Source organism: Seriola lalandi, unplaced genomic scaffold (genome assembly GCF_002814215.2).
Source record: "Seriola lalandi dorsalis isolate HSWRI2012SDOR001 ecotype SW California unplaced genomic scaffold, Sedor1 jcf7180002054657, whole genome shotgun sequence".
In the NCBI taxonomy this organism is placed as follows: domain Eukaryota; kingdom Metazoa; phylum Chordata; class Actinopteri; order Carangiformes; family Carangidae; genus Seriola; species Seriola lalandi.
Window position 1 is genome coordinate 489,061 of NW_019525210.1, and position 53,903 is coordinate 542,963.

A 53,903-nucleotide genomic window follows, 5' to 3' on the forward strand; every position below is an offset into this window, starting at 1 on the left:
CACACACACACACACACACACACACACACACACACACCTTTATTCAACAAACTTCAGTCTCTAATCTATCGAAACTATCTGTTTGGTTTCAGCGCAAAAAGATAAATATGTTGTGGACGTGCCCATTTTCTGTGCCTCTGTCAGCGCGCAGTCGCTCCAGGCATCCCCCCAAGCGCGCAGTGGAAGAGATGAAGTAGTCTGCACACGCGCGTTGGGACCTTTGCTGCTAATGCCTGCGTCTCAGACGCCGCGCCCGCCTGAGCGCCACACCTTCAGGATCAAACAACTTGATCAGTTGTCTTATTGTGTCATATGATACAACATATCTCCTCTGAATTGCACGCAGGTGTAACCATCAATATATCGCTGCATTTGTCCATCAACCGCTATTTCAGTCTGCAAGCAAGCTTGTGTTGGTTTTCTTTTTCTGCACAGTCGCTTCAAAGTCCTAATGCTGACAACGACACTGTGTTCATGAGGCAATAGAGAAAGAATTTCTTTGTTGCTAAAGCCGATTCTCAAGTACAATTCCACGGCATTTTTTAGAGGCAGTCATAGTTTGTCATCTGTTTGATATCGTCTCAAAAGATCCACTTTAATCTCGAAATGCCATGTTTATTGTTGACATTTCGACTTCATTCTCGAAAAGCAAATTAAAATAAAATTATTCCTCTTCTGACTCACTTCGACTTAATTCTCGACATTTCGACTTTTTTCTCGAAGTGCATGATGGAAAAAAAAAATCTTTCTCCTCTCATTTTTTTTCTCATCCATGGCCCTAGTCCTCCTTCGTAAATCTATTACTTTATATTATGACTAAGGTATATTCAAATTTTCTGAAAATATATATATATTTTTTTTAAAAATCGAATACTCAAAATATTACACATTTTTTTCATGAAATAAAAATGGTCATGAAATAACAATTTCTCAAAATTGCAGCTCTATTCTAGTGATTTTATGACTTAAGCAATTTCTTTTCCCCTGGAATAAACATTTAACTGAAAATAAGGAACTGAAAATATGTCAGAACTTGTTTTGAAATTCAATTTTTCTCATTATATAATGATTTATTTCTTCAAAAGTACAACTTTAAACTGGTAATATTACAGTTTGTATATTGCCATTTCTGAAAAATAATATTTCTTTATTATTCGTATCATTATTATTTTTTATTTATTTAACTCAACTTAAGCTCTAAAGACTTAAACTTATCAAAATGTGCAAATTCATTCTTTTAATTTTGTTATCATTCCATTCTCATAGCAGTGTGACTTTTTCTTAAAAATATAATGGCTTTTTTGTTATGTTTCGGTGGAGATTCATAGACATGCTCGTGGATAACATTTCAAGTTGTAACTATCATCTGATCTCACATGAAATTCCTGTCTGTCATTAAGGTGTGAATCACTTGCAGAGGCAAACTGAAGAGGAAGCTTTCAAGCCTTGTTGGAAAAAGGACATGACTCACAATGATGGTGCAGATTCCTTTACTTTTGACTTGCTTCTACAAGACGAGAAGTCGATGATCTATGTTAAACTACAACTGGGATTAAACAGGTTTAACTCTGAGCTTGTAACATATAATAAGCATGACCATGAGTGCCATCAGTATATTTATACATCCACGCCTCCACCATATTAGTACAACAGAGGCAGCAACACTTACGTCCATTAATATTCTCCCATTTATCCCATTCATAATCCACAAACCTCATGGAAGACAGTTTGCTATTTTTTCAATAAAAAGCCGTTCCATTGAAATCTATATCTGAGATAATTTGCTGTGATTTTTGAAATGCAGTTTCCCACTTGGGCATTCATTGTCATTAATATTTGGCTAATTGTGATTCCAAAATAAAATAACGCAGCATTACTCACAGAAAAACACGATGACTGCTGCTCTGTCGATACGTCTGCTAATTTTCCCAAATGGTCCTCTACAGGTCCCACAGGAGAGTTTCCTCATCAAAGAACTGACATCGAACAAGGGCATTATGGCCAGGAACGAGATTATCAGCCTCTCACCACACCTACAACAATGAGTTGTGACAATCTGGTGTACACAATCATGTTTCCATGGCCCCTGGAGCCCAGTTGCACACTCTTAGCCACCCATCTACATAAGACTAGTCATCAACTGTTGACTTCTACTCTAACTTTACTCATCCACATGGCCAATACACCTAATGAAAAACCTGAATCCACAGATGAGCTTATTAAAAAGAAAAGGACTAAACCCACAGAGCCCATATACAAATGATCAGCTGAATTATACAGTCATAGACCAAGCACACGCTCCCATGTCATATGCTGCTCAAGTGATACACTTGTGTGTGTCTGACACTGTATGACACTGTGTTGAGTAAAGCTTCGAACACATGTGCAGCTGACGAACTGGCTTTGTCACCTCCCGTGAGGTGTAAGTGAAGCAGGATGTGTCGAGTAAGAAAAGAGGTTTTTGTTCGAGTAGGTTTTTGTGAAAATGGGAAGCATCTCTAAAGACATGTTGCTCATCATAAATTGTCTACTTTACTTTAGTTACATCTAGTGGCAACTTTAGGAAGCCACAACATCACCAAACAAATCCTATTCTCTTTCATCTTTTTGTAGCAAATATTGTAATGATATTCAGTTTAAACATCAAGCTAGTTCAGCGTCAGAGCTGATATCAGGGATGGGAGTTTAGGTTGTGGCAGCAAACCATAAAAACATTTAGTGTATGCACCAAACTGAATGCCTTGCATTTGTGTTGATTTTAAGGTCCCATATTGTATAAATGAGATTCCCATGTCTTCTTTGGTTATAAAGCAGGTCCAGCTTCTATATTAATACTGTGAAAGTATCAAAGCGCTCAGTCCACAGAGAAATGCACACAGCCTGTATTCAGAAACTGAGCATTAAAACCAGCCGTCAGGACTTCTGTGACTTTGTGATGTCACAACAAAGCAGTCACTATCCTCAGCCACGCCGTAAGCCCGGACCCGACATGCAATCTTGCAGGATTTGGTTTCTGTGAGTGTTTACCTGAAATCTGCTATATTTTTATACAATCACTCAGAAAACACTGAGCTGTTGTTACTATGGCTCCTGAGAGAAGCCTTTAAAAACTTTAAATAAAACACCAGAAAAGTGACAACTATAGGACCATTAATGCCTGTATAAACTGACAAACAGCTGTCAGGGCAGGACACAAAAGAGTGAACAATGCAGTTTACTGTTTGTAGCCAATGTAGCTGTCACAACAGTTTAAACTGACATTCACTTACCAGTGAAATGTGATTGATAACATGTTAAAAGCATGTTTCATACCACAAGTTGTCCACAGAGGAGTCAGTCTCTTTAAAACTGAATAAAATTCCTAATTTGTCTGACTTTCTGTTTGAATTCCTTGAGCCTGACTTGACTACCTGCAAAAGTATGACATACTATATGCGTCATTGAAAATGAAGCACACAGAGTTTTCCACTGTTTGGTGATTAAAACACAGATTTTGGCATGACAATGAATACAGCTGAGTCACCAAGTATGAGAGGGTCGTACAGAGGGGAGACGTGCATGGTGGTCAAGCGCATTAGTCAGGATAAACAAGCTGTTTTGAAATGAGATGACAGTTTGTTTTAATATGATCAAGTAGGAACATGTATGTGTGTTTGCGGGGTGGGTGTGTCTGACAGCACCTTTATTTTGACATTTCTTCAAGTCCAATCCAAGACCGAGTCCAAGACCAAGGATTAAGGTAACAATTGATACAGCCAAGATACCAATCTGTGAAGAACACACACACACACACAGACGCACGCACACACACACACACACAGATGCATTCACACACACAAACACACACACAAGACAAAAATAGATTTACTCAGAGTGTGTTCTGATACAAATGCAACTTTATATAACAGTTAGTTCCGGCCAAGTAATTTGATCGGAGGAGAGTCATTCCATGAGTGCTGATATAAGTATAATAGCACCGGGACTTTTAACTACATGTATCACTCCGCTTTACAGGTGTTCTATTAACAGTTAATTAGCGTTACATTAACGGTTGTTATCTTTCTTAGATTGTAACAAACTTTGCAAAGATGAAAATATTTCCAGAAATAACATTTGAATGAAATGATGTCTGGTCGTCAGAGGAGGATGAAGGGAAGAAGCCTGGATACTATAGCACACAACCCCAGGTGCACTCATACATCAGGTCAGGAAAATGTTTATGTGTTGCTTAGCAACAGTCAAGTTCCAGTCTAGTTAAAGAAGTATTTGTGTTGGCGTAGCCTAATAAATAATGAAAGAAACAAACAAATCATAATCTGTTGTTGCTTGTTACTGTTAACTAATATGGTGCGCATAGAACTGTTGTATAAAAGCAATATCACACATCAGGTCATGATGTACTGAATATCAGCAAGGCTGTGAGTCAATTGTGGGTACAAGGCTGAAGAGTACAGAAGACAGTCACAGATGTGCTGATATTCAGCACAACACTCCCACTGGGAGTATTCTGCAGACTTATCTTTGTCTTACAAGATGATACACGTTTTGTTAACCAAAACAACTGAAGAGTTTTCTCTTAATCTCTCACACAGACAAACAAACACAACTGAAGGTACAGAGAGATCAGAGAGATTTAGAGGTGACTGAGTTTTCTAGGATTTGTTGAGCAGCAAAGGAGTTATAATAAGAAAAGCAGTGTGTCTGAAACCAGCAACTCTCTCATTGAATTAAAAGAAAAACATGTCATGTTACATAACACACTCCACAGTCCAACTGCAGTGCCAAGCAGCCTGTGACATGTCTTTCACATTCCTGTGCAGTTACAACAAGTCACTACTGATGCCCTTATAGTAATTTTTATTTATACAGCACCTTTAAAAAAAAGTGCGTTGACAATCAAAACAAAGTATTAATAGACAAAAGGCTCAAAAGGCAATATAAAAAACTGAGCCGGATAGTAAGGCTAACCTAAGGTGAAGTTAACCAACCAATGCTAATGATCTTGCTGTGGAGCTAATTTAGACTCGAGCTGATCCAGGAAATAAAACTGCAAGAAAGAATCATCAGTATATGTGGTTTATTACTGTAAGAGTGACACACATACATTGTCACTCAATATGCTTTTTTGTGATTTGTGATAAAATGCTATGCTAATTCTTACCTTATGCTGTCTAATTGTATTCAAAAGCATATATCAGTGAATGCCCACTTAAATTACACCTATGACCATGGGAATCCATTGTTAATTCAAAGAGTCTGCCAGCGTTTGGGTTCTTGCATTATTTTGTAATAGTCAATATCCATATTTAAAAGCATGAAGGAAGAGCTCCTGAAAAAAAGAGCAGTGCTGTCATCCATACCTCCACAGATAAGTAAAGATAAAATACTACACACAGCTTGCATTCAATTAAACTCCTAAATGTAAATTCAGTGTAAAAAAAAAAACAAAACTAATGTGAGACCTCAGCCTGTGGAATGTGGCTGCCCCCCCATTACAACCAATTCAGAACCAGAATAGGTACTTACAATGATCTTCTTTTTCTGGGACTCCTTCACCCAACCCATGGCTACCATGAATGTGTCAGTCTCACACTCTCTCACAGAGAAACCACAGCAGTGACCTCTGGACCAGGTGTGAGCAGCAGATAAGTGACTGTAAAGAACAGTTAAGACCGAGGAGATAACCCCACGTTTCTGTGTTTTCAGTCTGTCAGGCTGCAGGTGGTGATCCCTCAGACACCATCTAACTCTAGAAATCCACCAGATACACGTGAGACGTAAAAGGTAGCACGGTGCGGGTAATGATTGACTAACATCAGAAATACACTCAACAGACACCGAGCAGAATACACAGATAAACCGTCATTGTGAGTGTCTGATTGCTGTGAACATCAATAGCAGCTGAAAACCTGGAGATATTTATTGGTTTATTTGAAAGTATTAAGGTAATCTGCTGCCAGTAATGGATTGTTAATGATGTGGAGATGATGTTGACTCATACCTTGCTTCCAGTAACTGGGAATTTGCTGAATGTCAGGTATCATCAACGACCTTGAGCTTGGAACTATTACAAAGAGCTTCACTTGATAAGATCTGTTTATGTTTCCAATTATGAAAAATTAGGACCTTTGCACTGAAAGACTTCCTTTAGCCGTCACTGCAATAGAGTGAAGTAGAATAACATGATGCTGGTAGCACCTCATGCCTGTCATATGGACGGTGGTCTGAGTGTCAGAGCTACACAACACTTCTTATAGAGTCTGGCAGGTGTCAGTGGTTTTCATCAACCAAAAACCAATTGTGCACACAAATCACAGACCCATACTCTCAAATTAATAATCTGTTGTCAGTCCCTCTGTCTCAGCCTCCTAGTTGGGAGCTTCTTCTCCCTCTCTCTCTCTGTGCCTTCATCCCAATTCAGGGGCCGCATCCATTGAAGAAAGGGATATACAAGTAGTTCTGGAAGTTGGCTGGAAGGTGGAGCTGGGAGGGTGGCTAGTTAATACCTGCCCATTTGGGTAGGGCCTCCCAAAAGACATAAAGGTCCGCCCCTCAGGTAGTCGCTGAGCCAGTCAGTAACAAATGGGGGCTCGTCCAGGACTGTCTAGGTGATTTTCAGAATGCTGAAAGTTAACCGGGTTGCTGGGCTTTGTGTTTAATCCATTCTGCTGCTGACCTGCATGAAGACTAGGGTTGAGTGAGTGAGCTAGTATTGGTTAGGCAGTTAGCTAGAGGGGTAGGGTTCCATATTTAAAGCAGCCTGTTAACCCTATTGTGTAGTGGTGGAAAATTTTGTCTTGGTTTGTAGTCTTGGCCTATTTGTGGTGGATTGATTATAGTGTTTAGTTGATGCTCGAAACTGGTCTGATGTTGAGCGTACCCTACTGCTCCAATGTGTGTTCACTGATAAAGCTCAGGAAGCTTTTTCAGTCTTGAGTGCTACAGGTAGTGGTAGCTATCAGTTGGTTAAAGCTGCTGTACTTAAGGCATATGAACTGGTACCTGAAGCATATCGTCAGCGGTTCAGATTTCTTAGGAAAAGAGAAGCAGTTCTACATGGAATTTGCTCGTGATTTATCCACTCATTTCAGCCGTTGGTGTGTTGCTTCTGAGGTCAAAACCTTAGGAGAATTGCAGTAACTAATTTAGCTTGAGCAGTTTAACAATACTGTACTTGATCGTGTTGTTACTTACATCAATGAACAGAAAGTAAGCAAGGTTTCTAATGCTGCCAAACTGCCCGATGAGTTTTTCTTGACCCATAAAAGTTTTTTTGGTGAGAGCCGGGGTCGTGAAGATGGTGGCAGCAGGGAGAGCATTGTGGGAGCTTTTCCCACCAAGTCTTTGTTGGAAGGGACAGATAAGTTTTCAGCTAAAGCAGGTTACAGTTTATGGGGTAAGTTGGACCCTAACCGTGTTTGTAACTATTGCTTTGGTAAGGGACACTGGAGAAATGAGTGTCCAGTATTGAAGAAAGAATTGACTGGCTATGTACCCGCAAAACCCTCTGGGGCTGCTGTGTGTTTTCGTGCAAAGGAAAGAGCCATTGCTGCTCTGCAGGCACAAAGCCTTTTTCCTCAGAGTTGGTGTTTGAGGTTCCAGTTGTGAAACAGGGACGGACAAATTTTTCAGCTAAGGATGAGATTGACCCTGGTTATGCTGCATTTGTGTCGGATGGTTATGTCTCATGGGTTGGGAGTGGTAGGAAAGTGCCTGTGAAGATTTTAAGGGATTCAGGGACAATGAACTGATTTATTGTGGACTCTGTGTTACCCTTTTCTCCAGAGACAGACACTGGTTCCTGTGTTGATGTTCGGGGAATGGGTTTGACTGTTTTCTCAGTTCCCCAGCATAAACTGACTTTTTCATATCTGGTATAGGGTAATGTGGCCATGGGAGTCCGCCCTTCTTTGCCTATGGGGGGCGTACCGGTCATCTTAGGAAATGACCTGGCTGGTGATCGAGTGTGGCCTGCTGTATATGCACCTATGGATGCCCCAACGTCTCAGGGAGAAGGTTTTAATGCAGTGTTGGTGGTAGTCCACGTTTTGACAGTTCAAATAAGAGAGTCTGTGTTTCCTGTTCCTGCTTTTCCTTTGCCTTGCAGTGATCTTGTGAAAGAGCAAAAAGCTGATCCCACTCTTCTGGCACTGTATAGCCAGGTTTTACCAGAGGGCGAGGCGGAGAGTGCAGTCCATGGTTACTTTCTCCAAGACGACCTGTTGGTGAGAAAATGGGTTCCCCAGGGGGACTGTTTTTTATGGCATGAGGTTGTGCAAATAGTTTTGCCTTTTTCATTGCGTCAAACTGTCCTTCAGATTGCTCATGATGGTGTTGCAGGTCATTTAGATATAGGCATAAAGGTCCGCGCCCCTCAGGTAGTCTCCGTCTCTCTCAGCTGGCCACTACAGCCTGTTTCTCTTTGTTTGGTTTGTTGCATCTTACAACATACATTACACCATATTTTCACTCATCGACACACCTCTGACATGACTGAAGACTTTCTTACTCATACACCCCATTTGGTTGGTTACTTTGTTTATTCATTTGAGTTAAATAAATCGTTTCTTGATTGAAGTGTGTGGCCTCCCTCTTTGTTGCTGGCCCTTGAGCCAGTCGGTAACATTGAGGAAAAGTACCTGGAACATATGTACTCCTTTCATCTTCATGCCACCTTTTTGTGTTTTTTGTCCGTCCTCTGCGTTCACCTGCAGCTGTGAGGTTTGTTATATTTTACTAACTGCTTGCTCAATTTCTTAAATCATTGTTACATTGTGCGTGTTGTACTTGTATTTAAGCCACGGTTTCCAAACCATGACCATAACAGGTTGGGATCTGTTTTATAGGATGATGACAGAAACACAGAAAATGAGGAGGCGTATATAAACAAGCCACATTACAGTGCGATAAGGTGTTGAGGTACAGTGGTTATCAGGAGCTTTGTGGCTCACATCATAAAAAGCACTTGTGTAACAGCACTGATTACTCTGTAAATTCCAAGTTACCTCAAATAGTCCACAAACACAAACAAGTGTCCTTGATTGAAATCATCTGTTCTGGATTTCATTGTCTCAAAGAGAGCAACAGTACACCGCTCTCTTGAGTAAGTGAATCCAGAACATCATTCTCAGTTGGATTGGACGTACAAATATCCCATCACTTCTTTCCACTGCACAGAAATTGATATTGAATTGTAAAATAAGGCTGGTATCTTTGATTAGGATTAATAAGTAGTAAGGTTTTGTGACATGATTACTGCACTTCTTTATGTAGAAAACGAAGCTTGTAGCTGCTTATTTATAGGTGGTTCTAAATGTTATTTCTACCAGCTTGTTAAATAATTGGTTTTCTGCTGATGGAGGAAATGACTGAGAAAAATTCAGCTCTACTATTTGATTGTGCATTTCCTCATAATGAGGAGTTTAGTGTAAGAATAACTGCAGGCTCTGACTCTCATACAGGTCGCACATTAAAAGCTTGCCACAAAATGTAACTTCCACTCTTGTAGTGGTTTTACAGAATGAAAGCCATTGGTTAAGATTTTGCATACTAAGAGTTGACAGATTGTATGAGTTTAATTGTTCTGTCTGTGTAATGCAAAATGTGCAGTGTTTTGTGTTCTGTACAATCCCTGATGAAAACTATAATGACATGTTGGACTGACTAAGGATGACAGAATTGTCTTTGATTACAATAACACACCCACAGAAAATCTCAAATAAGATGCTTCTCAAATATAAAGGCATTTCCTTTTGAATCACTGTGTTGGGACTCATCATTCAAGAGACCAGATGTTTCTTTGCTCCACTGGACAAAGGAACTCACACTCCACAGTTCCTCACTGTTCACACCTGGGGACGACCCTTCCCCCCACGGACCTTACTGGCCAGCCAGTGTGGGTCAGCGTGTGATGTGACCCCCAAGGGTGTCACCAAACAAAACCAGACCTCTTGCCCTCTCTTCTCTCTCTCTTCTCAGCTTGCTCTGGAAAGCAGCTCCTGCTCTCTCCTCTCGGCTCCTCAAAGGGCAACAAGGCCCCAGCCCAGGTCAGCTCTGCTACCTGAGACACCAGCTCCCTCGCCGGCCACAGTGATCACTTTGAATCGCCATCTTGCCTTTGTTTGTGTCCCCACAGACACACACACATACCCCTACACATACCTGTATATACTAGATAAGCCATTGTGTTTTACTCTGCTCCATTGTAAATAAATGCCTTTAAGTAACTACTGGTGTGTTTAATGTTGCACAAGCGTGAATATTGCCAACCTCTACTTGGTAGAATTCCAATCCTTCAACTCTAACTTACTGTTGATTTGGTAATTTGGTTATAGTTAGTAAGCTAATGGTTAATCAGAGTTCCAGATTAATGGTAATAAATTGAGACTGAAACCATATTGGCTATTTCGCCTATTAGTTTAGGCTGGTGCCCCGAGGACTTTAATTCATTTTTAAAGTTATTTAATATTAATATTTTTAATAGTTTTTAAATGTATGATAGCCAATAAATTGATAGACAACCGAAATCCAACATATTTGGTGTCCAGCTCATGAGGTAGAGCTCAGACCCAACACTCAGTTACCATTAAAGCACTGACATGTAGCTCAGCTTCTGCACATTTACAAAGTCACATGTGAAGAAGAAGACAGGAAGTTTATTCTGCTAGAAACCACAACACTGGGCTGCGTTAAAAGCCAACAATGGACTTTGTCATTGATGAGCTGGACATGTGAACACCTCACTTGTGACTGGTTGCTCATGGGCAATGCTGCTCAAATAAATTTGTTCCAGTCAGTTTTCAGTTCTCTACGGCTTTTATTGGAAAGACTACAGATATAAACAAGTCTTCTTGCACAGTTTGGCAAGCTCCTAGGTCATTTTATTGATTTTTTTTTTTCTGTTCTACCAATTACCGTGACAAACAGCTGTGTTAATGCGTCAGTTTAACGTCATGAAAGTAAATGCCAAACTGTCTGATTTGATTAAAAACGTGTGAAGCGGGGAGTCAAATGAGGAGATGAGCTTAAGGCAGTAGCTTTTACTAGGCTTCAGTCATTTTGCAAAAACACAGGAGAGCGAGTGATCATCCATCATATCGCAAAGCTACTTAGGACTGGAAAAGACTCATAACTTTTTCCCGCTGAAGGAGTTTGATCTTTAGAGTCTGTCTGTGAGTCAGCACCTCTCTAAAACCTCTGTAGTTTTCCATAACTGTTTATTGACTACTTCTCACAGTTAGGCACGTATAGCACACAGATTTGCAGAGACACAGATGATTATGTCAAACATTTTAGAAATATTAAGCATCAATTTCACTTCAAAATACTGTGAGCGGTTGTGGGTTTAAAACCGGACATGTTTCTAAGCCTGCCTCACACTGATAAACCTCTCCACAACAACGTTGCTGAGTAAAACGTTTTCATGCCAAAAGTATAAAAATAAGACCAGATTTCAACCTAAATCATTTTTCTTTACAGCAGCATCGGTCTTGTCACCTCATTGGGGAAAAAAAAGCACAATATCAGTTGTCTGTTTCTATCTTATTACAGCAAACAGGGACAGATCTGTTACACTGGATTAATGCTTTGACACTAGGTGCTGTTATTATTATGATGCTACATAATAAATATGAAAAATTGTATAAAAATATACACCTAGATGATCAGCTGAGACAGAGGGAGGGAAAGAAATGAGAGCAACAGAGATGTGGAAACCTGTTGCTGTGTGTGTGTTTGTGTACGTGTGTGCGCACCAGGGTTAGAAATTAACTGCTATTTATTTGACTTGTATTTTTAGGTTTTTTCTGTTCTTCATGAGGAAAAATTTTCCATTTGGACAATTGACATCTGTCTGCTACCCACTGCTGGATAATGACAGCAAGCCAAAAAAAAACAAAAAAAACAAGGAGCTGTTCTAGAAATCCACTCTTGACATGTTTAAGTTTCACCATCTTGCTTAATTTATGTGTCATTGACGCACTGGTCTGTATTGGTCAATACATTTCTGTGTCCGATTGTATCGTATTTATGCCACATAGTCACACCACATTATTTTCACAACAAGAGATCAATTCAGAATAAACTGTAAATGCTGACCAATCATACCTGCGGTGACACCCAGAGGCCACTCATCAGACTGTATATTTCTGTGGTAAACATCTAAGATCTCCCAGGAGATCCACACAAAACAGCTCAGTTTTTGAATTCTGTGATCAAGGTCTTGTATTTCAGGAAATTTCTCTGGATATTTTCTGACCATGGTGTTCACATTGTGACAGATGTGGAGCTTAGCACAAACACTGGAAACCGAGGGAAACTGCTAGCCTGTTTCTGTCAGAAGGTAACAACATCTACCTATACCAGCACATCTAAAGTCAAACAAGCATGATATGAGCTTTAGAGGTGCTGGCATGCAGATTTTGTTGCCTTTGGACAAAGCCAGGCTAGCTGTTTTTCTGTTTCCAGCCTTTATGCTAAGTGGCTGCTGACTCACTGAGAGCGGTGTCGAACTCATCTAACTCTCAGTATGAAAGAGAGTAAGTGTATTTCCCAAAATTTCAAATTGTTCCTTTACAGAAACACACCAGCAATTTTGTGAGTTTTAACCTTTTAACTACAAATGAATAAACCTTCTTTTCAGGCAGCAAATGGCTTCAACTTATCTCCATACATCACAAAAATCTAATTTGAGGGTTGGTTTGAAAAGTCCTCACTGTAGACCTCGCAATAATGATTCCTTGTGATCTATGAAGCTAAACCAAGTTTCAACAGTTGACTAATTGATCTTTATAAGTAAGAAAGGACATATTTTTTTTATTCCACAAGGAAGGGTCAGTAGGGATATGATGTATACATCATTTATAGTTATGGAGCTGAAACACTGGTATGGTCCTTTATGTGTGCATGAGGATGTACTGTATATACTATAAAATTGTGGTGGCAGCTGTTAGAAAAGTCCCTCATCCTGCATCATTGCTGTGCTAGCTTATTCTTTCTCAGATTTCATGGACAGTATTGGATATTCCCGTTTTAATAGTCAGACTACTACTTGCCTAACCGTTCTTTTAATCTTTTCAAATTTCAAAAATGCACTCGCTTCCCAAGCGCTTCCTGGCAGTTCCTCAGGAGTGGAACAACGACACGCTGGCTGTCCAGCGAGCATGTGGTGAAAATGCAGGACTTCTACAAACGGCTACATCCTGTATGTGTGTGTCTGTCTCTCTGTGTGTCTAGTCGTCACTCTCAAAGGTGTGCAGGCGGGTTTTGAGGCTCAGGGTGCTCGTGTATGTGAGATTGGTGGATCTGTAGAGGTCCAGGCCCGTCAGGATCTCCACATCTCGAACTCGGGCTGTATGGAGCTTTAGCAGGTCTTCAACCCACTGTGACTCATCCTCGCCGCTCTGCAGAGACACGGACAAAAAGTGGTTATTGACCGTGGATCCCATCATTGTGCTTATTTACAGTATAGCAATGTTTTTAGGATAAAGGAAATAATGTAGGAAAATAATGCAGTAATTGTTATTATATCTTGTGTGTGCAATTATATGCCGATGATACTGTTTTCTATAAATAGACCGATAGATGGGTGGCTGGGTAGGTAGGTAGGAACTTTATTAATCCATAGGGAAATTCAGACATCCAGTAGCTCACACAACACATATAAAACCAATTCGATCAATCACTCATTTAAAGAAAAAGCATCAAGTCATGGTTTATAATCATATGGGAAAGAATTTCACAACTCTGGTAATTTATTGCAGCATGTTTATTGCAACAAATGTTTTATCTTTCGCCTGGAGAATAACACGGTAAACAGAAGAAAAGCAAAGTCTTGCTGGATGACGTTGCAGCTAAAGTTGAACTAGGTTGCGCTTTCTTGAATCACACTGTATGTAAATAACCACAAGCTCAAAAGAGGAATTAAACAATTACTCATTGAGCAACAATTTCAGTCCCACACACATGCTGTTGGTAATCGGCACAAATAATTATCCAGGATTTTTGTCAGTCTGGACCATCATGTAAACCAGTCAGAGGATTCATTGACTTTATTTTTTGGTTGTTTTGTTATCATATTTAATCATCATTAGTAAAAACTAGAATTAACTACTTGTGGATGCACACCTCCACCAACCAGTCAAATTGCGTGACATATGGTCATAATCTCCCCTTCTGTTCCTGGGTTACAGCAGTAAATAATGGCTAGATGCAGAACATTACAATGTCACAATGAATCTGACCTTTTAAAATGTCATCTCTTCATCATTTTAACCTGTTAGACATTTGAGTTAAATTGTGTCATAATTAGCGTAAGTCTTTAGTCATGAACAAAAATGTGGTTTTTGAGGTCACTATGACCTTTCCTAGTCCTGAGATATCACGATCATGAGGTTGACAAACCAGATATCATAATATTTCCAGACACAGCTGTCATCAGCATAAAAAGGGTAAATCAGTGAGTGCAGAAGCAAATCCTCAGTTAGCTGACTGATAAATTGTTATATTGACAGGAAATTAATCCACAAAAATTTTGCTGAGTAATTATAAACTTCACAATTTGAATCTCTGCTTGTGTCGAAAAAAAAAAAAAAAGAATAACACCCATCCACCCACTGAAGCAGATAGAACCACAAGATGCACACCTACATTTAATGAACATTTAATTGCGCTCCCTGACACATGAGTGAACAGGTGCTCAGGAAAGCCACAGGGAATATTTCATGCAAATGATCATTAGTTTCATATTTCCTGGTAAAGAGAGACAATCTAAGTCTGACTCATTTAAAAGGGTTCAACATGATACACTCAGGACAGCTGAATAACCAGAGTAACAATTACCAGCCCCGTACTTAGTGGTACATTTAAGCCTGTGTTTAATAAGCCTTGTGATTCACACTAACAGATCCTGTACTGACAGTAAATCAACTTGTGTGCTTCAGTTTTCTACAAGGTCACGTTAAGACTGAGCAGAAGAGTTAAGTCAACAAAATTGAACAAAAATGCATCACTAAAAACCAAAAGAGAACATTCACTCCATCCACCGGTTAGATGGCAAGAGATTGAGCAGGTTAGCACAGGCAGAAGGTCCTATCTGCTCAAATAGCAAAGACGCAATGTAATTTGTTGCACCTCCATGTCAGGCCTCGATTCATTCTCCAACTTCTTTAGCTGCAACTTTCAAAGTATGACTTGTAGTTGTGTCAGATTGAGGTCAGATTCTGTTGCCACCACAAACAAACTGCTTAAAAAGTTTGTGGCAAGACCAAGACTAGTTCCTCTAGCAGGACTCGTGCTGTTGTTATGGTCCACACCCGAATACGATTAAAGTATGATTTGTTTGCAGAATTCCCCAAGCGAATCGTACCAAGAAAGACAAAACAAACTGAAGTATGATTCAATGCAGGTTTGACTTTGCCCTACAAAAGACCACTTTGTTTGAGTTCAATTGTCAGGGCCGCCCTGTGAGAGCATTGGAGTTGCACATAACACTTTGAACTAAGTAGTCAGCCTACAGTCAGACGTGTTTACTCATCCATTGCACAAAGATGTCGACTTTTTGCTGTCTGCCTGGGGACTGACAACATCCTCGCTGCTGTATATTTAAAACCTAACAGGTTTTATGTTCTCTAAAAACTCTTTCTTGTCTCATGACTTATTGCACACCATTGTTAGCAAACCACAAATTATCCCTGTTTTCTCTCATTTCTGTTATTTGATGCCACTGCCACTTATTTATGAGTTAACCTTGGGGTTGACTGCACATGGATTGTTGAGTGAGTCTGAACTGGTTTTAAAATCCACTCCGGCTGTGGCATGTACAGTCTTGTCATTTGGTAGATGTAGCACGCGATACGTAGAGAGGAATTACTCCGGGTACGGCAGACAATATATGTACAAATGATCATGATGTCAGAAGTGTAGGTATTCATCACTGCTGGTAAAAAAGATGGGATATCCTGGTGCGTCATATTCCCTTTAGTCTTCTGTGAATTACAGAGATACACAAAAAAGCCACCCTGTCCTCAAGCTACTACAACAATGAGCTGTAATTAAATGTTAAGAGATATCTGCAGATTGCTGTTTCAGCTGCTACAGCTGTTGATCCACACATCATTTAATATCCAAGATAAGGTATCTAAAAGCTGAGGATAAGACAGCTTTGTTTAACTGAAGAACTTAAGATTGTCCATCTGAAATCTGACCATATAGCCAAAGTCTGTCATGATGAATCCAGGTTAAAGTTCAAGGTTAATATGGAAAATAGAAAAAGTTTTGACAAGTGATGGTAGGCAGAGTTTGTAGCCTGGCAAGCTGTTTCCAGCCTTGATGCTAAGCTATGCTAACAGGCATGAAAATGGCGTTGACCTTCTCCTCTAACTCTCGACCAGATAGAACACCCACACACCTGTTCCCACTTCACGTCAGCCCTGCAGTCACCTGACCTCTCACCACCTGCTCCTTGTTCCCCAGTCGACCCTGCACTATTCATATCAGCCATTTGCCCAACTTTGCGCAACCCATACATATTTGCTCAAAACTGGAGTGATCAGTTCCCAAAAGGGTAATAGTGAAAATGCAATGCATAGATGGTTAATGATCAGTTGGTTCAAAGACAGAACTGATGTCCACACAATGATATCACCAGCAGCACAACCCTGTCTCCTAAAATATCTATTTTTCTACAACTTAGTGGTTCTGCAGTATATATTTTTAAGAGATAATGTAACTGCTGCCTGGAGTGTGTTCACTTCCACCGCACTGGGCTTATACAGCGGCACCTAGAAACCCTAGGATGGTGTTTGGGGTGAATGGTGAGCATACACCACATAGGACATTTCCTGACCTCTGGTCAAGGTCAGAGAAAGTGTTTTGGGTTAACATTTAAGTAGATCCGTCCTGCCTCGTTATTCAAGTCACTGTTAGCTTTTTTTCAATAATTAACCAAGGTTGTAATCTTTTATAACCTTAAAGCCCTCCACCACACTCATAAATGTGTTTAGTTTCACTTGGATGTTTGAGCTTCACTGTTGAGTTTGTTTTCACATTCATCTGTTGCATGCTCTAAATCTTTATCACCTGGACAACCAACTAGTTTGCAGCCAATCATGGTCTAATATGCAGCCTCCAGTGCACCTAAATTGATAATGACCATATAGCAAAGAAGCCATCATGTGTCCTGTAGTTGAAAATAAAAAGTATTTGCAAATTCAGATTTTTCAGTGAGGCAGAGGGAGTAGAAGCAATTTCAAGAATTCTTAACTTCTTAAAACAATACCTGACACAAATTATTATTCACAGTATTTTTTTATACATGTCTTTAATCATGTCATCATAACCATAAAAAAAGTGTATCACATGTTAGTTGCTGCAAGCAAATATGTGCTGCCAGTTAAATTTAAACAGATATGTTGATTAAAGATATGGAAACACAAACACTGAGACTGTTAAATGCATGACTGAGTTCTGATTAGTGTCAGATGACAAGATTAGGATTTATGACGGTTTGTACAGTTCACACAGTAGTGAGAGCAAAAGGTCATGTTCTTTAGTGAGTAATAAACAAGACCAATAATATGAAGATTAGTGTCAGTTTGAGGAGAGGTCAGTGTTTAATGCTACTAGTATCAGAATATTTCAGTCTTTCCTCTGCAGTTTTACAGTTGTCAGGGAAATTTTACAGTTGACTCCACACCGTGTCCTTTTCCCTGTGGTTAAAAGAAGTCATAAAAGAAGTATCTGTCAATACTCTTTGTACTCAAATATTTCTAACGCATACTTTCCTCTTCTTTCCTTTTGGATCTTTCATAAAAATGTCTATCAATAGTGGAAAACTGGACGACAGAGGAAAGAAAAAACTGGTCATCTTCTTTGTTTTAGGATGTTTTATAAAAATCTGAAAAAATGTCTGGAAAATGAACTGGTAATAGTGTGCTGCATCTGGTCTGGGCTGTGCAATATGACTGAAAATATAAGATCTGTTGTTATGAGGCTGAATTATTGGTCTGATGATCTAATGATTGCCTCCATGATTCTCAAGAAACTTAGACGAAACTACACTGTTATTTTAGTTTTCATCATCTGCGAAAACAGTGCTGAGGTGCTTAATAAATATTTATTTGACTTGATGGATCATTCAAGGAGGGATTGTCACAAGAGCCCCCTTTTAAACTTCTTATGGATGTAATATAAACATTAGCTCACACCAGGGGCCTGAAAAAAAGGTTACCATTAAGTCAAATAGTCATGAACTACAATATTTCAGGGAATTTGATGAAAGAACCAGTCGTATGAAAAGATTTATTCAACAGTTTCTTGTGTGAGTCACAAACAGATAGACTGCCTCCTCTCACAGGGGAAAACATACTTAACTGATACGGCATGGTCATAGTGTAGGCTAAGACTGCGGTGTTTCTGGTGTTTCCACTTTCCCCTGTGTTTTCTGTCTTCCCCTGTCTGTCTCTGTGTGTGTGTCTGGAGCGTGGAGTTTCTCTTCCTCCCTCATACTCCTTTTAAACCAAATTACTTTGCATAAGCGAGTTTTTTTTAAGGCCACTAAAAAAGGGGGGACTCTTTTCACAATGCCAGCAAGTTTTACTTTCCATCCTGTTTGAGTCGAGGAGACAGACACGCAACTGCAAGGAGCATGCACACACGGACACAAATTCAAAGAGAGAGCTGCTAGCTGCCGTAGAGACTGGTAAAATGGACAGGCCCCACCCAGCATAAATTGCACTGACGGACCTCTTGGTCGTCAAAGGTCAAGACCAAAATCTAACCAGATAATCCATGAGTCTAAGTGAATACTTGTGTGAGATGTAACAAACTTCCCCCCGGGGGGTTGCTGATGTAACATGTTCACAGGAATGTGAGGTCACTGTGACCTTGACCTTTGAATCCAAATGAACGTTTGCGCAAAATTTGAAGAAATTTCCTCATTGATGTTAATTTTGACATAGCTTGGCCTATTGCCCCTATTTGACAACACATCTAATTATTCCATCATGGGATGGACTTTAAAAAAAACTGCACAAAATGAGTCCTGATGTCAGTCTGTTGTCTGCAGAACTTTCCTAGACGCAACTTATGGAAACAGGAACAAGCAGACGCTAACACTGGCTTCACCTTTTCCAGCATCGCTGTTAAAAATAACTCATGTAGCTCAGGAAGAAGGAGATGAAAAATTCAAAACAATGCTTGCACTCAACCACTCAGAAGTGTAGCTGTTCCAATGAGCTAGGATCGTTAGCTATCCGAGCAAGATCAACATTAAAATTTACCGGCACCATCCATAAATTCCTAAAATATTATTTTTCATCGTCCAATAGAATGGCTAAGCCTGGGCTTGCACACCAATGACTTATTTATAAAGCACCATTTAGATCAGACCAATTATGCCTAATGCAGTCCATCCATTTGGCAGTTTATTGGGTACACCTTTTTTGTTGTAGTTTAGTCGTACAGAAACGTAATTTCTAGAAGTCAGGGTTGTTTTGAGAAGGTGTGGTGCTGTTGAACTGTGTTGCAGTATACAGAAAGGTGTTTCTGTTATTTAACCTACGCTCGTTGATATAAAACACCTGTTTGAACATTATAACTGATCTTGTTGTTGTATTAGAGGGCATTAGTTTTAGCTAGGTGTACCTCATGCAGAGGGTATATTTTTTCCATTCACAAAGTTGGGGCTTTTTGATTGTCAGTTTAATGTGAATTATTTAGCTTGGATGCCCAGTACTGGCCAGTAATGATACAAGAAGTACACATGCAGGGAAAAGCCTTAGCTTCTGCACTGACTTTATAGCACTAATTATAGTGAATGCTAAGTACTGACAGAGTTCAATGTTCCTCACAGGGGTGGAGGGCTGTACAAGTTTTTAGGCTGACCACATGCAGCTGTTTTGGCACATATTAATTTAGATGGAAACAGAAAATATGCATTTTGTAAGTTTCCAGCAGTGTAATATAGTGTAGCCAATAATGTAAGTAAGTAAATGTGTATACACATGTAAATCAAAATGTCTCAAGGCTTGATTTGACGCAACATTCTCCACAGTAAGCATGCTCAGTCATCTTATCTGTATGCAAAACCTGAACACTGGGCTACAATGTTTTTGTGTTACAATGACATAAATATATTGTCAGTATAATCAGATGTTTTCTGCAGTTCAGTGGCTTCAGCAATGGATATAATGTCATGCTGCTGAAAGCATCCACCCACTCACATTCATCTTTAATCCTGATTTTCAAGGCACAGGATAAAAGAGTTTGTTTTGAAAGAACAAGGAGGGGCCGTGAGATCAACTAAGGGACGAAGGGACTCTTTCACTATGTCAGAGGTTACGTGAAAGGCTTTCACAAAGGACTTCCTCAAGACAGTTCAGCTAAAAGACAGACCAAAATCAAAGAATCATTTTCAGATAACATCTGTACAGTTGGTACATTGGTCAGTCAACCGTCCAGTAGTCAGAGTTGTATCATGAGGCAAAAAATATGCTTCCTGCTCTGTCTAAACACACATTAGCTTAGATAGTTGGTGTGCTAACATTTAAACCACAAAGTACAGCCGAGTCTGATAGGAATGTCAATAGTTTTGCAGGGATAATCTGGATAATTTTGACCTTATTATGGCACTAATTGAAATGTCAAACGATCAACAAAATCATTACAATTCATTAATTCTGCAGGGAACACCTATCACTTTGGGCGACATCATCAGTGGTGGATCGGCCAACTCAGTGACAGATGTTGGCAGCTCCTGGGCCACACAGCTTGCTGATGAAATCTGTAACATTCTGTGCAGAAACAATTGTTTCATTAATCAATTAATACCAGCCAGGTTTCAGCTTTTCCAAAATGACTCATCCAAACGTTCTTTTAACAGACAGCTTTGGCAGGAAACATGGAGGAAGAGACAAGCAGCTGAGGCTTTCCAGTTAACTGCACTCATGTTGTTATTATGTTACACCATAACATCGGTTCCTGGTGAGCGCAGAAATTATGTATTTTCATTTGCTCTTTCCTGTGTAGGCCGTCCACAGAGTTATGACAGTACAAGCAGCAAGCAACTGTGATGCTCTCACAGCCACATGAGACAATGGCATAATATAATTTACTGTCATTCCATGCGTCATTCTAAAATCCCCCGACACTTCGGTGATTCATTTTTCAGAAACAAAAGGGGTATTTTTTTTTTAGGGGTCAAACAAACAAATAACCAAATCATAATTTAAATAATGAAGTATTTTTACATATATGTATGTATATTACATATATACAAATAGGTAGTTTTAAATGACCCCTCAAGATTAAAAATTAGCATATTTATATGTCTCATCTGATCAAAATAATCATCCCCGTTAGCATTTTTTGGTTTTAACTGGTAAGCTGCACTTCATAAAACACTTCTGATGAAGTTAAACACTTTGGACTATTTGTTTTCCAAATAAATTATAATATTACTTGTCAGGGTCTGCCACAGAGGATGACAAAGACATAATAATCATCAAATTTCATAAACCAGTAAATTATTCACAATACTTGAAAAATTTAAGAAGTAACAATTAACAAATATTAATAGTATTTTAATGTCATTTTATTGTCATTTTGAATATTTCTGTAATTTTACTATAGTGTAATTATATAACTATATAATATTTCAATTCATTTACTATGTGACAGAAAATTTCCATGATCTTTTCTTTTGTTTGGTTTTGTTTTTGTTGGATTATGTAATACCCTTTCACCTAGGCAGGTGACACAATATTCTGCATCACAGTGATCTATGATTATGTGATAACACACATGTCAAACTGTCGCAGCTCCTCACAAAAGCTGTTTTCACAAGTGATCTCACCAGTCATATAATTCCACACCCACACGCCCTATACATGAAACTGTCTCATCATATCTGCACGCCACCAACACACACACAATGAGGTTTCCCCCCGTGTAGGTAAACACGTACTCCAGGTTAGTTTTGATCTGTCAGGAGTGAGTGAGTGACACACACACATTGTGCATTGAGAGCAGTTCAGAAGGCAGTCTGCCATTTCATCTAACCATCTCTCAAATGGATCTGACAGCCTCCCAGAGCTTCTATCTTGCCAGCTTCCTGGCACAGCAGCTAAAAGAGCACAGTCATTTCCCAGATAGAACTTAAACAGGAAGCTTCCAGTTCAGAGGAATAGCACATGAGATTATTTCCTTATGTTGTTTGGCTTTCAAGAGGATTTTTCAGAGAATTTCAGTGCTTGTCTTTCTGCAGAAGAAAAACACCTCGACTAATTGTAGCATCTGCTCTTCAGTGACTTCCCTCTCTCTTCCTCAGGACACAGTTCTCTTATTAGAAGTTCCTTATACTACAGGAGATTATAAAGTGGTCAATATATTCTTTAGAAGTGTCAAATAGTAGAAGTACAGGGGAGCCAATGGGGGCTCAGGTCCCCTAAAAGCAACCTGAGCTACACCAGAAGCAAGAAAGACTCACACTGGGGGCCATGTCCAGAGCATGAACGCCGTTCCTTGAACGCGTTCATATTCTCAGTGAACACTGAAATGAAAGAATCACTTCATAAATGATGAACGTGAACGCTGCTCACGTTTTATGTCAGTTTTACAGCGTGCCACATAACGTCTCCATAGACACACTCATCTGTATGCACTGAACTTTGAGCTAGTTCGTTCAAAGCGTGAACTGGCACAACACTGGCCATGCCACAATGATTAAATAATCAGACTTTATATTATAGCATTTCTAATCCTACAGTAGATAATGTGAGAAAAAGTCTGATAGTTTTAAATGTGTCTGTTTATTCTGACCACATCCCCTTCACTAGTTCAAATGGATTCAAACTTGAAGTCATGCTTCAATAAAGACATTGAAATGAACGAGAATGAACTTATAAAATAAAATGAATTCATTTAACTCAGCTGTAAGTATGAGGAATAGAGCACGTCTACAAATTTATGTAGAGGTGGCAGTGAAGTAAATATAAATCACTATCATTATCAGCTATACATTAGGCCCGTTTCAGCTGAACCACAGTTATATTACAGCTTAACTGGATGTTTGATGCAAATAACATCTTCATCTCACAGGTTCATAAATCTCTGAAAATCTCAAGAAAACTAGTTTCAACTTTCAGATTTCAGCCAACCATCTTACTAACTACTGAAAGTATTGTAATTAATGTAGACATTAACACATCCATAATAATAAACCAATTATATAATAAGCTATATAATCATATAACACTCAAAAGAACAATTTTTCTGCTTTAGGAGTAGTTTAACTTTTGAAACTTTTGATAAACATATAAACTTTGTTTTACTTTACATAATACTTCTTGAGTAATAATGTCTGCAGTACTGTGCTGCTGGTACATTAATAAATATTGACCTCTTTGGTTTGTCAGGTAATCAGTAACCCTCTTTTTGGAGCTCCAAAATGAATTGAAATCATACGACACCTTTTCTGTCTTCATAGTAACTTAGAAGTTGAACCCACAGTGATCTCTAATGGCACTGAGGTGATTTGTTAAAGAAACAGCAGACACGCTTTAAACTGCAAAATACAATACATTTTTTAAAATAAAACATACTGTCTGACTAGTATTTGTAAATTGTTTTGTCAGCATTTGGTTATGTGTTTACTGAAACCAAAAATTAATAAATCTGAAGGTGAGAAATGAACATACGGAAATATTCTGCAGAGTTCCTCTGAATCACTTGTGTGGAGCAGAAGTTATATACAAATTCTAACATACCTCCAGTTTCACAGCATTTTAAGAAACACATGCCTTTTACTAAACTGTAGTTATGCAAGTCAGATCCTAAATGACACAGTGAACGCCCACTGGCTTTAGAAATCAGTTATGTATGTGTCCAATTCCTGTAGGCTGCTGCGTCTGACATGCTGAATTGTTTTGCATGTTTGTGCATATCTGTGTATGAAACTGAGTATGACTCATAAATTTTTTATGTAAAGCCGTATCACTAACATATTTACATAGAAAAGAGAGAATATGTCATCGTGAGTAATGTTTGAAGTCCTGTAATCATGCAATACATGCCGAGCTGTAGCACTTGTGTTTTAGCAACAGTGAGGAGCTTCCTCTCAGCTCCTTTGTCATGACCACAGCAGACGGGGAAACTCACGTACGTAATGAGAGCAGTCATCTGCACTCCAGATACAAGTTCAAAAGTTCAAACAATACTACAGCTTTCTGTTTTTTATACGAGGAAAACCTTTCAGTTTGAACTAAAATGATTGATAGATGAATGTTTAAGGAAGTTGCAGATTCCACTTGTGTTTTATTTTTTTTAAGGTTGAGCATGTCACTTTGGTCGTTCACTGATTAATGCCACTGTCCTGTCTGTGTTTTATGTATGGAGCTGGAGCTTAGGAGGTGTTGACAGGCGTATTTTGTTTAACCATGGAGAGAGAGCCAGGCTAACTGTTTAGTTGATTCATGTTAAGATAGGCTAATCCCCTCTCTTAACAAAATGCACCCTTCTGAAGCTCACAAATTAACTTCTTGTATCTTGTTTGTTAAATCTATACACAAAGCAACACAGAGAAACAATTTGTGGTTTTACAGAGAATTAGAATGATATGGCGTTAACTATTTTCTTTAGACTTTCCCCTGCTTTCAGCTTTGACACAACAACAAGTTGTGGTTTCACTGGCGGTTACGTGCTGAACTAGTTTTTGGTTTTCAGGGTAGCTGTTCCCCCCGCTTTCAGTCTTTATGCTAAGCTAGGCTAATCATCTTCTGCTCCAGCTCCATTGTTTAACACACCGACATGGGAGTGGTGTATTTACCCAAATATGAGATTTAAGGCAAATATCTCAGAGCGACAAGGTTACTTATAACTTTTGTTCGCACAGAAAACCTGATGATGTAGTGAAATAAAACAATTTAAATGCTGTTATCTCAACTTTCTTTTCAACCAAGTTCAGTCCAGATTTAACCTCAATGTCTAGACATGCTTAATGGAAAAAGACAAAAATAACTAAGAATTTGTAATGTCCGCGGACCAAAACGCATATTGTAATTGGCACTGACATTCAGACCACACGTCAACGATTAAAGACCTGTCCACGTCAACGATTAAAGACCTGTCCTAAACCTCACAATTACTGAGGGGAGCTTTCGCTTCTAGTCTAAACTACAGCATACAACAGATGATTTCTGCTGCTGACAAATCCCAATGTACACCATCTGGGATGCATCGCTCAAAGTAACCATGTCACAGTTTCTTCTCTTTCTTATTTCATCCACATTTGCCGGTTATTTCCATTTAGTAACACTCCTGTTAATTCAGATGCTGCCACTCCTATCTGCCCTGGAGTAACCCCACCAGTCATACCTGATTCCCAAATACACTTACTCATCTGTGCACTAGTCCCTCAATAGTTCTACAGTGCTCATACGGGCACAGTTTCATTTAATCGACGCCTGGTTGTCTACCATGTCTTACCTGCTGTAGGTTTCCATTTCTTTTCCCTGCGTTTGCTAATCCCCTTTTAATCTGTTTGCCTGTGTTCCTGCTGGCTGCCGACTCCAGACCGCCCACAGACCTCGGCCATTTCCCATTAGCTGGCTTTTGACCTCCAAGCTTTCAATCAAACAGCTTTAAACTTTTACCTGTGTCTCAGTGACATGCTTTGAGCTGTGACACATCGCCTCTTAGAGATGCCATTTATATAGCACAAAATAAATAAAGGAAGCGCTACATTTATGTATTGCACTGGAGTCGGGGTGGGTGGGACTAAACATAGTGCCACTATTAGGTTTAGGCAATGAAAGCGCTTTGGTTAAGGTTATGTAAAGATGGTGGCTGTGGTTAAAACCATTTCCTCATTATGTAAATGGTAATATGAGCCAGTCACCATTACTTTTCCTTCAAAATGTATGTGCTGATGCAAATTAGTTCAATATGAACATCATTTCTGGGAGACAGGGTTGCTCAGAGAGAGGTCAGGGGACTTTAATAACTCACTGGTCCTTTCTGGGAACCAGGATGAAATGGATCGTCTGCTCTGTCTCTTTTATTCATTAGTTATTTCAGCTGCAGACCCCGGGGCTTGGTAAGGGATATTCTCCTACAATGATGGCCAAATATCAGAGAGAAGATTTAGTTAATTTTGGATCTTCATCTGACTCGAATTTAACTTCTGTTGCCACAGGAAATTATCTGTTTCCTGGCAAAAGCTGCAACCCCATTAGAGAGAAAGTGATGAGATCAATTGTGTTGTGAAAATAAATCTTTTTCTTACAGCTGCTGGACTGCTAAAATAAGGGTCGTTCATCTTAGTCCAAACTCTCAGAGTCATTTTCTTAATGATTTCTATGGACTAAGCTCCGTACTTATTTTGAAGTCATTTGTGTTTTTGTGGCCCCTGGTCCACATAAACTGATGCTCTATTAATCTGACTGACTGGACCTCTGTGCAGACACAACTGAAATAGTATAGACAGTACATGTAAAAAGGTTAGTAATACAATCATCATGTATCATTACTGGATGTTTCTTTCCCCTGCCAGGTCAACTACATAGTCTATATGTGTGTTAGTTTGTATTGTTATCTTTGTGAGGACCAATTCCAGGTTTGAGCCAGTAGTGAGGACATTTTGGCCAGTCCTCACTAAAGAGTTGTAGGAAGGTTAATACTTTTGTTTATGGTTAGAATTAGGTTTAGGTTAGGCTTAGGGTAGGAGTTGGGATGGGCATTTATTTGAAATAGTTAAGGTTAGGGTCAGGAGCTGGGGAAAGCATTGTATCAGTGTGGGTCCTCACAAGTATAAAAAGACAAAGACAAACTGTAAACCATAGACAACACTTTACTATTATTCTAATGCCTGTTCACAGAGTGTTGGGCTCACTTCTTTACATTTCTACCAAATTTCACAGGGAAATTCATGCATCCATTATTTCAGTCACCGTCCACCGCAGCCCGTTGTTGGGCATAAAAAAAGATCCAACTATGACTGTACCCCAAAAGTCAACATTGGCTTCTTTCACCTATGACGATTCCCTGACCTTTAGGAAGTAGTTTTAATTGCCTACACTTAATCAAAGAATGGTATATTCCTCCGCCAAGATAAAACAATCACATCAAGATTATTATGTGGATCTCACAAAACTGCACAAACTCAAAGATCTCAACACCCTTAATAGGTCTGATCTTTTACACCCAGATCCACAAACCATTTTCCGAGAGATAATGTTAAGGAAAATGATCAAACGAAAATGCACCAAAATTTAATGGGTTTTCCCCTGGCCCATGACGCAGTTTGGTGCAAATCAGTTCAGTACTTTACCTAATCCTGATAATATAGAAATAAACATAACCTCGTTGGCGGAGGTATTAATGTATGGCAGATCAGAAAACAGTAATATGAACCATTTTTGTAAACATGCCATGTCATGCTTTTTAGGAAGCACTGGCTAAAGATGTCATCCTGCAAATAAAGGCCCCTTCAGATCTCCAGTGAGTCAATTCAGAAGGCAATGACAAAATATTTAGCTGTTTAAATCGAAATCTCTTCATTTAATCCACTAATCATGGCCTCATCATAGCATTACAGCATACAGATCTGTGAAGTGGTGAAACATGCAAAAACTGCAGGCTCTACTTGTGGCATAAATCTAACTCAAACCCAGCAGAGTTCAGGTGTGACTAAGGTAATGTGAAGGTTACTGTGAGTTTAGTCTGCATGATTGTGACCAGTCCAGGACTCATCCTCCTGACCACCTCCTTTGTATTTTATGCGGAAAACATCTGATGCATCCTCTAAAGTCACTTAAGTTTGCAGGCCTGTCAAATAAAACACTTGTCTCAGGATCTGTCTGTAGTATTCTGGAGAAGTAAAATAGAATAGCCCAGTCACTACAATTGTCATTTGGGGATTTGTGTTATATGGAAATAGAAGCTCAAACACAGCTGCATGTTTATCCTCTGCAGAGTACGGCCTGATTTCACTTAACGATGAAGAAACTGACAATCAAATTATTGCTGCAACAAATTCTTGCTAGAGCTCCAAATGTTGATTAAATCCACCACTGAAAATAGTCCCTAACACATGCTTTTATTATAGTGATCAGCTGTTTTAGGAAATAATTGAGCCTTTTTTTTTTTTTTTTTTAATGAAACCATATATTTGAAAGTTGTTCGTAAGATTTACATTTTGTTTTGGTCTTTGTATGGAGGAAAAATACAGAATACCACTAGTCATATCCTTTGAAGAACTTCTATGGTATAAATGAGATTCCATCTGTAAAACTTAACAGTAAACATCTCAATCAAACAACCATGTCTGTATTTTAAAATTAAGCAGATCTGGAGAACTTTCTCTTAATGTTTGTTGAATAAATGTCAGTGATGTGTTTAAAGTTTCAAAAGTAGATAAAAAAAAAAAAAGGTTGTAATTTCAAGTTAAAAGACCTGAGGGCTTTTCAAGATGCTGTAATTTTTCAGGTGAATAGCTCTGTCAACCAATCAGAGAAATCAAATTTTGTACAGGAAAAATATAGCCTATGTAAGGGCCTGTAAAAAAAAAAATCCCACTGGTTGCTGTGCAAGCAGCTTATTAAAACCCATAGTCATGTTTTATTGGCAGATGAAATAAAGTGGTCATAGTAATGATGATGATGATGGACACAAAGGAGTAAGTTAAGTGGCATAGTTTGTACGCCAACAAAATCCATGTAGGGAGGAGGCCAGGATGGATGGGTGGGTGGACAAAAGACAGGACTTTGTTTCCCGTGTGAAACAAACATCGTTTAAGAAACAGCACGATCTTTCCCTAAACCTAACAAAACCATGATGATGTTTCATAAGCTTAGCAACGTTTATAACTGTAACCACGAGGTCTGGCGTGCCTGCCACCGTACAGGCATGACTTTAGGAAACACTCCCATGTGTCATGTCCGAGGGTAGGAACAAACAACCTATACGCTTGTTCAGGTTGCAGGACTTACTTTGTAAACAAAGATAAATACCAATACCAATAAATGACTGACTTGACAGGCTTAAAGCAGAAAAGCAAGAGTATGGTGCGTAGGTTCAAATACTCATCCTATCGTGACATCTACACTGTGAAAGCTTTTCTGTTTGCTAACTCTGATGGTTCTACCTTAAAGTGGGGCTACAGTTTAATCTGTTCTCTACATATTTGCAGCGTATATATACACATGTAAAGTTTGTTTATCACAGTAGAGCAGCAGTGGCACTTGGAGGATCAGGGACCCCCTGAAAAAAGAACCCATTTTTACTTTTTATAAACAGCAGATGTTTGGACAGAACTTGGCGTTTTCGTGAATAAAAAGTCTGTAAACGATTAAGAAGTAACAAAGATCATTCCATAACCTCCATAATTGTACTTCACAATTGCACTCAGATGGATTTCCATTTCTCAGTTTGTGGCAATCAAGTTCTGTTTTGGTCACCACCCTACCAAGACACAAACGTACTCAAATATGAGTTCTAAAATTAAAGAGAAAAAGATGAGAGAGGGAGAAACAAAGGAAAGAGAATCAACATGAGAGGAGGGGGATAGAAAAAGCCAGAAGTGTCGTGTATGGAAATGTTTTACTTTCCAGGCGGAGGATGAGGGGTTGATTATGTACCTGCAAAAGCCCGTTTGTAAACAGTGCCTTCGCACTTTCCAAACCACAGTTGAAATGCTGTGCAATAAATATTTTACTGCTTATATTTTAGCAAAGTATTGTTTACTTTAAATACTTGAAGGCAACATGCCACTGTTCTTTTTTGCAGTGTCAAAAATTGTTTAATTGTATTATTATATCTATTATTTCCAAATTTTTTGTCTGTTGGCACTATAGCTGAAAAACTGTGCAATAAAAAGTTGATTGTTTATATTTAAGTACAGTATTGTTTATTCTAAATTCATGAGTGAAAGAGAAAGTACATGGAATTTATTGTGTTTGTTTTTTTTTACCGTGGTATCGAAATAGGTATTGAGAATCCTGGTATCGGTGTCGACTACTAAATTTCTGCTATCCTGACATTCCTAGTCAACATTAGCCTTAACAGCTGTTTACTGACCAGTCTAGTAGAAACGCTGCAAGCTCAACATCAAACTTCATTTCTCTTTTCACCAAGAGCTGTATCCAGTGGTGGAAAGCAACCCTCTTGTTTTGCTTCTATTATTATCACTTCTTTTCTTCTACTGAAGTTAGAATGCTAACCCGTTAGCCCCTGTCCGGTCGGACTGTCTTGACACTTTCTGATACCAAGTGACTGTAGCATCCAGTCTGCCCTGAAATACTAGTAGCTCAGACGACGTCTTATAACCTCTTGTATTGTAAACTCGACAACGGCTGAAGCTCTTGGCAAGACTGGTAAGTAAACAGCTGCTAATGCTAACATTAGCTATGTAGCAATAGCAAAACTTACAAACAGCTCCTTTAATGTGCAGATTGTTTTCTTGATCAATCCGCTGACTTTTTGGTTTGTGAGTCTAAACAAATCAAAATTATTCAGTTTACTGTAATCTAAGACAAGAAATCCTCAGAATCGAGCCTCTGCGGATTTGAGAAACTGAGTTCAGGAAATATTTAGATTTTTACATGAAAAATGAGTTAAAAATTCATCAGTTATCAAATCAATTGCTGATTGACTTTCAGATAACTGAATAATTGACTTATAAATTTAAGTTCACATTTTACATGCTGCTGGCTAGTTTAATCTTGAACAATGCATCATATTTTAAAAGTACCTTAAATTTGTACTTAGTTACAGTACTTGAGTAAATGCACTTTACTTTACTTATTTAATTACTGACAATTCTGAACTGAATTCATGCAACAGCAGTGACAGATGGGACATCGCTGCCCCCTGCTGGGAATCGGTTGAACTCACATTGCAGGCCTCGGAGTTGTCTGGTCTGTTAGGGAGAAGGAAGGAGAAGACCTTGAGCGCTCCAGCACACTCCTCCAGGGTCTGGTTCAGCTCCTGACAGCTCGTCACAACAGTGTAGAAGTGGGTTGGGACAGGCGGAACGTCAGGTGAAAACCTGGAGGGAGGACGGCGATCAGAGTGTCAAAAATAACAACCAGGTGATTTATAAAGTTGTAATTTTTATTTAAAAAAAACAACTGCAAAACCACTTTTCAGTAATATGAATTTTGTGTACAACTGTTTACTGGCTCTAGTGTTTTTATTCAGTGCCTTCGATGGTGCCCTGCTACATTTCCTGCCATCAACTGTCAGTCAGTGTAGTGTGAAAGCATGCGTGTCCTCGTGTGTACGCAGTATACAAACAAAATTGACTTGCTCTTAAAAACAATAGTGCCAATAGTGATGAAATATTCCACAGGGTACTTCTGACCTCTAGTGGTTGACCTTTGACCCTTACTCTTTTATCTTCTCTGTTGTGTCGCGGAGGCCGTCATAGTTGTTGTCGAAGATGGGTCCGGCAAGCACGTTGATACCGTTGTTTTCCTCTGCGTAACGCCTCAGCAGCGTCCCCTGCAGGTAACTCCACAGTCCTGCACACAGAGGAACAAGCAGTGAGACGCTGGCATACAAAACAAAGAGTGACCTTTTCATAAATATCAGATGTTATCGGCCTCTGATATAAATGAGCTCATCCCCCCCATCTGCACCTGGTGTTATGATACCTGTACCTGGATATCTTAACTGGATCAGAAAATCCAGGTGCAGGTGTAAATGGATGCAGGGTGCGCTGCAATCTGGATGCTATCAGATCAGCCAGACCACAAAAACAAAAACAAAGTGACACATTTCTATAAACATTAAATAATGTTTTTAACCATGTACAAAAAAAGTTAAACTTAATTTAAAGACATTTAATAATCTCAGAATGTCTGTATTAGAAAATAAAAGGCTTCAGCAGTTAGAGTAAAACTGTGCATGAATATTAATGCCGTTACAAAAGATTTTTCACCTTGAAAAAAAAGAAAAACCTGGATCAAATAAAAATAATCCGAGTCCATTACTTGGTGCTAAAATAGCATGTTTAAAAAGTTGAATATATTTCTGTGTATTATGTAACTGGCTGTTAAAAGTCCAGGGATCATAAAACTTTGTCAACCCTTATGTAGTATATGCTCCTTCAAATAATATATAATATGCTTATTTTATCATCCAGAAACTACCAGTTCTTCCCTGTGTCTCAGTACCTCAAAGACGAGTTGTTGTGCATTCACCTAATTGGTTGAATAAGGAGACTGACATGTTTTAATGCTTTGATTTTGAAAGTTGTTATTTAAATAACACTTTGTAGCTCAATTTTGAAATAATCTCATGAGTAAATATCAAAAATGCCTGCTCTCAAAAGCACAAATTTAATTAAATTTGATGTAATCACTTGCCTTTGAAAACTCTGCATAATTACACTACATCGGTGTTCGAGTCATCCACTATGCTGCAAAGAGCAGTGAAAAATAATCTGAAGAAATTACCAAATCAAACATCTTTAAATGATCTACAAAACAAATTCAGTTTTCACAACACTTTCTTGGTCTGGAAACTGACTAATCATACTGCTGACAACAATGATGAATACTGTGCATCTGCATGACACAGAGTGTGTGTGTTTTGTCCTGATAAGTCCTCTCTCTCTGCAGAAACAATGGGTATCAGGCCGTCCTCGCTCAGACCTGACATCACCACGTTTCTTTCCTTTGTCTCATGTGACACAACTGGACACCACAGAAAATACCACTTTTGTTTGTATATCAGAGGCATCAGTTAAACTTTGTATACAGGTTGTAGCTTGTAGTCGTGTTACAAATACACTCCTTGATTTTTTTAAAGCACCATAAGACCCACAAATCATCAAATTTCCTCTAAGCTCATTAATGAATCATTAACTCACAATTCACTGACTTATTTCCCTATAAAGGCAAGAAATGGCACCAATTTGGTGTTTTGCAGGGCTTTGGTGGTTTATTCCATTTTGCCTCCAGAGATTTGGAATCTCTGTTGCAATTTACAAGATATTCATCAATACTAGGTTTTGGAAACCTGGTATTGAAAAAAATCTAATGAAATCTTTCAAAGTTTTGAGTTTGTTTTCTGTAGCTCAGTTCCAGCAAGAATCTCTACGAAATGGTCAGCCTCATATCTGAGACCTTTCTCTGAAATCTACAAAACTCGGTCACCTCATGTTCTCCTTCACGTTTCACTCGTGCTTGTATATACAAGAGCCTTGTTGCACTCCCAAATTCCTATGCCAGCAACGATCATTTGTGGCTTCTTTGATCCATCCATCTGGAACAGTTTAAGAATGAACTCTTTGGTACCTCTTGGTCATTTTAAATCCTTAATCTCTAACCTTTTAACTTCTGTTTGTGCCTGCTTTTGTTGTTACATTATTTATTAATTGTATTTACATGTTTGTTTTAATTGATGTTCTTCCTTTATCTTGTATTTTTAATATTTTATACCTGCTCAATTTCATTGTAAATAAGGGCTTTACCCTGAATGATTTTCCAGTTTCGATAAAACCATAATACTTGACATTCATACATCATTAACAAATTGGCCTCTGGTAAAATTGAAGGACATGAGTTCAAGTTTCAGTCGAGTTTACTTTGTCCTATTTGAAGTGACTCACTCTTGAAGGCGGGGTACATGGGAACCGTGTTGGTGATGAGAGAAGCGTCGTATCTGGACTCTGGAGACAATGCCAGCTCTGTCGAGAAAGAAGCACAACAAATCCTCTTAAAATCCATGCCGAAACAAGATTGTGTCAAATACTGTTGTCATGGAAACATCACAGAGAGTTGGAGAAAGAAAAGTCAAAGCAATTTTCCTTTCGATTGGCACCGCCATGATATCAACAAACCAATAACAGGATCTGCTATAACCATGGAAAATGTTACGGTTCACACCTGGTTCTAACCTGTAAAACTCTCAAATCAAAATGCCCCACCAATACCTTTTTTTTTTTTCTTTTGAAGAACACACCCTGTTTCAAAAGGTCAGAAGAAATTGAATCAAGTTCTTACCTAACTGCCTGTTATGACTTTATAGTCACAGCACAGACACATCTAATGTCAATTTTGTAAATGTTTTGAAAGAGAAACGTTGTGTTTTATTCTGACAGCTGCCTCCACTACACCAGATCACTGGTATTTTACAGTAAACAATAAACTCACCTATGGCAAAATAACTTCCCCCAATGAAACTGCAGTAAAATGTAAATGTAAAAGCAAAATTTCTTATTTGACAAATACTGTTTACAAAAGTGCAACAAATACATGAATGCCACTTGATATGAAAATATATGGTTATCTACAGATTTGAGTTGACAACTTTGAGATGACTGAGAGACTGTGTAATGATTTTTTTTTTTTTTTTATACATATAAATGAACGTCCAATACATTTAACTCGGTGCGACCATGCTGGGTGACCCTCTCAGCACCCGGTAAATCGGTCCGGATTCTGCAGTAGACAGTTTTACATCTGGTGTGACTTTCCCGCTCTGCACACCGGCAGTATTGTGTTTTACAACAACCCGCGAGTTTGCCAGAGCTGAAGAGCTGAAGCTTCTCTGTTTATATGAATACTGTAAATATATGTGGAAGCTCAATTAAGCATCTGACAGACAGCTTGGACTTTGGACTTGTCCCCCTTGAAACACAGTACAACATGCTGAAGGTTTCGACCTATGTATTTCGCCTGGGACACGGAAAAGTCCACGCAACACCATGCACCTGTCTGTCGGGTGCTTGTGTTGAGCCTCAAAATATGTTTACAGTGGACATGCAGACAACATAACATCTCAGAACAGCCTAGGGAGCATCCAAGAAACGTTTCTGACGGTCCAGATAAAAAAGAAACGAAAAAAAAAAAAATCATGAATTATTGTCTTGGAACTGTGGAAATTTCTGTGTATTCAACAGTGATTGTGTAATTACTGTCACTGCCAGAGGGGGGAGACAAAAAAAAAAGGTTTAAAAGGAGCATTTATAAGTTGTACTATTTTGGAGTGACAGTGCTGCCTCTGTTCAGTTGCGACTAAGACATGTTTGATTTATTTTTTCATTATCATGTATTCATATTTGTAATGAAGATATTGTATACTTTCTCAAAAAGCACACATCAGACACATCAGTATTAACCCCCCCCCCCCCCCAAGGGCGTCCTGTGGTCCTGCTGTGGTCACCCTGCGGGTTTACCTGGGGGGAAGAGGAAGCCGTAGGTGAGGTGGTTGTTCTGGCTGTAGGTGGTGCAGCTCTGACTGTGATCAGCTGAAACTCTGGGGTCGACCCGGATACACTGAACACCGAGGGAAACCTCCGGTAGAGGAGTGATGTCCTCCTTATATAAGAGAGAGATATGGACACAATTAAACACTAATACATGTAAAATACATTCTACAAAAAAAAAAAAAAAGACTGACAGTTGTGGATGAAAGAGAGGGAATGAAAAAGAAAGAGATGATGAAGAGAGCAGTGTGGGATTTAGAGAAAAATTAGTTTTGGGTACCATGTTGCATGCTTGTCCAAGTGTGTGTAGGTATTCATGTATCATGTGTGCATGTGTCGTGTGAGCAGCTGCGTCTTGTAAACCTGCAGCTCACATTTTCCTGTAAACACCGGACAAACACGCACGTTCACAGCGTCGCTCACTCAGTTTCTGTGTCAACTTGTGTTGGTTGACTTGTTTATGTTTACATGTTTCTGTAGCTCCGTCATGTTCTGCTCTGATATAAACACTCTTTCACTCACAGCGGACAACAACATCTGTTGTCTGATGTGGCCTGTGAGGACTTTTACAACCAGACACCCAGTTTAAATGAATGAGAGGCACAAGGTACAAACACAAACTGAGTGAGGAAACCAAAATGTTGCTGGCATGTCAAAGGGCACTACACATGTTAGATTTCTGGACCCACAGATCAACATGTTTGTTCAAATCAAATTGCATACTGTATATTAAACTTCAGCTGAGCATTTTCCAAATTACTTCAGTAATGTTTTTATTTCAAATTTTTCAGTGAATTATAAAAATCAGTTTGGAGGGACTTGAAACTTGTTGCAGAAAGGTAATCCATCACAGTGGAAAACATTTGTCACCTAATGTGGAATTGATCCCCCTCGTGGTGCATTCAAGGTCCAATAACATGCAGTTCAGTGGCAAATTCGCAAAGACTTTTACAGACCTGCCAGCCTTGGCAAAAATATTTTGAGCGCCATAATAGTGTAATGCTTATTTCACATGCTTACACATGTCTTCACTTTGCACGCAATCATTTCACCATCTCACCAATATATCATCAAGTTATTCAATATATGAATCAGCTATGAAGAAAACAATACAGTTATATGTTCTGAAGAAGAAGTCTAACAAAAGGACATATTTACATTCGCGAATAGTCAGCTTTTTGTGGGCATGTGTGAATAATGTGACATCAGTTCAGACAAGGCTTTGACCATGTTTTTTTTAAAATATCACTTACTCATTGAACTTTACTATAATATACAGTAATAGTCAAAAGTTACAGTACAGCTGCTAAAAACAATTATTTTAATGATTTATATGTTATGTAAGATAGCTGTGCTTATACAAACTGATAAAGTGGAATTAATTCAAGTATCTAATAAAAAATTGCATCATTTATTTTTTATAGTGTAATATGTTTTGATTTTCAGGTACAAGCAATTATGTAGTGATGTAAAACACTGTCATTCTCTTCCTGTCAGTGTCCTCCTAATCTATCACATTCATTTTAAATGCAAGGTGGGTTCGCGCACATGTATATTCACGCACACGCACACCCCGGTAACTTTCTACGTAACTTTAATTCTGCGGCACAGAGGGCCTACTATGAAAAGTCGCGTTGACAATCTGCAACACACAGACAACATAACTTAAAGTTACTTTTGTCAATGTTCTCGTAGCTACCTAGCTACCAGCTACCAGCTAGCTAGCTTTAAAATTACGTAACGTTAGGGTCACGTTATTAACTTTAAATAGTTGGCCAGGTTAGGTAGGTCTGCGTTAACTTAACTCAATTCACATTGTCAACTTTCCACATTCAGCCCAGCCCGTTTACCTTAATATTAAAGCACCGCCCTCACCTGAGGAACCAGCCAGACTGGATGAGAAACTGTAACCACTGTTCGTGCTTTGGGGGACTGAAGCCAGCGTTATGATTGGTCAAATTCTTCTTCTCTTACTCACCAGACTAGACGCTGCTGCCCCCTGCTGTTTGACTCTAGTAGGCTACTGCACGTATACAATTGAACTCAGGCATCACCAGCTTTTTGCTTAGTTTACATGTTGGCAACAATAAAAACTCTCAACAGACTCCCTGCTGCTAATGTCATGGGTTATCTATCTGCTGCAGGTTTATGTCTCTTCAAGTTGATTTTCCTAGAGATGAACAGAACAGTGGCTAATTGTAAGAAGAAGTCTAATGCATTAGACAGCAATGTGAAGTGCATTTATTATGTAGACTGTTTGCATTGTTATTGCAAAACCTCAAAAGTCACATGTCCACATTATAAATTGGTTTTTAAATTATACAAGTTACAGAAAAAAACGTAAGACATGTAATGTGTATTGAAGTTAGACATATAGTGGTTGTGGTTGGGGTCGGTCTCCAGGGAGCAACTTTAAATGAAAAAAACAAGTGTGTGTTCACCTGTCGTGGCAGTGTGTATGCTGTCCACAGCGGCATGGCCAGCTCTTTGCTATATCCACTGATGAACTCCACATGATGAAGCAAACTGTACTCAGTGTCAAACATCACGGCTGGACGACCGAACGGTAGGTGGGTGCTGTCTGCATAAACACACACACATTTCAGCAAAGAGGTCAAGAAGCATCAATCTTAAGCCATAAAAACAAAAATCACAATTCTCCTCCTCAAAGCTGTGCAGACAGCTGTCCATACATGTCAGTCAGCAATAGATGCCATAGAAGCTATTAATCATTGATGATGATGTCTTTTAAAATACAGTGGGAATTGATAGGAAGAGGAAATTGGAAATAATGCTTCAGTTGTGAGAACTCGGGGATTCAGTACTGAATTATAGTCATGCGTGGTGGCTTATCAGGACGTGATAAACACTTCATAAAAAACATTGTTTTGTTTTTCCATCGCATGGTACTAACTGCACAAGTAGCAGGTACCAGGTGCTATCCACAACTATTGCCCAATGGAAAACCAAAAAAGGCGAGTAGAGTTGAGTCAAGTTGAGTTGGTACCACACAGTGGAAAAGGGCTATGTATAACAAGGAGATCTTCAATATTTTTACCGAAGGCTTGCTACTTCAAGAACCATGAACAGTTTTCTTCAGCAGCTCCTGCTGTGTAGCTGACTTGTTTTCCACGTTTCCTGTTGCAGCACAGTTGTTATTTATCCTAAGAAAAACCACTGAAGTGTCAAGAAACCTACTGTAACTGTAGAGTCCGTCTGGTGCAGGACTGAAAGCTTCAATGATCTCCTCAACTTTGTTCTGTAAGATAAAAACACAGAGGTGTCAGCTTCTTTTGACCTTTTTCTACCCCCCCCCAATTGAAGGATATCGATTAATGCAACTCTATTTTTTTTACATCCGGCAAGGAGGTTCTGTTTTCACTCATGCCTCGTTGTGTGTTTGTCAGCAGGATTATAGAGAAAGTACTGAACCAATTTGCACCAAATGTAGAGGAGGGATGGTTTGCAGGCCAGAGACGAACCCATTAAATCTGGGTGTGGATCCAGTTAAAGGAGCATGAATTTTTTTTATCACTTTCCTCAACATTGTGATTTATTGCATTTTCCAACAGTTTCGCCAATTTCTCAGGAAATAATGTTTGGATCTTGATGTAAAACATCAGACATATTGATGGTGTTGAGATCAAAGACTTTACACTTCGCTGCGCTCTAGACTCTAGTTTGTCATGTGACACAGCTGCAAATACAGAGTCTGCTGAATTTGATCAGATGTTATAAATGATCTCTTGTGATGTCACAGGCCTCCACTGACCTCATCGTCACAGCTGCAGCCCAGGTCATGTGTCACAGTGACCTCTGAGTCAGACGCCAGTGACGGTGGCGTCACTTCCTTGGGCATGCTGGGTTCGTGCGGCGGCTCTTTCAGCATGTCGTTCAGGCTGCCGTGGGTCCCATTGTTTGGGGCCGGCTTCAACCCCAACAAGTCTGACACAGACAAAACAGAAGAGAACAGGAAGTGGGTCAGCTGGTCAGAAAAATAATAATTATAATAATAATTATAATAGGAGCTTAATAATTTGAATCTGACATTTTGGGGAATCATTAATAAAGTTTCTTTTACCTCTCTTAAACTAATTGAACACAAAGGGACAGACATGAATGTTCCACCATATTTTCTACTTCACACCATTAAAGCTAAATAATAATATTCTCACCACACATGATGTTGTATAACTCTATATTCTCAAACTCTGGCACTCTTTTCTGAAACTTGAAGCTTGGCCCGTGTCCCATAAAGATCGTCTGCACACACACAAAAAAAGAGAAAAGTACAAGTTAATTATAGAGAAATACTGTTTAAATGCATTGTTCCACCTAAAAGCATTTTGTCTAAACTTGATGTCTAACAAATGCATTGAATATGCAGCATATTCCTAATAAAACAGCTGATTTATGTGTCACCTTTGTGCTTGTACAAGGGAATGAGGTATACCCAAAAAAAGAGAGCCACTTATCAAAGTCACGCGCCATGATCCAAAAACTCCACACGGTACCATTAATACAATCTATCTAGTAAACAGTAGACAAGATACAGCACTTTACCCTCATGCTGGTTATCTTGTTGTCGAAGCCGTGGTCACCAAAGAAACCACAACGAGTCCTCAGTTTTTCTGGCATTTTCCTGAAAAAAAATGTTTTTGCCAAAGTGAAATCTTCATCATTTGATTAGAACTGATTGAGACTGAAACCTTATTGGATGCTACAGACATCTATAATCAAAAAGACATGGAAATCTCAATTTATACAATATGGGACCTTTAAACTTAGAGGTGGACCTGGGATATGATTCAGTTCAGTTTAGGTTCTAAAGTCGACCCAAAGACATAGACAGGGCTGCTTGATGCTGGCAGTTTCCTCCTGATGAGGTAATAAATCATCGGTATTAGTTTCACATGTGGTGGACAAGATGTGAACCAGTGGCTCAGGCTACCTGGCGATGTGCCACTTCCTCTCCATCAGCAGATGGACGTCCTCGATCCTGCGGTTATTGGCGTAGTGAAGCCTCTTGGGTAAATGCTGCTTCAGGTACGGCTTGAAGTGCTGAGTCGGCATTTTACACTGAAACAACAAATAATGCAGGTGAACGACCTGTGATCTTTTCTTGTTCCCCCCACACACACAAACACAGGCAGCAGCGCGCCGTTTCGAGAAACTGCAGGAAACGGTTTGTGTGTGTTTTTGTTGTGGTACTTACAGTGAGGTTCGCAACAACTACTTTTGGGTCATCTGAAAAAAAAAAAGGCAACATCGCGTTAATATGGATCCCTGTTACACAAAAAAAAAAAAATAATAACGCTCCGTCTTCATCTGTGTGTCTCACATGTGGTGGATTTGGGGTCGCGGGGTCGTATTCTCCCGAGAGAGCCGGGGATCAGCTGGATTTCGTCTATGTTGAGTGGGTAGCTGCTGAGAAACTCTGTCCTGTCACAGTGGGCCTCCTCCATACCTGAGACAAAGCAGACAGCCATGGTTTCTGTTACTATGTTTAAAGGGTCAGGACACTTACAACTGAAGTCGTTCCGCTTCACTCTTCAAAGAGACAGTTTATGAAGATAGGGACTCCATATCTAAATTTTCCGAGCTCTACAGTGGCCTCAACGCTTTTAAGTATGATCCTTGACTAATTATGGACCCCACTTGTTGTACCCTGCTTATAACACCGTAATTTAATGTCCCTTTGTCATCTGAGCTTTATTATTATATAATGGCTTTAATTTTTATTTAAGGAAAGGGAGGGACAAAATTATTTTATTCACATGTTTTCATTATAATTTTTTTCCCTTACACTATATTTTTTAACAGTTATAACTATTTATGCTGATTGTGTAGAACAATGTTATGCAGAGCTCTTTGGTGCTGTTGTTTTTTGTTAAAAAAAAAAGAGAACAAAACGTACTATAAACATACAAAAAAAACAACCTACATTTACATATATAAACAAATTTTCTCACTTACTTTTTTGTTTTATTAGTCAAGATTTGAACAAATCTGCTGCTACTGAAAATACAAACAGGTGGATGGAGCGGAAAAAACCTCACAGCAATGTGTTTTTCCAGAAACAATGTCCCAGTTACTCTGGTTACAGGGACTATTTGTTTTGTAAACTGTAGCTTCTTAATAAAATAACCAAAGCTGCAAACCCAATACTTCAGGTTTGAGGAGACAGGATTCTGCTGAAACAAGCTGCATTCAAGCTTTTATTTATTTATTTTTTAACACTTTATGAACTTTCATTCACTTCTGTTAGGTGGAGGCAGGAATCTTGAAACCACCTCTATTTCCATGCCTAGATACTACTAAGTGAGAAAATTTGTTCTGCTTGTACTATGAATGAACTTACTCTTTAAAAGTCATCTAATTTGGAGACTATTAGGGCTGATTAAAAGGCCAAGCACAGTCAATATCACCATATATATATTATATTTCTGGTAATATATTAGTGACACTGCAACATCTAGAGGAAAAACACCTGACTGAGATCTGAGATCAAGGTTCAAATGAGAAAATCAGTATCCCTGTGAATCCATCAGAGATAGGTTTGGGATGTGTTTAGCCTAGCTTAGCATCAAGACGGAGGCGGAGAGAAGATGCTAGTCGTCTCCTACTGTATCTTCTCCCCTACCAAGGCTTCAGAGGTTACACAAAGGTCGTACCATGGTCTCCTACGATGATGACGTTGACGCAGCGATGCAGGTTCATCTGCTTTAGACCATTCATCAGCTGACCAATGATGTTGTCCAACTCTCTCAGAGGGTTATCCAGCTGTAAATAACAACAATGTAATGATGTAACAAAGCCACTGAAACACACACACACACACACACACACACACACACAACATTCTTAAACCCTCCGGTCCCACACTCACCTCACTGCTGAGCGGTCCCAGTCGATGTCCGTAGGTATCGGGCTGCTCTGAGTGGACGGCGTAAACATACGGCCTGGAGAGAGACGGCACATACAACTTAATCATGAGGTGTGAGAGTGTTTTAAGGTCACCATGACGATTAAACATCTTTGAAACCCTTCACTTAGCTTGTTGTTTCACCTCACCTCAACGGAGAAACACAAAAAACCTGCCTAACCTCACAACACTATAAAAACATGGTATGTAGTTCAAATAAGACCAGCAACAATCACCAGGTTTAAACATACAGTACAATTTAAGTTTTTTTTTTTATATTTTCAAATGTGTATAGGCATCAGCACACACTTAACACTCCAGAAGTAAATTCTGAAACATGCATATTTTCAGTCACAGTTGTGTAAGAGCACAACACAACTTGTTCATGCAGGTGCACACACAATTTAAAGAGTCTTTCCAAAGAGTCCAATGGAGTCACAGCTTAAAACTGTTGAATAGGTACAAAGCACCAGCAGAAAAAAGGTCAATCAAATCCAAAAGTTGGCTTTTTGTGTTAAAGTTAAAAACGAAATTCACAACACATGTCTTATCCCTATTAATTATAATAACATTTTATTGACCTTGCTACTAACATATGCTATAGGGACGCAGTGAAGCCAGACAAGACTTGTACAAGAGTCAATTGTCACATCCAGTACCAACGTTGGAAATTAAGGTTTGAAGATTGAAAGTATGTGAAATTTATTTTGTGACTCAGTGAAGTATACATGCTTTAAAAACTGTATCAATACAACACAAATGGACAATAACACATTATTAACCGCTTCTGTTGTTTGTATTATAAGCTGGATCACTCTCAAGTTTCCACCATGAGAAAAGTTTACAAGAACCAGGTTGTTAAAAAGTTTGTTCCGCGTGTTCTCAGAACAGAAAGACGCACCTCTCGTTATCAGGCAGATGCAGCCATCGCAGGATCGTCAAAATCCTCCTCTCCAGAGGAATCACCCTGTCAACAAAACAAGGTGAATGATTAAGTGGCAGGACTTCAAGTCTAAAAATTGATGCACGGCACGACACAGACGATATACATTGGCTGTTATAACACAGTCTTCAGTTTGTATTTTTACTTTTATTCTTTCTTACATTAATTGATTTAGACTCGTCTTATGATCAAGTGGTCTCTGATTATATGATGCTCTTGTGCGTTTATGTAAATCAGCAGAGCTCAGTGGCTTTGAGTCGTCAATAGCCTCTGTTGTGACTGAGTGTGTGGGAGTATTGTCCTGTGTCTGTCCATTGTCAGTCAGTCTCAGGATGTAACGAGCTTTCAGCCACTCCTGCCCTCGTGATCATTAGGTCATGGATATGTCTGCAATAAACCGTCTGTTGTCATTTCTCCTAATCTGTCACTGAAAACAAACTCTGTATTGCTGTGAAAACAGCCCAAGAAGCAATTTAACTCCTTTAACTCTGCCATTGTGATGTTGCTCAGACTTAATGGAGCCACTATGGCAAGATTTTTGTCAGTACGATCAGAAATTGTACAAGGGTTTGAATTTTACAAATACTGCGGTATTTTATTAGTATATTATTAGATATTTTTGAAATTTCTAGATTTTTAGACTTGAGTTTATATGTTTGACCAAAACTAAACCTAAACTACCTTTAACCTCGATCCTCTCAACTCAGTTTCAAAGGTTTATTTGTAGGTTACTAGTTCAGTGTCTGAAGCTATTGAAAAATATTCCAGTACTAACTTAAGTACCAAGGCCAGAAGAAAGTGCCTGCTTTCACTCCTTGTTCCTCGGCTGTGATCCAGATCTGTAACACAGAAAAGACAAATTATAATGTACTTTGTTCAGTGTGTGCTTGGAAACCCCAGTGTACATTTGTCCATGTCCTAACTCCATACTACACAGCCTAATAACTGTATATAGTACATGTACTACGCTGTTAGAGTGTACCATTTTCCCACTAACAGGAATAATGAAATACAATAAAAGCTGCTAGCTTACCTCCACCAAAAGCAGTCTTCTCTTGCATATCATATCCTGTTAGCCAACAAGCTAGGCACCAGTATTCTTAATTTAATTTCACAGTTGTGGGATTAATATAGTTAATCTAATCTAATCTAATCTAATCTAATCTAATCTAAAGAGTTAGCTGGGTTTTGTTATGACAGTGGTCAAACCCCAGGAGTTTTGAGATGCCATCTGTTGCTGACTCTAACAAATCCCGAAACAATAATATCTACTTCTCTTACAATGAAGATAACAGTTTAACTAACAGTTTTCTCCTTAATTCTGGTGTTTCTAAAAGCAGAGCTAAAATGTTATAAAATTATAATTTCCCATTGGGCCTCCAGAATAGGAAACTAGATGTAGTTACTATGGTCTTTTTCAAAGTTTCAGCTGTGTCAACACATAATGAGTGATATGAAGTAACTGGTTTATTTAGTCAGCCTGTGAGTTTGAACTGATTGATCATAATCTGGTATCTGGAGTTTACTCACTGGCTGTCCGCCCCACCAGCGGTGGTTCAGTTTCTCTCTGGTGCGCAGGCTGAAGGTGGCATTAAACACTGGGTCATGCATGGTGTTCCCCACAATCCCATGGGACTCTGGGTAAAGACCCTGTAGATAGAGATCCCACAGAACAGAGTCACTATAGTTAACATATTCAGTAGTATAGTTAAAAATCAGTGCTGCGGCAGGGGTCACAACGTGAACATGCTGTAAGGACATTTTGAACATGGCTATTGGCAAACACGTGTATTTACTTAGCCTACAAATGTAGGAGTACATATTAACAGCCCTGCTTTACTGTACCCTCTAGTGTTACATGATAAAGACATGAACCAGTGATTTAGATACAATCCAGTGTCACTTACTGTGGCCAGGGTGTATAAATTTGGGAAGGTTTTTGATGGGTAGACTGGTCGCATGTAGGGTGCCGACGTACCACACTCTCCTGAGGGGAAACATGCAAGCTTTTTAGTATTAAACTCCATAAGACATTTTATTATAACACACAACTGTTAACATGGACAACATGGCCTCTGTAAGATTCACACGCATCATGACTTCTACAATCATTACGAAAGCATTCAGATAAAAACAGTACAAAGTCAAATAAGAAACATACTGAGCTTGTGTATGTTGGGGATGACAGATTTGCCCTTCTTCAGGTAGGAGGCTCTGAACCCGTCAACAGACAGCATGATGAGCGGAGGACGGATGAAGCTGAGGGGGTTGACGAAACAATTGAAACCACCATTGACAATTTTGGAGCATTTAAATGTAATCTTTTGAATTGTTGACTGTTGACTGTTGCTAAGTGATCAGTCCGTCAGCCCAGTTTGAGGTGTGTTTATCAAGCAGCTAAAACAGCAGCAGTCCTGAACTACCCCTAACTTTAAGACACATTTAGTCCTTTGGTCCCTTTGGGAGTAGCTTAAACAGACACTCAACAGAAACCTTGCATTACAAAATGAGGATGCTAAGTTTGAAAGACATGGGTGTTTACGAAAGTCACTTTGCATTATGGGAAACGCACCATGCACAATGGTTTTGGAGTTGGACCTATACTTGTAAGGACTAAGAGTCCTCTCGACCTCTGCTGAATCAATTTTGATATTTGTAATCTTTTTTAATAAGGCTGTCAAATCTATGCACGTGCTCAGTTGTGCTGTTGCTCCGTTACCTGTAGCCGAGAGTGATGTCACAGTGTACTGACACGCCCTGGAGTACACCTGTACATAACTGCAGCAAGGTGAGGACTTAAACCTTTAACCTTTAATCTTAATTAATGCTTATTGGGTTTTTCTTTGGAGTCTGAAAGTTTGGACACTGTCTCTTTAATTGACCAGTTAGAAGCTACTCGTTGCTGTAAATAATTATAAATATGTAGCTATTAATCAAGAGGAAAAGCAGCGATTTTCGATGACCTACATTTGATTGTTTATTATTACTCCATCAGTCTCAGACTCACCCTGCAGGGCATTCAGCACTCTGGATCTCCTCACAGTCTTCTTGCACCCATGAAGTCTCACCTCAGAGGGAAACAAGAGGACACAGTCATCACCCGCTTTCATGCACATTCATTTACTATTTATAAATACGGTAAAAAAGTAAGTACAAAGTAAAGCAAGTACCTTTGCAGAGTGACTTGTAGTTGGAGCAGCAGTCTCCTTTCTCCAGACAGTCCTCTGAGCAGTGGCAGGCATGGTCGTCGTTCCTCGCCTCCCCACAGCGATCCTGCGAGCACTCGAACCCTCCGCCTGCCGCACAGGGAGGAGGAAGTAAATCACTTTATTAAAGCCACCTCACTGCTGTAAAACACCTCTCAGTGAGGCTCATTAAAACACCATGAATTAATACAATGAAGTGTGAAACATTAAATCTGCCGTCAGACTTGCAGTCTGTTACTAATTACCCAGTTAAAGCGGATCTTGTTTTAAAAGAAAAGACTCACAAGAAACTCATGGACATAGATTTCATTTAGAGACTTTTTGTGTGTTGGAAAATGTCCCAGTGCTGTCTGCCTAATGTTTTCAAGATGAAACCATTAACGCAAGGTCTAAATTAGCTTCAGATCAAAATGACCATTGTGGCTAGAATTAAAAAACTGACTTTTTTCATGTAAATGAGTCTTCCCTGTTTAAATCCTCTGCTTTCAGATGTACGTGTTACGTTTTACTGGCAGATAAATCCTTCTCAATATTACTTACACAGTGCACAAAATATTGAGTTTTAAATTGAATTAAATAAGTCTGGTGATATTCTATATTTTTCCTTCTGTCAACAAGTATTGTGTCTGTATCAAAATCACACGCACCGTCCTGCTGCAACAAATATTCTCTAGAGAACCAAATGAGGATTAATCCACTACTGAAAATAGTCCTAAACAGATCCATTAAACATTAAAGGTCCCGTATTGTCTAAAAGTAGATTTTTTTCTTTTCCTTTTCCTTATTCGATTATAAAGCAGGTCTAGGTTCTATAATAATACTGTGAAAGAATCAAAGCACTCAGTGTTAAAACGAGCCGTCAGGACTTCCTGTAACTTTGTAATGGCATAAAAAAAGCCATGCCACAAGCCCCGCCCACCTGAACCCACCATCCAACCTTTCAGGATTTGGTTTCTCCGAGTGTTTACCTGAAATCTGCTATATTTTTATTGGATCACTCAGAAAACAGTCAGCCAATCAGAGGAGAGGCTCAGAGTCTCCTCTCTTCTGATTGGCTCACCAACCTGTTGTAACTAGAGCTCCAGAGAGAAGCCTGAGAGAGGAGATGTAAAACTACACTGAGATGGTTTTTGGTTCTTAAAACCACAAACATATCTTCTTATGGATCAACACTTCAAATAAAACACAGAAACTGTAAAATATAGATTATTAATGATAAAAACTACAGTGGCCAGCTGTTGTAGAAAATTACTGAGCATTTTACATCAGATTTACATCTTTAATAGGTACCAATGGGTTTTGCACTGACAGCCACAGACTGTCAGAAGATATTGAAAGATGGACTAACAAATTGTTTGTTTTGGTCTTCTCCTTCGCATTTGTTTACTATAAGAAAAACATAATAATGCCAGTTTCATTCTACAACAAGAAAGCGGGAGAAGTGATGTAGGTAGGGGGACACTGTGTCAGGCTCACCTGTTTTCAGGCAGTGCTCGTCGAAGTCCGAGCAGCAGCTGTAGTAGGTTTTACACAGATTGTCACATCTGCATCCTGGAGGTTTGGCCTCCTCCAGCTCAAAGCACCTCCTCTTACAGGAGCCCGCTGAGCTGACCCACTCTGAGACGACTGGAGGGAGGAGAGGCGCATTTAGACAGGACTGCTGCAAAACACACTCATCTGCAAAGCTTGGCATGTGAAGATGATATCCACTCTCACCTTACTCTCGCTCTCTTTCTTATTTGAAAACTATTTTCCTAAGCAGACCGTAGATGTTTAGTATTATCTCCCACTCTACAGGTAGCTTTTGGATTCAGCAGTCGTGTAGCAGAATTTCGAAGTAGTCTTTTCGTTTGTTACAATATTTTTGTGTGACAAGTGTAAATATTTGGGAAATTCTTTGGTCTCTTATTTTTTCTAGAGCTAGCTGCTGAACAGTAATGATTTATTTAATTCATATTATCTTCTTTTTACTACATCATTTCTCAAGAAAAAGGACAGGAAGTCTCAGATTTTAAAGTGTCTAGTTTAAAGTGAAAGGACATTTAAAACCAGGACCACGATTGTTCCACATGTAAACAAAAAAAAAAACAGATATTTGCATTTATTCTGAATGTATTCTGTGTGTGTGATCGAACATCAAGGCTGATCTCACCTTTAGTGTGAGGTGGTGGGTTGTCTCCTCCATCTGTAGGCCCACTGGCCTGAAACACATACGCTCTGCTGACATCAGAACCCCACAGGCAGATCACAACCACTACCTGCAGGAAACCACAGATCACAGTCACAAAACCACTGCCCACTTTCCCCTCATGACGCTCAGAGCTCAGGCTCAGCAGCCCGGGACACTGAACTGCTGACGCTTACCAAAACAGGACTGGAAAGGTTCGTCACTATGCCACCCTAAGAGGTTGTTTTCTTCTCCACTGAGACACATTCGTGGTCGCACCTCACCAAAGGGGGTCAGAGGTCAACTGGCAGCCAGGAATGGCAACCCTGGAGAAGCTGAAGTTGAGTGTTGTGTGATCCTGCTGCCTTGTATAGCTCAGAGAAGAGTCTGCCACTAACCTGCTACTGATAAAGGCTCAGTTTCCACCACAGTCACACGACATAGTGTTCAGAGCTCATTATGGTTCATACGCAAGAAGCGTAAGAGCCGTTTCCATATACAAGTAGAAATGCAGGATGTTTAACCACCAGATGAAGGCGCTTCCTGAATTTGACAGAAATAATGTCGGCCAAACAAACAAGGGCAGAAACAGAAATAGGTTCAGTTCACAACAGAGCAGTGAGACAAGGTTGTTCATGAGCAGAACTGTTGTGATTGACACTTGGGGACATTTCATGAACTAAATAACAAATCAAATGCTGTCAAGATGCATGTGAGCAAGGTGCTTGACCCCCAAAACACAAGGCATTCAGGAGAGATAACACAGACCCTCTGGCAGCTCTTTGGAAACAAAAAAGTCCAGCAGTAATGACAATGTACGAGGCATCCGGATTCTTATTCTGGTTGATTGAATCTAGCCCAAACTTAAACCCTTTCATCGACAGAACTGGCTTCAAATTTACAGCTGACAGCAGAATGGAAAAGACGGCTGATCTCTACTGATGACTCTACTGTCCAACAGTTCACACAGCAGGCCTCAGGTGCGTTCACGTTCTGGATTCAAGGTGAATTCCGTCTGGTAGAGGTTGATCTCAGATTAACTCATACGACTGACGTGCCGCTTTCGCATACTCCACTGACACGCATGTTCAAGTTGTCCAGGGCTTTCTAGGAGAGAACATTTGATCTGAGACGATCCAGATGTTTGCTCAGTTTCTGAGCTGTAACTAATATTTTGAAGAAAGCTCCTGAAAACACTTCCAGGAACACTGGAGCTCCATGGAAAACGTGTGAGAGCCAGAACCACTGAACCAAGAACTGAACGCTCATACACATCTCACTGAGCCAGAGCACAACCCGAGCACCACTGTGAGCTTTTATTCTATCATCAACGCAGCAAGAATGTGGCCCGGTGTGTTCTTTAAATCATTGTCACTCATCACATAAGCTGGAGTTACAGGTGGAGATAAAAAGTATATATATTTTAAAGCGTGGAACTAATTGTCTCCATTGTTTCTCATTACAGGAATATTATATGATTATTACTTCATCCAGTACAAAAGACAGAGGAGCCTTCTCAGGTCTGTTCCTAGACTAATTAATGATGATGATGATGATGATGATGATGATGATGAGGATGATGATGAGGATGATGATGTCAAACGCACGCCCTCACAGATGGAAACAGTCCATGGTGTAACCATCAACCTACAATTTTTGTTTGCCTTTACCTCCCCCTGCTAAACAAATCTGTGTGTCACTGTTGACAATAAGCTTTTCCACGCAATCCATCATCATCATCATCATCATCATCATCATCATCATCATACATCTCTGCCCCAAAATAAGGCAACATGAAGCATAAATCGCACTCCTGCTCAAACTTCTGTGATTTCCTCCCTCGCTGCATCGATATGAGGCAAAGTGCAGTTCTCTCACCCACAGGTCGATTCTGCAAGAGCGCAATCTCTCTCTTTTGTCGGGGTAGTAGGAGGAGGAGGTGGAGGAAGGGACGGGGGTGTACGGGGAGACACATCCACCGTCCAAATGAAAAGTTAAAAGAAAGCCACATGAGAATTAAGCAACGACACCGCCACAGTCTTACCGTACCAAATAGCCCAGTAGCATGTTGCAAACAGCGGATCCACGTTTGGCATTCCTCCCTGAAAAAAAACCGAAGGCTTGTCCGATATAAGCTCCTCTGTGCGCCTCTGCAGATCGATGGAGCGCAGGGGTCCAACTCTCTCTCTCTCTCTCTCTCTCTCTCTCTCTCTCTCTCTCTCTCTCGCGTTGTTTGCACTTTGCCTTGCTTCTACCTCTGCCTCTCTCTCTCTCTCTCTCTCTCTCTCTCTCTCTCTCTCTCTCCCTCTCTCTCTCTCTCTCTCTCTCTCTCTCTCTGTCTTGGGCCAATAGGCATGACGTAATGGTGACAGCTGTGGTCTGGGACAAGAGTACGTCAGGTCGAGGTGACGCTCCGGAGTCCAACGCAGTCAGCAGCACTGAACCGATCACCCAGAGAGGAAGAGAGAGGCACTCAGAGGGAGAACAGGGGCCTGTGTGATCTCTGATTCCCCCCTCCACACTTCACAGTCTGTCCTACAGGAATAAGGAGATTTTATTGGCCTTTTTGGTGATCCTGGTGATCCCATACGCAAATGAAATATATGTACATGTAGAATATATACATATATGTACATAGGCTAATATTGTAGACAGATGTTATATGATACATTTATATACATTATATCCATCCCAAAGACTGTGGGTATATGTTGATATATAAACAGAAGGTCTAAAAGTCTGAGACCACTATTCAGACATGTTTAAAACTAATGAGAAATTTATAAGAAAAAAATATATAAACATATATATTTTTTAACATGTATGTTGTTTTAATAAACTTGCATAATTAAATAAAATCTATAATGTTAATACATGTTAACACATGTTAACACATACTTTTTACGTAAAAAATCATCACATAGATCACAATTTTACTATGGGCATTTCATATATCATCATATATCAAGAGGATGTATATATGTGATAATAATATATCCCCAGATAGGTGACATATATGGCAACGTCACTCTTTATATAGGGACATATATGTCATATATTACATTTCTGAATGGGATGTGGGGGTTCATGCTGAAACGTCAGTAATAAGTTGCCACCAAAGTTTGTACTAAGGATGTTTAAGACAAACACATTTTTGTCACAACATGTCAGAAGGACACTGTTTTGAATTTTGCAGAGAAAAGTTGTGGTCGTGTGAGTCAAAGTCCTGCCACACCAAGCTGAGCTGAAATAATTACAGTATATGCTGACTGATCAAATGCTTTGTCTTGCCCAACGTCTTACAGTGACATTGAAGCAACACAAAGTGACTGTAGGCTGACACTGCAAAGACAAACAAAACAAAGTCGCCCATTTCCATGCTTTGAAAACAAGTATAAGAAGCGTGAAAGCAAATAAACCAAACGAAACATGTCTGCAACAGTTGTCGAGACATTTCAATCTGAACCATCAACCTAGTGGCGGCACCAGGGGGAAAGTCAGGGGATCATTAAAGTCAGTAGGGTTCGTCCTCTGGATGAATGTCTGTACAAAATTTTATGGCAAACCAGAAGTTGTTGAGATATTTCAGGCTGGACCAAAGTGCATGGCGGACTGAGCAGCCACCACCACCGTCCTTCGAGGCATGTGTCGTAAGCAGGGTTTGAAATCGTTGGAAGAAGGACGAATAATTAGGAAAAGCCTAATAATGGGAAAAGCCGAACTTAATGGACGAGATGACTGATGATTCACAATGGCCAGTCAGGCAGCCCAACAATGGCACAACCAGTTTGTTTATTTGTTGTGTGTTACATGCCTCTTGTATGCTGGTGACTTTGTCATCTTGAGTTAGGGCAACAAGTCATCTAAGAAGTCATATCTGGAAGCACTTTGATTTTGGCAATAGAGCTAAAAAAAAAAAACACATCTGCTTTACAGTAACATCAGCCTGTCTCCCACATGGTACAGTGTAAAACACTGCTAATTAACAGAATGTTAATTCTACAGTTCATGGGTGTGTTGTGATTGAATTGATTTGATTTCAACAGATTACATGTTTAATTTGTTTGAACTTGATTCAAATTTAAATTAATCTAATCCTCAATCTCACCTCTTGTAGAGTGAGGATCATCAAATGTGCGTTGATGTGCACTCAATAAGAGAATAACACCGATCAAAATACACCAAAAGATGCGCTCACGTTCCTGCTCTCCACGTTCTCCGCCTTGTTCACCGCGACAAACGTCCATTCAAGGCTGTCTGAAGCAGTGTGTGCACATACCACCCATGTAGCACTTCCTGTCCTGTGTGGCTGATCTTAGATAACGATCACAGGTGTCCTCTGAGAGCTCAGACATGACCGGATTCGCCCTCCAGCTCTTCACTGAAGATGTCTGTGCAACGGAGGCGATTTAGGCGCAAGAATCTTCACTTTGACCTCTGAGAGACACATGTCATCGGGGCAGTCAGAGGTCAGGTGCAACAGGTAAGTTTTTTTTTTTGCACCTTCTTTACTTCTTGAGTTTTTGGGTTGCGGCTAAGAGGAGGAGCCACGTTTGGGCCCCAAAATCACTGAACCGTCTCTCTCTACCACTTGAGCTACTACTGCCCGGGGCTCATTGATGATGATGATTGATATCACAGACAGAATGATCTATGCCAGACACACCTGTTGGCCTGTGGGTGTGTGTACAGTGAACTACATTTGATCTGTATTAATGCTCTGACTTCCACCTTATGTTTCCAGTGCTCCACTTGGATATTCCTGTCTATACCTGGGGTAGGGAATATGTCATGTTTTTTAGGTTGACATCAGCTGTTTGTGGCAGCCACAGATGCATCATTGTAGCGGTAGTGAAACTGTTCATGATAACAGAGTAAGCTGGCTCAAGATCGTACTGAAAGATGGCCAGAGGTTTGATATCTGCAGTGGATGTGGCAGCATCAGGCCACACGACAACCTCATAGAAACTGACATGTGTGACCAAAACTTGTAGCAGGCCGAGCGAACCGGTCGGGACCCAGAGTGTTGATTCACAGATGCGTGTTAACAATGGAAATGAAGTGTGTTATAAATCATTAAATCCACCACGTTCCTTCTACGAGATGATGTAAGACCTGAAAGATACCTGAGGCTCAGGGTGAGCTGAGCTGAGAGCGCTGTGAGAGAGATGTGAACATCTCACTGTTTTCCCCTGTAAGCAACGAGACAAAGACACCACACTGTGAAGAGAGCTCCTCTGTTCAAAGTTGTCTCCGCGGCAGACGAACGCCTCCACTAGAGCTCCCTGCATGACGGGTATCGGTTTATCGGTATGTTTATCTGCTCTGTGATTTTGGGATACCAAACAAAGCCACAGCATTACACTTCTTTTCACAGCGCCGCTTTCAAAACACATCAGGGCTATGGAAAGTCTTGCTTGCACTGAGAGCCTGCACTCTGCCGGGAACATTTTGTT

General features: G+C 39.6%; 2 protein-coding genes across 2 annotated transcripts in view; both read right to left on the reverse strand.

Annotated features, from left to right (window-relative positions):
• The window catches only part of LOC111665679 (venom phosphodiesterase 1), a 47,866-nt gene extending 42,097 nt beyond the window's left edge, over nucleotides 1-5,769 (reverse strand). The window contains exons 1-2 of the mRNA XM_023420754.2: nucleotides 5,527-5,769; nucleotides 3,681-3,768 (exon numbers count right to left, since the gene is read on the reverse strand). Of these exons, the coding sequence (XP_023276522.1) occupies nucleotides 3,681-3,768; nucleotides 5,527-5,574 (136 nt within the window). The 5' untranslated portion in view covers nucleotides 5,575-5,769. The remainder of the gene's footprint in view (nucleotides 1-3,680; nucleotides 3,769-5,526) is intronic.
• Nucleotides 5,770-10,796: 5,027 nt separating this feature from the next.
• Nucleotides 10,797-50,652, reverse strand: LOC111665680 (autotaxin-like). The gene is made up of 25 exons (XM_023420755.2): nucleotides 50,497-50,652; nucleotides 48,433-48,538; nucleotides 47,757-47,906; nucleotides 46,245-46,370; nucleotides 46,082-46,142; nucleotides 45,236-45,333; nucleotides 44,982-45,061; nucleotides 44,605-44,724; nucleotides 43,858-43,913; nucleotides 43,033-43,098; nucleotides 42,096-42,168; nucleotides 41,881-41,989; nucleotides 40,548-40,673; nucleotides 40,422-40,453; nucleotides 40,158-40,285; nucleotides 39,770-39,848; nucleotides 39,382-39,469; nucleotides 38,979-39,151; nucleotides 38,405-38,465; nucleotides 37,648-37,787; nucleotides 35,177-35,318; nucleotides 33,608-33,685; nucleotides 31,382-31,514; nucleotides 30,886-31,039; nucleotides 10,797-13,400 (listed from the first exon to the last, which is right to left on the reverse strand). The coding sequence occupies exons 1-25, from the start codon at nucleotides 50,512-50,514 to the stop codon at nucleotides 13,230-13,232; spliced, it is 2,568 nt and encodes an 855-aa protein (XP_023276523.1). The 5' UTR covers nucleotides 50,515-50,652; the 3' UTR covers nucleotides 10,797-13,229.
• Between the last annotated feature and the right edge of the window lie 3,251 nt (nucleotides 50,653-53,903).

What these genes read in the sequence shown, in the direction of transcription:
- LOC111665680 (XM_023420755.2), bottom strand. An exon ending in GTTATACAACATCATGTGTG is followed by an intron (nt 39,152 to 39,381) that starts GTGAGAATATTA and finishes TGTCTGTGTCAG; the next exon opens with ACTTGTTGGGGTTGAAGCCG. An exon ending in CATGTACCCCGCCTTCAAGA is followed by an intron (nt 31,515 to 33,607) that starts GTGAGTCACTTC and finishes CTCTGTGTGCAG; the next exon opens with GACTGTGGAGTTACCTGCAG.